Source organism: Mchenga conophoros, linkage group LG1 (genome assembly GCF_057382185.1).
Source record: "Mchenga conophoros isolate Kocher_MC1m ecotype Shallow Benthic linkage group LG1, M_conophoros_male_GT1.1, whole genome shotgun sequence".
Classification (NCBI taxonomy): domain Eukaryota; kingdom Metazoa; phylum Chordata; class Actinopteri; order Cichliformes; family Cichlidae; genus Mchenga; species Mchenga conophoros.
The window spans coordinates 30,155,312-30,227,400 of record NC_140526.1 but is presented as its reverse complement, the minus strand read 5'-3'; the positions used below and the strand labels follow the sequence as shown (position 1 = coordinate 30,227,400).

The 72,089-nt window shown below is 42.4% G+C and overlaps 1 protein-coding gene across 11 annotated transcripts; it reads right to left on the bottom strand.

Annotated features, from left to right (window-relative positions):
- Positions 1-28,156: 28,156 nt before the first annotated feature.
- tle3b (TLE family member 3, transcriptional corepressor b) lies at positions 28,157-56,712 on the bottom strand. 11 transcript variants are annotated; one of them, XM_085274394.1, is made up of 22 exons: positions 56,203-56,712; positions 55,461-55,684; positions 54,824-54,924; positions 54,581-54,644; positions 52,606-52,650; positions 46,465-46,527; positions 45,632-45,736; positions 42,976-43,014; positions 40,605-40,809; positions 40,080-40,096; positions 37,600-37,722; positions 37,093-37,143; positions 36,529-36,684; positions 35,499-35,637; positions 34,857-35,029; positions 34,188-34,264; positions 33,846-34,095; positions 32,719-32,966; positions 32,441-32,588; positions 32,109-32,259; positions 30,106-30,182; positions 28,157-29,614 (listed from the first exon to the last, which is right to left on the bottom strand). In XM_085274394.1, exons 2-22 carry the CDS (start codon positions 55,482-55,484, stop codon positions 29,507-29,509), a joined length of 2,364 nt encoding a protein of 787 aa, XP_085130520.1. In that variant the 5' UTR covers positions 55,485-55,684; positions 56,203-56,712; the 3' UTR covers positions 28,157-29,506. The 11 variants fall into 11 exon arrangements, with proteins under 11 accessions (XP_085130520.1, XP_085130464.1, XP_085130473.1 ...); XM_085274338.1 differs by having other exon boundaries at positions 40,080-40,139; positions 40,606-40,809; XM_085274347.1 differs by having other exon boundaries at positions 40,080-40,139; positions 40,606-40,806.
- Positions 56,713-72,089: the final 15,377 nt, after the last annotated feature.

The following is a 72,089-nucleotide window of genomic DNA, read 5'->3' as shown; positions in this document are numbered from 1 at the left end:
TCTGTTCGGAAACAGGTGGATTTACATTCCTCAGAAATCAAAGCTGTCTTGGTGGGTAAAACCTGGCCTACTGCTGTGGTATTTATGAACTAGTGAACACAGCGTGTGTGTGCGTGTGTGTGTGCGTGTGTGTGTGCGTGTGTGTGTGTGTGTGCGGGCATTGAAAGAGTCAGAGAAAGGGAATACAGATTCATACTGCACACAATACACGGTTAATTCCTCAACACACATTCAGAGAGAGAGAGAGAAGGCGAGAGAGAGCTCAGTTCTGTAACAGGCGACTTTTCATTTACTCCGAGGAGGGAAAAAACGCAAAAAGATGAGATTATGGAGAGAAAGCTCATTTCCTGCTAAACTTGGACTCTGGTTTCCCAAATAAAATTGCTTTTATTCTTCACAACATGTGTTCCCAGAGATTAAGGCCCTGTAATCTTGCAAGGGCTTAATAAGACTCAGTATGCGGAGTGCAGGCTAAAACAGAAAATGTGGAACGAGCCTCGCTTAGCTCTGTTCTACCCAATGACTTTAATCCTGTTTATTAAATTATAAAGAACCTTAAAGGATAAAGATAAAGAATATTGAGTCGTGGATTTAAATGATTCGGGGTTATTTTCTTCCCCTCCTGTCTTAGCGCGAGTTATTTGATAGCACTGGATCATGTTTAAAGATGGCAGCAGGCGAGAGCTGTGGCAGACTTTGTTTTTACAAATGGAGCCCTCTCTCTCTCCTAAGTGCAAACCTGCATTAAGTACGGACTCAGCCTCGGCCGGGCTCTGATTCTTGGGTATTAATGTGTAAAGCGTTTCCCACATGGTAGTAATCCTGAGTGTCACTGATCCCTGAGACAACTTTCAAATGGTGACATGAGGAAAAAATTAAATTTAGAGCGCGAGCTGAGGGGGTTTTGTGCTCTCGCTCAACCAGCAAGCACCAGTCCAGATCCTTAAAATCCTGCAATCTAGAACAACACGGTGTCCATCGACTCCTTTTACTCAGCATACAAGTGGACGTGTTTACAGTATCACTCCAGGATGTATGTAAAAACTGTCAGAGCCAGATATAAGGAGATTACCAATAAGCTCTGAGAGTTAATGGCCAAGAGAGGGAGTCTGTGCGAGCTATGTGGACTTGTGAACTTGTCACTGAGAAGTTCTGCTGAGCTATTGGGCTAAGAGGATTGCAGGCCACTAATCCAAATCAAAAGACATACCATGTGAATTATTACATTCTGAGACAGATTATTTTACCCCGAGATTAAGCGCTGATGCCCGCCAAATCTTCTCGTCTTGCCTGATGAGGAATGGAATACGCACATTTTGGAAAATCGGCCTCCGTTTCCAAGTGTTTTTGTTGGTTTATATGAGGACGTCACATCTAGAGCGATTGCTTTGATCCCGGTAATAGCTCCATGATACAACTTATCCACGTCATAGGAGGAATGTCGCACTTCAGTATCTTTCTGCATATGAACAGAGTCTGTAGGCAGTGGGCAGGATTTTTTTTCAGTCTTTTTTTTCTTTAGTATGGCAAGTTGCCTGCCTGTTACCTTGACCAATCAGGTTTGAGCAGGATTTGGTTGCATGTAGGTAAACAGTCCACGTAGGGTGATCGCAGTGGAGGAAATGCAATATCAAAACAACTGGCTATTGTCTGAGGATGATTTAGCACTATTTTTCAGGCTACAGTCCCAAACTTTTATTCATGATTGTTCCTTGTGTCGTTTCATTGATGTCTTTGAGAGATTCTACTGTGAGGCTGAATCAGTCGAGTACAGTGTAACGACTTTTGGAAAGCAAAAGGCTCTTTGCAACTATAAATTTCAGAAATCTTTTAACACTCCTTTCAATGTTTGTTACAATAGTGTTTATGAGTGAATGAAGCTGATGTACCATTGGTGTATGTAGTGTTCACTTCGGTCAAATAAAACCAGCCGTGGCCGTTCACAAGCAGTTCTCTGCTACGCAGCCATTTAATCCTCTACTTGATGAAGTGAATAATGCTTTGTGTGAAGCTAAAAAAATTAAGCTGCTCTTTTCTGCCTCTAAAAACTTTGGAAATGCGAGATATCCCTCCCCCCTCCCCAGCGGCGATGGCGTCTAGTTATATGGATGATGCAGCATACAAAAGAGTGAAAGAGAATGACTGCATGTGAAAGATGGTATTTTTGGCACTCTGTGGAGAGGGAAGTAATCCCCTGGATGATTCACTCTGTCTCTCACTTTGTAGACAAGAGGAGTCGGCTGGAGATTGAAAAAACTCAGTGGAGAGGGGGGGAAAAGACAGAAGCAGGCAGACGGAGGCAGAGTGTTCTCGCCAAATAGTCGGGTATTTTCTGTCCAGTACGACTGTGCCATACAGAGCTGGCTAACTAGATCCCGTCCTTTTGTTCCCAGGCAACCCCTTGTCAGTAGCATCCTACAATGTGGATGAGAGCGCCTACAGACAAGCAGTCTGTGAGCGATTAGCTGCTGAGAGGATTTACTGTACTTTAGCTGCACAGTGTAAGGTCCTCTGTGTGTGTACCTTCCATAATCCAGCCTCTATTTACAGGATATCAGGTCAACTACTTGGTGATGTCTGTTCATTTGCTTTCGATCAGAGAGCACTGCAGAAGCATATTTCATGCCACACATTTAGCCACAAACACACACACACACACACACACAGAGCTCTCTGCTGCAAAGAGGTGGAAATTGAGTGGCAGTTCAATTCTTTTCCTTTTTCCTCACCCTGAGCCATCATACTTAATTTAACAAGATCAGCGAGAAGAAAAAAAGTGGGGGGGATTTTTGAAGATGCCAAAAGGGAATTAGAGGAAAGTATGATTCCTGACCCAAGACTTGAGTAGTACAGCCTGATAAATGAATGTCATATTGAACGTGATCTTTTTGTATATCTATGAGATGTGAAGGGAGGCCGTGTTATTGTGGCTTTAAGCAAAGTGGTTTTAGCATACCATTATCATCTCTAGGGCAAAGTTGTGCACACAGCAGGGTGAACTAAACCTATCAAATCATTTCCTGTGCTTTGTGGCTTGGTTACAAGAAGAAAATCAAAAACACATAAAATGCACTACCACTGGGAACTTAAACCGAAGTAAGATAAAAGGCTCTTAAAGGAGCCCGATATTAAATGACTAACTTGGTAATAACTGGCCATCTTTTGCTGAAATGCATCATAAAGTCTAATGAATATTCAAAGACCAACTCCTTGCTTATTTTAACTGCTTTAACACCTGCTTTTTGGAAAATAATGTGGGTTATATAGCCACATTTTTTTAAAGCTTATCTTATTCAGAGATTTTACTATAAAACATCCATAGCACATTCCTCCTGCCCTCAGTATGTGCACCTAAACAGAGACTGACTGTTTTTATTATCTCTGAAAGATATATGCCTTCTTCTGATAAAAACTGGTTTTACTCTTCACGTCGTTCATTATAATGCTGTCACAGCTAAACCACAGACCACAGTTTCATGATGACGCTAAATTACCACAGTACCAACTAAACTTTTCTCAGCATCAGAGAGACTGAAGATACAGTTTTATCATAGGACTGCTGTAGTGGAATTCAGTTCATTGTATTAGGTGTGTCCAATAAACCAAGCATCTACAAAGACCACAAACAGCAACTATTGCAAACATCTAGTGTTGCAGAGTTTTCCTAACATCATTTGCATCCTCTGTTTCAGCACTGGCAGTTAGATCAGGTAAAGCAGTCCCGCTTATATAAACACACACATGCACACACGCCCTCTCATCGACATGCAAAGACTTGCTTGATAAAATATCTATTGCAGTTTTTTCTTCTGTAAGAGGAACCTACAACGTTCTTGCCTTAATCTTCTGAAGTGCTTGTAAGTGCACGTGTGCTGTGTAAGTGAAGGCCAGTGTTGTTTTCCAGACCCCAGACCTATGGGATGTTCAGTTATGACGTCACACTTATTTGATCAGTGACAAATGCAAACACGGTGCTTTGAATGCAAAATGAAAAAGGTGGTGCTGGTCTCCTATTTGCATAGATAGCAGGTGACAGATGGCTGCTGGTAGATTCTCACATAAACGGCCACTAAATACAGCGGGATGTAGCTGACACTGTTACAGGAACAGACGGGAAGTATTGCAAATAAACATTTCACAGCTACATGCTCTCTCTCTCTCACACACACACACACACACACACACAGACATGAGCAAACAGTGGGAAACCCAGGCTTTGAAAGCACACTGAGAAGTGCAATGTCTCCAACAGTGCATGCAGACCACACAATAACCCCACTAACAGTCATTCATGTCTGCCATTGCTGTTAGTGGTTCAATAATCTGTCTCTGGTTTCCATGGCTCCCACCCATGTTTGTCAATCATCTACCATTTCCTTAGTGGGAGCTAGCTGGCACAATTTCATCCTGACAGACAGCTCAGTGTGTGTGTGTGTGTGTGTGTGTGTGTGTGTGTGTGTGTGTGTGTGTGTGTGTGTGTGTGTGTGTGTGTGTGTGTGCTTGTATTTAGTGTGTGGGTGAGCACACAGAGGTGAAAGATAAGTTTGTTTTTTCAGACAGGATTTTGACTTCAAACTTACAGAAGAAAATTTCCATATCCAAATGGGAATTTTATAAACATATTGGGGGAAATGAGAGAGTGTTCACACTGAATCTCACTAAATAATTAAGGTGTTTCGGTATAATAATTGGTGCATTTACTAGAAATAGATGCGCCATTTAATAAATAGCTTTAATTCCCATGGAGATAGGACTGAGTGTAGTAGAGAGCATATGCTGTCATCGTGAAATCATGAAGAGTAAAAGCTTTCTAAAGTGACAGGAAACATATATTTAGCAAAATATAGTAGTACGCTCACTTCCTTAACTGTTAGACTATGAATATCTAACCAGCCAATCACATGACAGCAACCCAACATGTTAAAGCATGTAGGCGTGTTCAGTGTGAGCTGCTCAAGTTCAAACTGGGCATCAGAAAAATGAAGAAACAAGAAAACGACTTTGAACATGACAGGGTTGTTGGTGCCAGACAGACCAGTGTAAGTAATTCAGAAACTACTACCTACTGATTTACTGATCTATTACACAACCATCTCAAAGGTTTTCAGAGAAAAGAGATGTCCAACCACGACCCAACCTGGACGTCATAATGAAGTTGAACATTTGGACTTTGGATTGGGTAATTTTTTTTAGACGAACTGTGGACATCTATGACAGGTCCAGGAAATTTACACGATTAATAAATGTAGGACTGCTGCACGGTGCCTTTTTTTATTTACAAACATCAACATTGTTGTTATCAACATTGATACCTGTGAATACAGATTATTTATAAGCAAACATGATTTATTATGTGTTAGTCTGATTTATTCAGTACATGAGGGTGTCCAGGAACAGACGGGAAGTATGTTTTAGAGCCCACAACATCTTGGATATGTCCACTGATCACTCTGCATTCGTTCACACATAACTGTTATCATCTAATCCCATTTCAGAGGGTGGCATACTGTTCCAGATCATGTTCCAATCACTTAATCTGATTGTCAGATGATAACTGGACACGCATACAAAGGTGTAAACAAAGCTGTAGTCTATATTAAACATGTCATCGAACCCTCTGGAAACATGGGACTACTGAACCGTATAAAAACGAAGTCTAAAATAAGTCTTAGTTTGACATTGAGAAGACATCCACAAGGACCACATTTGGACTACAAATAGCCCGTAAACGGAGGTATGGATGTCAACACTAGATGTTCAGCAGACGTTGAAAAAAAGACGTTGCTAGCCGTTACAAAACAGCCCCTTCAGTGGACCAAAACTGTTGACCAAAAATAACATAAAAGACGTCACTCCGATGTCACTGCCTGGTTTGTGAAAGAGAAAATACAGAGTGAGCGAAGGGCTCTTTGGGTCAAAATACATTGTTGATGAGGGAGGTCATAGGCAGGCTGATGGGAAGGCAACAATAAATTAAATTAAAATTAATTACTGTTTATCCAAAAGAGCATCTCTGAACACACAGCACATTGAACCTTGAAGCAGAATGGCTACAGCAGCAGCAGACCAAACTGGGTGCCTGCCTGTCTGCTAAGAACAGGAAACTGAGACTATGATTTACTCAGGTTTAACAAAACTGGACTGGATCAGTCTTGATTTCTCTTGTAACTTAATGAAAGCATGGATCCATCCTGCCTTGTATCAACACTTCAGGCTGCTGCTGGTGTAATGGTGTACGGGATATTTTCTTGGTACACTTTGGGCCCCTTAGAAATGACTGAGCATCATTTAACCTCCACAGCCTACCAAATTGTTGTCTCTTTACAGCCACACTGTTTGAGCCTCTTAGAATTCAGGCACTGCTTATAAAAATAAATAGTGTAATTCAGCAGCAGTCGTATATTTTTGTTCACCCTCTGGAATTAAATCTGAAAATCTCCAACTTAATCCCTTGCACATCGTGTTGCTATGTTATAACTGTATATATTTTTGTACACACTGGTGCCGGCATCCAAGAATATTTGGATCCATCTGTACAGTATGAAGTTTTAAACTGCGTTTATCTGACCGTGCTGGTCCCATTTTACACAGTTCAGTTCAGCAGAAGTTATTTTCCTGCTTGCAGATGGAAGTCACAATCTGGTTCAGCATCACATAAATACGTTGACTGACTGCAAAAGTAAAACATTTGGGACTTGGCGAACATTATAGTGTTTTTAGGCCAGACTCCCTGTGGGAGCCGAGTGAAGGCAAATCACCAAGTTCTGACTTCACCTTCGTCTCGTGTTAATCTCGTACTGTGTATCAGTGATGTTAGAGCCATCATTTTTTAAATATAATAATAAATATTAATAGCACATCAATTTCACACTGGATAAAGACCCCCCCCCCAACAAAAAAAACAATATGAGCTTCGATTGCTTATTGAATCTGACCTTTGTGCTTAATCTCAAGCTACCGCCCCTCACTGAATGAATATATCATATATATATTGCATTTCTGTCAGTCCTAGTAACTGTAATCTGCTCTTTGAAGGAGAGTCTGATCGAATAAAAAACCACAGTGACGTCTTTGTGTGGTGGCGCTGCCTCGGCCTTCAGTGTCACTTAGTTTAATCACGGTGCCTGTCTGTGCTGCTTAATTACCAGGACCAGCTTGGTGTCCACAAGGTGAAATCAGCATGGAGCAGTGGACCACAGCCAGGCACAGGGATTTGGCCATGGCACTTTCTCTGTTTCATCCCAAAGTCTTTGTTTATGTAAAAACAGTAGTGAGCCTTTTACCCCCAGACTACTCCCTGCTGGGAGGATAAAGATACACACACACACAGCCTGGGAGCGGGCCCTGGGCCAGAGGTGGCTCAGTCCAGGGATAAAGAGATTGAGGCACAGAGACAAGAGGCTTGACTACAAACCTTCTACCCTTTGCCACAAGATTTGCACTTGTTTGCACTCTATTTGAGTACTCTGGATTCAAATGTGCTTGCTATGAAACGCTTACTGATAACAGAGGAGTGAGAGCCACAAAAATGAAGCTTTTTAATGTGGGAGGCTGCAACTTAACTTTTAGCATCAGTGCAAGAGAGGAAGGTAGCAAAGGTTAGTCATATTAAGAGATTCAGTTTTTCTCGTAATATGGGTTTGTCCCTTCTTTATGGTAGCCTTAAGAAACTGTTTATATCAAAACAAACGATGACAAAGCAAACACAAGTTTTACTCCTTCGTTGGTACTGACAGTAATCAACACTATTCTGTCAGTCTGTGTGTTAAGGAAATATTCTTATGGAGATTTTTGGAGCCATTCAGGTCATGTTTGACTTTCGAGGCATAATTCCTGAGAGAGACAGTGCATGTGCTCTTTCACACTCACAATGCCAATGTTGCTGAAGGCTTTTCTTTAGCAGGAGGACCTCATTCAGCACCATGGACAGTACCCCTTTTTGCTCGTGCAGAAAGTGCACGCTCTGGGCCCCCCTTTGTCCATTTTGTAGAAAACCAGTTCAAACTAAGATGAGCCGAACAAGTGCTTAACTTCTTCCCACAGTTTTAAACATTTGAAATGTCTAACCAAGCCATAGTCTACGAAAACTGATTTTCTCTCTACATGTAGCCGAGCTGTCTGAAACAAACTGCTGTTTGCTAACCAGCGTCAGGGTTTTTCTAAGGACCGGTATGGACTACAACAAGCTGAAGGATTTATATGCTAAAGTCAAAATGGTACCATGGACATTGGTTAGGTCTGTATGCTTTGTAACGTGTCATTTCTGACAAACAAGAAGCATCAGCTGTGACCGTGTGAAGTGATTTGTTTACCCACAAACAGGCAAAATTATGTCTGCAGGTCTGATGGCTTAAGTCACAATTGTCACAACCGCTCATGCAGCTGCTGCACTTTCAATAATTTAAAGAAAAGAAGATGTAAATGATGGTGGGGGCAAATTAAAGGTAAAATGTAGAGGAAGACGATTTGACTTTGTCTTCTGCTCGCTTGTATCCTTCTGACAGTTAAGCAGAGAAACAAATGAGCTGTCTTAGCAGCTCGTAGAAGTTGAATTAATTGATGTGAATTTCCAGAACCTTCTGTGAACAATAAACAACAATCTACTCCATCTCACTTTTGCTGAGCTTTTGCATCAAAGCGTGCAGTGTATGTATCACAGAAAGAGTCAGAGTCAGCGGCTACGCTGCTGCTGCTGTCGCCGCAGATAAATCACATTTAAGCAGCGGTAATGCCTAATAGAAATATTAGATAACTTAAGAAGACATTTATATATTTTTTACAGAAAACAGCCAATATTCTTACTTTGGTGGATTTACATGATTTTTTTTTACAAACTTTAAGTGTGTCGTGCACCTGGATATTTCAGATTTAGCCATGTTAAATCCGCTATCATCTAGATAAAAGGTGGGCAATTCATTTTCCTGTCCACGTCTGAGGTTAAAATGCTCTGTGTGTGTTTTCCTATAAGTTTAGCTTGTGTGATATTAGCATGGTATGACACATGTCACGACAAGGCAGCAAATACAGTTGCCAGGTGAAGATTGTGTGTCATGATCTAGTTACTAAGTGTCAGAAATAAAGAGCTTTTCAGTGAGTTACCTTGTTATAAATCTCCAGGCTTTATTTAATAAGTTGAAGATGGTATCACTCTGGTCTTACTCTAACAGAAAACATTGTAAACATTTAGCATGTTTTTCAGCATGTGGTTGAACCACATGTTAATAAACTGGGAATTAGCAAGAAATTTGTAAAACATCTTAAATTTAAGTCTCAGGAGGTCAGATTGTTACTGTATTTGAAGCCTTGCTTAAAAGTGCTTTGTTTCTATACAGTGTCCCTTTATAACCTCATCTATCTGGATTTACCTTTGCAGCAGTCCTCTGTATAGATTTCAAATAGGACGTGTGTCTTGGCAGCATCAGATTCCTGTCTCCCTCTCTTCACTTCTTCATCTCCTACCCTGCTACTCTACACCCAGCTAATCTACAGCCGACCGCTTAACCCTCTCCACTCCTCCAGCTACGAGCACGTCGTTCAATACCTGAGGGATGTGCAGTTCGACTCTAGCTCACCCACATCTCTGATAAGCTAGTCCATTTGGCCTCCGCTCTACCTTTTAATCCACCTATACAATTACAAATACCCCTCCTCTCACAGCAAATACAGGCTGCAGGTTAGATTAGAATTCCTCTCAGCTCATCAAGTTTTCCGTAGCGGAGGCTAAACAGACTTAAACTATGCAAAGACTAAAAGGGAACACACACATACACACACACTAGTGCAGTCTTTCTCCCGGGAAGATACACAGACACAGGCTACGAAGAGCTACACAGAGGATGAAGGAGTTAAATTTGTAAATAATTCTCTGGCCTCTGATGGTTTAATGATGATTGTCAGTGGCGCTGATTGTCCGATAAATGCATGCAAATCAAAACCTTTCTCTGACTACGTTATGAATTGCTGTTTATCTCTCCCATTGGGCTGGAGCGACAGAAAGAGGGTTACCAGTCACCCACCCATCCATGCTTGAAGCCTCTGGAGGAAAGAGGGAAAAAAGAGAAGGAGCCTAAAGTAAACAGAAGAGAACAAATGAGCTCTGTGACGGCTCAGCAAGCACTGCCTCCCTCCTTGCCTGTCTGAATGCCCATTCTTTGTTGATAGCTGAATAGGGGGCTAAATATCCCTTGAAATCAGAGCCAGAGCTACCTCTCTGGATGATATATTCTGAGGCTGAAGCTATTCGTATGCAAAACGCAGCTGGGTTAGGATTGGTTCTATACCCTAGTGGGTCGGCGTGCTATAATGGACATCGCATTTAAGATTAGAGGATGAGTAATGGGGCAAAATCTAAGCTTCTCATCCTCAGTTAGCCTGTGGAGCCTTAGATTCTCCTTTTCAGGTTTTAGCATTGTGTGCTTACTCACGCTGGTTTGACAAGATCTCGTTTCTTCTTGGTGGGAGGAGACCAGATGGTGTCCCATGAACTGGTGTTTAGCGTTGCAGCAGGAAGAAGGGTTTGTGGTGAGAGTAATGCTTAGTTACAGTTCACTGAAGGATTAGCGTGTTTGTGTGCGAGAGTGTGTTTGATGAGGACACAGCTATGTGTGTGTGCGAGCTGTGGCAACTCATTCATTAAGGCGTAAATCACCGACTAATGCCCTCTATATTCCCAAGTGGGTTGCACGCTCAGAGCACAGGCATACTATCTGTGGTGACTTTGGTGTGAAGTGGAAAGCCACCAGACGGTTCTGCTCTCTCAAGGCTATAGTTACCAAGAGCTCAGCCTCCCAAACAGCCATTTTATTCTGAGTTTACACATTAAGGTGGATCAATCCGGAAAATACTGTTTACATGTGAAAATGATTTCCATCCAAACCAGCATTTCCAGGTTGTTTTCATCAAGCGTTCTGGCCACAAGAGTCAACAAAATGGCTCATCTCCCTTTTCATTTTGGCAAAGAAATTATAATCATCCAGTGCAACGCTTTGACGTCAATGTGAGCCCTGTCAAAAATTAGGCAAAAAATCATCATTTGGCCGTTTCAGAAAGAGAAGGGGGGGGGGGTTCTGTCTATGAAATAGCAGCAGACTACCGAACAGAAAACTCATAATATCCTCAGATTGGTAGTTGTCATGGAAAAAAAAAGAGCCATGCCATTTTCTCCAGCCTTGAAGCCTTCTTGAATGACACTCGACAGTTTGCATAAGAGCAGTCAGAACATTGGCTTTTGTCTGCAGCAGAAATGAGGGCAATTACCTGTGCCTCTTATAATGCTCTCCATCTTCTGTAATCTTGCTGTGGAGAGGCTGAAAGGAAAACATGAAGGGTTACTTAAGCACATCCAAACTCCATCACGACATGAAGCAGTTTTCTGTTTGGTCGCGGCAGACTAATGGAGATCAAGGTGATCCTCAGCTGAGGATTTAAACATTGATGTGTCCCTTTCTTTCCTCTTTGGCTGCCTGCGGAAATTGTTTCATAGGCTGGTGTTGTTAAAGCACTGACCTGTAGTCATTTGTATAGGCTACGGTTGTGTAGCTGCTGCAAACGGTAAATGTGCAAAAGTGTTTGCAGTCCAAAAAAATCCTTCACAGGATTTGCTAGCAGTCATTGATAGTTTTGAAAAAGTGCTTCACAATCTGAGCGCTGTAAATATTAGTCTTTGTACTGCGTGCATGCTGCAATTACAGTGGGGCAGTGCTATTAGCTTATGTACATGGAACATCTGAAACAAAAGCCTTCCTTGTACAGCAGGTTTGTCCTCCATCCATCAACTCCTCCAAACAATAACACATGTACAAAACATGCCTGAGACCAGACAATGTGTCATTCAGCCTGCACAGAAACTGAAATCAGTTGATTGTAGCAAGAATGTTTGATGTTTTCTTTCTTTCTACCTGCCTGCTGTACAGATAACATCAGAAGATAAAGAACCTTTGTAATGCAAGTAACAACATAACTGTGGCTGTGATGTAACTGCTGAATTTAGTAAAGAAAAATGTCATGTGTAACAGGTTACGCCCAACCCTGCTAACGGAGCATGAACTGTGCAAACATCTGCTCAGACAGCATGCTAGCACCAAGCTAGCAAAGAACCCAGAGTGATGTTACGGGTGAGTGCATGCTGACCTTGGCCCTGCAGCCAGAGCCTTTTTTTTAACCGCTAAACAAGACAGTATGAGGAGTTGCGCTTGTATGGTTGTAGCCTTGTTTTTTACCTTTACAGCAGAATCACAGTAGTGAGCTTCGACGCCTCTTTGGAACAATTTGAACTTTGCTTTGTGTTGTTTCCTTTATGAACACTAAAACAGCCTATTATTTATGTCCTCATTAGGATAGGGATTAGTGCCACTATGGAGCCTAAGGTTTATATAGTCAATTGGTAATTATACTATTAAACATAAAAGTAATGCATCAAGTAGTGTGACAAATTACTTTGTCTGGAACATAATTAAATAACATAATGCGTTACTTTTTAAATAAGTAATAAGTCATGTGTAATACATGACTTTTTGAGCATGGACCCCAACACTGTCTCTCATATTAAAGTCAGAAGTTTTACTGACAAGTCCATCCACTCTAACCTCCTCTGTCTCCCGACATTCACTCCATATTATATCACTTGGCCTTTGCTCCTGTCATACTACTACGCACGGCTCTGTCACTAGAATAAAAACACACAGTAGCTTACAAAAGCTTTATGCACTAAACACAAAGCAACAACTAAACAACAAAGGGCCAATAAGTTGCCATTTGTAGTCACCACACTTTTCCTTCGAAACAGCACCAGTTCATCTGTGTATGCTTGTTTTTCATGGTACTTTGATGCCAAGTTTTTTCTCTGAGAACTTGCTACAGCACTTCCACTGATTTGGAATCTCCCACTGGCTCTACATGTATTCCCAGAATGACTCCATGGTCTTCATATCCGGACTCTGTGGGGGCCACGGGGCTGTTTATTCTTTGTTTTGCTAAAAAAAAAAAAATGCTTTATGATTTTGGTTACATGTGTAAAGTTACTGAATTCTTTCTGCAGTATTTCTGGTGGAACTGAACAAGAACAAGAATCTGAATATCTTCAGCTTTGAGAAAGTACCCTGTGTTTTTTGGAGGGGAGACTTCTTGAGAAGTCTTGTGATGAAACTTGATCATATCCCTTTTTTGCATTGTGACTAGGTACAGCAACACATCGCTGGCACAACAATTATTCACCTGCCTTATAGAGAATGTGCTTCCAAAAATCCAACTTCAGCAGTAGAGATAGACCATGAAATGAAACATGACAGCAACTGTCTGGGCAGGCTGTATGTTTGAGAACTTCTGCTACTAAAGAATAATGGAGGCCAAAATTGCAGTTTTCCACAAGGTTGGAATAAAGTTCGTTTGCTAATCATTGATATCTTCAGTAGCAATAACCCCGTATTGCTTCTTATTTCTTCTGCCACTGAAGTCACGACCTCTAGACCTGTGTGCTATCAGTTTCGAAGTTGGTCGCGCTGATTCAGGAGTTCTAGATATCTGCACCTCAAGCACTCTACCACCACTCATGGGATAAAGTTGGAACTGAGCCGCTTTTTAGCTCTAATAAAGTAGGACTGGGGGCACCTATGCCAAAAGGAAGAACCGATTACCTTTAATTTAATTTTAAGGTATCATAATCCTCATAAACCACAGTAAACACAATATAGGTCTTTAACTATATTGTGTTGCCAAGCTGTTTGGGGATTATCCTTTTTGTCTTAACACTAAACAAAGTCTGTTATAAATCTAAAGTCCACTGTCTTTTTGTATGAGAGGAAAAATTATTAATCAAGTTTCTGCTGGATAAATGACAAACTGTAAGAACCTGAGGCACATTTGAGACAAATCAACAGTGAATCCGGACTTATCCATGCAGTCGAAAGAAGCTTGTGAAAAACGAGAAGCCTGCAGATCATGAGGTGCTTGATGTCCTGTCGTGTAGTTTAGTAACGAGTGAATTATTGAGGGTAAATTCCAGGAAGATGTGTCGACAAGGGACGTGCCATCTCATTAAAAATCCACTTATTTGATTCATCGGTGTGAAAGTCATAGAGAAAGGCTTAGAGATTAGTCGAGTAGAGAGCCACCCTAACACCCACACACACACACGCACACACGAACACACAGCACGTACACACATACATGAATTGCTTTATTTGGTGACGCACACACAACTACTCCCTCATGCTTTGCTTCTCCGTGACACACACAGACACACAAAACCCTTTTTCACTCTTCCTGAGGACAATAGCTGTGCAGCGAGGTGAGACTGCAAGAGGAAAAGCATTTATCCTAGCGGAGTAGTGCTGATGACCCTCCCTGCTGGCTCTTCTCCTGCTCTCTCTTGCTCTCTTTCTCCCTCCGGGCTTACACAGGAAGCTTTTGTGTCAGCTGGATAGAGTCGGGGTTGGTGGTGGTGGGGATGCGGGGCTTGCAGCGGGTGGACTGCTGTCACACCACACACAGCTTTTTCAGGACATAGGCTGTACTTTTGACATGTGTCTACTGACATTACCCATGATGCTGCCCCTCCTCTCCCTCCACCCCGCGGCTAGGTTGTCTCCTCGCCTCACAGGGGTAATGGTGTGTGAGACAGGTCGAGAGAGGGAGAGGGAATATGCTGTGTCTGTGAGTGTGTGTGTGACAGGGATAAACTCAGGCTCAGAAACATGGCAGAGAGTGGATGTGCTTGTGTGTCTGCTGTTCCTGAAATTGCCAGTTTGCATGTTAGCATGTGGCAGTTTCTTTCACGAGCACAGCTAATAGCGTGTTTTAGTGCTTACTTGAACGCTTAGAAATGCCCAGATTTCTCCAAGAATCTCTGTGAATTCTTTTGCTTTTAAGTCGCAGCAGCATTTCCTTCATTTCTGAAAATGGTTGAGGAGATATAACAGGCGCACTTGTTACCTAAACAGCTAGCTCCATTGCCAAGGCGCTAGCTGTAAGCTTCTCGGCCCACAACCGGAGTAAAACTGGCTCATATTTTCTCCTGCAATCTCATCATCACGTCACCATAGAGATAAAGATTTTTCTCTTTGATGACTACAAATTCAGTTATATGTTAAACATGCTGGACGTGGTCAATAAAGCCCTGCTTCCAAATCCAGGCGCCTGAGCATCATCCCTCGCTTTTCAAAAGAGGTCTAATATCTCCGTTTTGCTGTTGTTCCTGCATCATCATCATAACAGTGTTGGCCCAGGCTCGACAGTGTAACAGACCACTCACGTTGTCTGAGCCTTCAGCTAGCGTTAGCCAAGACGTTGGCTATTGCTATTAAAAATGATCGAAATCAAACTAACATGAATAAATTTGGCTAACAGCAAAACTAGCTTGATAATATATTCATTATATTGCATAAATCGGTAAGGAAAACACTTGAAATGCTTACCATTTGTTCCAGAAGAGAAAATTATGTAAACAAAAGGATTTTTGACGCTTTGACATCACAAATACGTGATTGGCCAGTTACAATGTTGGTCTTGGACAAACATGATTATGATGTGGCAAGAACAACACCAAGAGAGAGATGCATTTATACAATCTATACAAATCTCATCACCTCTATTAAGCTAAAGATTTTCACGAGTAAGTTAGGTTGGTTAAACGCAAACTGTGGATCGTGCAGCTGTCCACTCATAAGGTTTTTTGAATTTTCTCAGGAATCGTGGCGGTTTTAACACTCGCTGAAAGATAAGCATTCAACGCAACAGCATCCAACTTTGCCAGGCTTGGTTATCAGCACCAGAGTTTGCTGATTATGTGACTGATCTCACAGATTAAACCGAGTTTTCAAAGTAGCAATGCATTCAGTGTGGTCCTGCGTCCGCTGCTTTGGATTGGTGTCGGTCGCAGCCTCCTCCCTCCGCTCTGCCGCCCCACTGACAGCCACACTGAATGGGTAGTTTCCCCTTTCGCCTCTCACTTTGCATAAAGCCCATAGAAATCCCAGGAACAGGCTCCCAGTCATTTGCCTGTCACATTAACTTGGCACCTCACTTTCCTCTGGCTCTTTAACCACTGTGACCCACCCAAACAAATGACCTGTTCATTCAGCACAAAGCCTCCTCCCCTCCCCGTCAGCCTTCCGGCCTCAATTCGCTTCTCTTCTAACCTCTTGTAACCTTCCCTTCAGCCTTCGTTTCCCTTGTTCTCTTCTAGCAGTTACTTCAGTACTTAAAAGTAATTAATTATGTTTTTTTCGCATAGATTTTATGACAGCTAACTCACTTTATTTTTAAACTCCAGTCCAGTGCAGTGAAAGGTGGTAAATAAATCCCATTCACCTGAAGAACACACGCAAACTCCATATAAATCAAAGATCAAAGCATAGTTTTAAAGATGTTCCTGCATTTTTTGTCATTTTCTTTCAAAAATGTCCTTTTTAACAACTTATATGCAGAAAAGCTCGGAGAAGTTTTCTAACCGGTTACACCTGAATGATACCATGTATAACTACTACAAAGGCAGATATATTTACCACCTTCCAGTAAATACACAAAGCTTACTGGGTTTAATGAGAGGCCGACACGGCATGCAACAGCTACTGCTGTTTGGAGAAACGACGAGTGCAGGTGCAGGGCAGACTGAGGAAGCTTGTGTGTGTTCGCACCGCGTTCACTTTATTTACTTGGAATGCAATGAGTGAGTGTGTTTGTCAGTTGTGCGTTAAGGTCGAGCTTTTCTGATATATCAGTGGTCACACAGGCCAAGTAAACACCGAGGACAGACGGCCACTGTGCTCAGTCGCAGCTCACTCTCTCACACACACAGACACACCGCTGTAGTGATTAATTGTAGTGATTATGGAGGGTCGAGGTATATACATGGAGGCAGTGGGGCAGTGGGCCCTATCTGTTGGATCACACAGTTGCTGTTGCCACGAAGAAAAAGTCCATTAGAGGGACAAATGCGGTCTGTTTCACACAAAATCAAGGTTGCCGTCGTCATCTTCAAGCGACATGAACACACACTGTAACACCTGTGTCTGACTCCTCCCTCATCATAAGCTTTTACCTTCATTTATGTTGGAGGATACTTTAAGGGCCGGCTCATTGTCGAGGAGAGATCAATCTTTTGTTCTTTTGTGTGCATCTGTTAAAATGTGATCTTTTTGTTTTCTATAAATAAGTTGTTACTGATCACAAAGATCCATCACTTCATCAGACGTGTTCCCTCTCAAAGAGACTTCAGCAGCTCATTTCTCATTATGCTTTATGAACCAACTCATCTAGTTTTGGATGAATGTGATTAAAATAATATTAACTATTTACAATAACAGCTGGCAGTGAAGATTTAGACCAGATGTGTCAAACATAAGACCCCAGGGCCACAATTTTTGGACTTTTATCTGTGTTTTCATGGGTTTTACAGCTTTTCCTGCTCACAAAGACTCTCCAGCATGCTCATTCATACTACGCCAATTAATTAATTAATATATAAACAATAAATAAATGACAATAAACAATAATGACAGAAAAGTTCCTGTTTTTCAGCATCCACCCCTCGATGTAAAATGAGTAGGGCGTCCCTGATTTAGACATATGCAGTCAGTTTCCAGTAATCAATGTGTCATCTTCTAGTTTGCCAAATGCGTACAGTCATGCGTGTGTGTTTGACAGAACTGTGAAGGCCTGTGAAAAACATGATTGTAGCTTGTAGAGCCACCTTCAGCAGCAGTAACTTGCACTAATTCTTTCCTGCATGATTTTATCAGTGTCTCACATCAGCGTCACACTTTTCTTTACAACATTGTTTTAGTCCATTGAGGTTTGTGGGCATCTGTTTATGCATAGTTCTCTTCAGGTCGCTCCACAGCATTTCAAACAGTCTGAGATCTACACTTTAACTGGGTCACTGGAACATCTCGATTCTTATCTTTTTCCACTTGTCATAGAAAAGTTGTTTTGCTCAGGATCATTGTCCTGTTACATAACCTAGTTTCGGGCCTACAGGACTATTCCGTAGTAGTCCTGTAGGCCCGAGTGCCCGAGTGCCTGGTGCTGCTAATCAGGCCCGTGCCTGATTAGCAGCACCAGGCTGCTACTTACCCCCTTAATTTCTATGGAAGTTGTTCAAAGGACTGCAGAGAGTCATGTGAAAACTTTTTTTTCCACATGACTGTACATTTAGACATATACGTAGTGACTATGAAAGACTACAATGTTGATCTTGTGGCATACAGAGGAGTTTTGTTGAGCTGAGCTCTGGCTGGGACTGTGAACTCTACTGCAAGCGAATTAAGTTGTCTCAGCTAATCCAGTTTATTAAATGTAATATATTAGCTACATTAAAATTTGGTGTTTTCTTTAAATACGTATGGTTGACAGAAATAAGAGTTATATACACACACAGGTAAAGCTGTTGCTTGTGTAAACTAGAGCTGAAACGATAATTAGCCGACTGGCAGAAAATTAATTGGGTGCTGTTTTAATAAATGGCTGATTTCAGTCATTTTTTTCCAGTAAGCATGCCAAATATTTACAGCTTGCACCCCATTAATGTTGATATTTTCCAGTCCAGTCAATCAACAGAGAGAAAATTGGCAGATATAATGTTTAGTTGCTGCTGTGGACATAAAGAAACATGTTTATGTGACGGATGTTGTGTTTCAGGCTCCCGATCGGTGTGAGCTCCTGTTTTGGTCTCCTCCTGCTGCTGTAATAACTACTGAATTAATATTCACCGGTGCGCATCATGAACCGGTGCTGTAGGTAAAGAGCAGCCTGTGCTTTCAGTGCTGAGGCTGAACAACACAAAAGTGAAACAAAGCTGCAATTTTGCAGGTTGTTTGCAAATGGATTTCTCTGCAGCCCTTTCACAAAACACCGAGTAATTTGATCAAGTGTTAATATGAAAAATATTGCTTGTGATAATGTGAACCTGACAGTTATTTGTAGTAAAGTGTTCTTGTTGTATTTTTTTTTTTAATACGGTAATGAGGAGTCTCCCTCTGAGTTTCTCTTAAGTGGCACTTTTGTCCTGTGATCCTAATTATCTCTGAGGACCTCCTTATTAGGAGGAAAGAAGTTTATAATCATGTTCAATTAGTGCTCCTTCACATTTTATCTGAGCCCTTCCACTGTGCTAATGACTTATTTGTACCAATTATTTGCTTTGCTGAGCTTGTTAACCCCCGCATTCACCTTGGCAGTTAAAGCGATTGCTATGAGGAGTGCTTTAGCGTTTCCCTTTTACAGGCCTTATGAAATGAAAAACTGAGTCCTCCGTGGGTCTGTGAGCTGCTTTTTTCTTACCGTAGGTCACAAAATGCACGACAAACCACAAAGTACTTCAGACCTCATAACTTAACGATCTGTCACAGTTGCGTGTCAGCTGAGACGCTGGTTTGAGCTCCGATCTGGTTGAACCCAGGTTGTTTTCCCATCCTGGAAAAAAGTCCTGGAAATAGTATGGATAAAAAGTTTAATGGACATTTTAATGCAGTGTAGTGAAGTTTTCAACATGTTAAATCAGTTTATTACAGCAGACGAGTGATGGTCGTCTCATATCTGAAGTATAGCCTGGTTTATATGTTATTGTTGTTGATTTTAAAGGCACGTGCCTTCGTTTTTAAGCATAATATTCAGCATATAAAAAGGGTGAGAGGATTCACGGTGGATTTCTTATTTTTTGCACTGTTGGTCAGATGTAAACTGAGAGGTTTTGAAAAAGCAGTGAGTCTATAGCCTCAGCTGAAAGATATTGAGCTATCGAGTCATTATTTCTTGCTTTTGGATGTCAGTCATACATTATGAAATGCATCTCTCCATCTCTCTCACACCCGTGCAAGCACACATTATTTTTTTTCTCGTTCTTCACTCATATTAATAGAGATTGGTGTGCAAGAACTAATCAACACCCCCCAAAACAACGGTCTGAGCTGCCGTTATTAAGAAAAATGGTGTCCGGCAGACAGGGACAGATGACAGAAACCCAAAGTTAATGACTAATTAATTATCAGTTCAGTTCAGTTCAGTTCATTTTTATTTCAAACATTTCAAACATGTGCCTTCACAATCATTACAAAATATCATTCCATTATTTGTTTGAAAAGGAGTAGGCTGAATTATCACACAAAATGTGATTAACTATCAGTATGTCAAACTTGAACAGAAGACAGCATTCACTTCAAGATGGTTCCACAAAGTGGGTACACTTAGTAGACTCATTAAAGTCAGCATTGTATACAAAGGGTTAAGTGGTCTCAGCAGAACATGTAACAGAAACCACGTAAAACTAAGAACTAAACTCAGTGTGCTCAAGTTTAATAAGCAGGGATGGATGGATGGATTTATTTATTATATGTACTCTGTGCATGTCTGAAAATCAGAGAAGAAAGAAGAAAGGTTTTCTCAAAGTTATGGAAACCCATTGGCCAAATAAATTAACCAGCATCCTCTCTGGTTCAGAAGTCAAACAAATAAACAAAGAACAGAACATGCCCTTCATCTTTGTTTTTTCACCTCCTCGTAATAAGAGGGTGGAGTGTGGAGGGTTACTCATGTTTGAGTTAAAAGTCAAGTTTTGCTTTGTGTGCTTTATGAAGCCTTCTGTTGAACCTCCTGTTGAATCATTGTTGAAGAAATATTGTTTCTGAAATAATTACCAAAAGTGACTAAATGTGCCGCATGTTAATTTGTGGATGCTGGTGCGTCTCACTTTTTCCACTGAAGGGGAAAGAAAGATGAAGTGCTGCTTCAATGAACATGACAAAAATAGACCAGAATCTGTTAAATGAAATTGAAAAAGCAGCCTTGGATTCATCATGAATGACACATTCATACCAGATAGGTTGAGGCCCGGGTTAACAACAGCCGCCACCCTGTTGACCAGTGGAAAGTGTGTTAAATGGACTAGTTCTTTTCTGTTCTAATTGAGCACTCAAAGTGCTTCAACGTGTATCCAGGGATCAAACCACTAACCTTCCAATTAGTAGATGACCTGCTCTACCTCCTGAGCTACAGGCATATATAACTGCTATCCCCAGGCAGTTTCATATCCGAGTGCTAACAGGCCTGACCCTGCTTAGCTTCCAAAATCAGACAATAGTGGGTGTGCTCGGGTTGGTGAGGTTGATCATAAGCCAAGTTTACAGTACCTGGTATTCACAGGCGGCCTCCCATGCAAGTATTAAACCAGGCCCAACCCTGTTATGCTTCCGAGATCAGACCCCAATCAGCTGCTATTGGGCGAAGACAGAGGAGGAGGAGAGGGGAAAGGCACGTTTAAAGGCAGTAAGACAGAAGTACATGTATGAGTGTGGAGGTGACTGCAGGGGCTGACTGGTAACAGGAGACCAGAGAGAAGATTCATGGAAGTATTGAAGAAGCAGAAGGTTGGCGTGACAAGGAAACAGAAAACTGAGCACGAGCATCATTGCAAAGATCTGTTGAATTTCATTACGTTGTGACATGTTTTTGGGGGGCAGGGGGGTTGCCTGCCCGTGTATAAAGTCTGGCTGCTGTTAGCTTGCTGCAGGACGGCCTCTTCAACTGTTTTGTTTTCTATTTGCCTGAAAAGCTTTCAAAGCCTCCTCCAGTCCCTCCCGGGCAAAGAAAATTTTGGAAAATCCAGTTTGAGTACTGCTCTCGCTAGTCTCTGTGATCAAAGATCAAGGGAAAGGCTTCTATAACAGTAAAAGCATTGAATTATACATAACAATATGAAAACTCAATGCACGCACACACACAAAGCCCTCCTCTAATTTGAGGCGCTGATCCTGAGTGGGCTCTTGTGTCCTGCAGAGACTGATGAAAGCTTCTCATCTTAAGGACAGGTCAGAAGATGGAGCGAGGGCTGAATGCTTTCAAAGGGACTCAAATGACCTCTGAGAGCTGAAGCACCAGCGCTCTCTGCCTCTACACAACCTCCCTTTAATCTCACTCTGCTCTCTGCCAGCACTTGGTTATCCCAGTGAGTGAAAGAGAAAAGAGAGAGCCTCTTGTTTTTATCTGTTGTCTCATACACCGAGTTTTTCTTCAGGCTACTTGGTTCAGCCCAATCGATGTGCTCATAGGAGCTGCCATCACAGGAGAGAAGACGTGAAGATAGAGAAAAGAGAGCCGTGCAGGCATGTAACTGCTGAAGAGATAGGATGGGGGGAAAGGAGGTGGTGGAAGTGGTAGATGAAAACATAAAAGGCTGTCTCAGTGAGGAAGGAGAGATGGAAAGGAGAGAAAAGGGCTCATCATTTTGCTCTCCATTTCATCTCACGGTGCTATAAAAGAGAAATGAAATCAGAAGGCTGTCAGGTAAAGAGGAGTAAAACCTTTGCCTCCCGCTGAAATGGACCGAGGAGAGAAATGGGGAGGAGAGAGGCAGAGCAACCTGCATCAGTTCTCCTTCACAGGAAAAGCTCTCGACTGTCAAGAGAACAAAACACCTTGCATCAGGCAGAGCCTTTCAGAGTGGTTAGAAGCCTTTACTGGCGCACAGTCAGCTTTTAGCACAGATTGAAGGGAAGTCTTTTTTATGAATTGAGAGAAAAAGTCTTTAATGGATTTTTTTTTTAGGTAAGATATCGAAATTTATGCCGACAACAAAATGTAAAGAAAAACAGAAATATGAAATGACATCCAGGCTCATTTCTCATACATCTCTGAAATAAAACAGCTAATGAAATCACACTAGGATGGATGTCGAGGTTAAAAAAATATCTAAGTGAAGGTTGACTGGACCTGTGTGTGGATACATTATGTGGATACTAGACCCCGATCATGAGAATTTATTTCTGTTTGATTCAGTGTGCCTCTCTTTACATTTGGTGCCGAACAGGCCGCTAATCGAAGATCGTGGGCAGGAAGGAGGGTTAGTGAGCATCCTTTTGCAAACTCATTCTCATCAAAAATCAAATCAGTAACAACAAATCTGAAACTTTAGATCAAGGCTCGGGAGTTAATTTTCTTAAGGGGTCACATGGCAAACTGGGACTGTTGTGGAGCGCCATGCCAATAAGTTTATGCGGCCCTCCTCAACAGTCCTAGTTTGCCATATGACCCCTTGGGAAAATAAATTGCCCATCCATACTTTGGACATGGTGGATCTTATACTCTCACAGCTTGTTGCACTGCTTTTCTGTGTCAGTATAAGAGCAAGAAATCCTTTAATAATAATAATAATAGTGCCACACAGCAAGAAGGTCCTGAGTTCAATTCCATCATCAGGCCGGGGTCTTTCTGTGTGGAGTTTGCATGTCCTATGACAGCTGGGATAGGCTCCAGCGCCCCCGCGACCCTGAAAAGGATAAGCGGAAGCGAATGGATGGATAATAATAATTGCATTTATATAGCGCTTTTCGGGGCCCTCAAAGCACTTTACAATACCACTATTCATTCACTCTCACATTCACACACTGGTGGAGGCAGCTACAGTTGTAGCCACAGCTGCCCTGGGGCAGACTGACAGAAGCGAGGCTGCCATATCGCGCCATCGGCCCCTCTGGCCATCACCAGTAGGCGGTAGGTAAAGTATCTTGCCCAAGGACACAACGCCCGAGACTGTCCGAGCCGGGGCTCGAACCAGCAACCTTCCGGTTACAGGACGAACTGCCAACTCTTTGAGCCACGATCGCCCATATTTAGAATTAAACATAGACAGTAATCACATCGTCTTAATTAAAGCTGTTCCTTTACTTTTTAATTGCGTAGTAGTGTGGTTAATTTCTCAATTGCAACAATCTGATTTTAGTTGTCAGTCAATTTCAGTTCTCTGTGGTGTACCCCAAGGCTGCATTCTAGGCCCCATTCTCTTCCCTCTAGTCATTCAATGCTGATGATATGTGGCTGTACATATGCTTAAAATATGTGATGTGCACACATTTAAATCAGCTCTGTAAATACTCATCTTGACCTTTAAGTTGTCTATCACAATTTTTTTTGTTTGTTTTGTCTTTTGTTTGTTTCATTTTTAGGGGGAATTTCACTTGCCTTAAATTATCTGCTTTTTGGGCATTTGTGCTTATGTGTAGGAGTCAGAGCTCTTTCTAGAAATGAAAATTAATTTCCAAAAAGAACTTTGAATCGTGACTCGTCTGACCACAGAACAGTCTTCCATTTTGCCACACTCCGTTTTAAATGATCCCTGGCCCAGTGAAAATGCCTGAGCTTGTGGATCTTGCTTAGAAATGGCTTCTTCTTTGCACTGTTAAGTTTCAGCTGGCAACAGCGGATGGCACGGTGGATTGTGTTCACTGACAATGGTTTCTGGAAGTATTCCTGAGCCCATTCTGTTATTTCCTTTACAGTAGCATTCCTGTTTGTGGTGCAGTGTCGTTTAAGGGCCCGGAGATCACGGGCATCCAGTATGGGTTTACGCCCTTGACCCTTACGCACAGAGATTGTCCCAGATTCTCTGAATCTTTGGACGATGTTATGCACAGTTGATGATGATAACTGCAAAGTCTTTGCAATTTTTCGCTGGGTAACACCTTTCTGATATTGCTCCACTATCTTTCTGCGCAACATTGTGGGAATTGTTGATCCTCTACCCATCATGGCTTCTGAGAGACACTGCCACTCTGAGAAGCTCTTTTTATACCCAATCTTGTTGCCAATTAACCTAATTAGTGTTAATTGGTCTTCCAGCTCTTCATTATGCTCAAATTTACTTTTTCCAGCCTCTTATTGCTACTTGTCCCAACTTTTTTGGGATTTGTTGACACCGTGTAATTTTGAATCGACATATTTTTCCCTTGAAATGATACATTTTCTCGGATGAAACTTTTGATCTGTCATCTACGTTCTATTCTGAATAAAATATTGACATTTGCCATCTCCACATCATTGCATTCAGTTTTTATTCACAATTTGTTTGGTGTCCCAACTTTTTTGCAATCCGGTTTGTAAATGATGTTGCCAGTTACAGTCATGACAGTCCACAATCCTCACCAACTACCTCCCAGCATGTGTGTGTTACACCCAGCAATTAATGTAACATTTACAGATTGCACAAAATACTGCCAAAGACAGTCACTTTTCATATTATGCAGAAGGTTACGCGAGGTTAGCTTCAGGTCCTTGAGCTGGTAATTGATGTGGAAGTATCTGTACAAAATATGTCCATGGATGCATGAGCTCAGCCATATGCACAGCGCCTTCAGCCCACACGCGCAGCTAAAATCACCCCATATTGCATCCCTAAGCACCCCGTCTCCCCCTTCTCTCACATGCACAGTCAGAAATCACAGCCTTACAGCCAGCACCCCCACAAAAGTGAAAATGAATGTACTCGCCACCTGTGGTGGGAGCAGAACAAGAGAGTGGGAGAGGAAGAAAGAGAGGAGAAAAAGAAAAGACATGGCAAGTGTTCATGGCAGTGAGTCAGTACAACAGGATTCAGACGCTGACATTAATAGTATGTATCATGATTACATCTCCTGTGGCCTGTACTTGACAAAAATGCGTAATGAGAAAAAAAAAGAGAAAAGTTGCAGTTTGACAGTCTATATAGCTGTTGGTGTTTGCGTGATATTTATTTGTGAGACATTTTATCCAGAAATGCTGCCCAACAATCATTTCAGATATCAGTACAAAGCCACAAATTCCCAGAGTAGCTTGTCTTTTTCTTAGGTGTGTGTGTGTGGGAGTGTGTGAAATGCGAGTGCGACTGAATGTGTCTCTGCTGGCTGTGTGATTCATGTGAAGCCACCGACTAGTCACTCTCTAGCCGTGCGTGTACGTGCATGTCTGTGCATGTGTGTGGTTTGGTGAGCCACACTGATCCAAAGCTCCATGTCTCATCCCTCCCACCATTACTCCTGTCAGCAGGCCCGAAACCACAAACCATCCTGTCTGGAAACAAAGCCATTAAGTCACAACAACCGTCTCTGTCTCTCCCACGCCCTTTGCTTCAGTTCACAAGTCCTCGCTCCACCGCACTCCACCGTTTCATAGCAAAGTGTGCGCCGACAATCATATTCAAAGGAACAACCGACACTGAACTGTTTCTGTGAGCAAAAATTACACCTGCAGTAATCACTGCACATCTCTATAAACGTATGTACTTCTGATTTTTTCTTTGCACAGCGCGGAAGAAGAACAACCGAGCTGTTTCTATTAGCCGATGATTAATGAGCAACGTCAACTGTTTTTCCTGACAGCAAAGGAAAAATTGAGGTGTTTCTTTATCCTTTGCCTTAAAGTAAAAAATCATAATAATATATAACAAGTGGTATATTTTAAAATCAGGAAAGCATTGCAGAATTTCAGATGGCAACCGAATCTTTAAAAAAAACAAAAACAGATAACTGATGTGATATGAAAGCTGTCCTGTATCTGTCGTCATGGCTGCACAGCTCCATCAGTGTGTTAGAGAAGGTGCTCTGCTGCCTGTCCAGTAAGCGGTGCAGAGGATTATCTGCTTGTTTAGTGACCTCCTCTCCATCACTGCTTCAAAAGTATCCAGTGTGCAGCCAATCACAGCCTTCCCGATCACCCATTTGCTGGGTGTCACCAGCTCCCATGCTGCCCTCCTAGCAGACCGCAGCAAAGCACCCCCCATTATTTTGATGCACGTTGAACGGTTTCAGCATCCTTAGGAAGTATGAAATGCTCTTCTTCTAGTATACAGCCTCGTTGCTGGGCTTCCAGTTCCAGTGCTCCTAGACTTGTGCTTCTCTGCCACATCAACATCCTGACCATGTAGTTGTCCTCTTACATCTAAAGTTGATCGTCATCTAACTGGTCTCATTTACATTCAAACATAGATGATCGTTTCCAGAGCACTCCACAAAATCATCCACTGGTGCAGCGTCCTCCTCCAGCCCCACACCAATACATCCAACCACTGCAGAACCGTGTCAGTATTTCTGTAGGTGGCATGAGCTTGTGCTGTGCTGAACGTTTGTCTCATTTGTTTCAGTGCTGAATATCAAAAAAGCATTTTTGTTTGCACTGACAGAGTATTCAAAGAAGAAACATATAGCATAGGATGTAGTCTTTTCAAGTTTGGATTTTGCAGTAATCAGATTAAATAACATTTTTTGTTATACTTTAGATTATGTTGCTAGCTGCTATATCATTTGCATTCAGTAAGTCAATATGCCCCTTTATTATTATTATTTATACTTCTAACCACCTTAGTCTGAATGTTAAAAAAAAAGAGGGCAGTAACAGCAGTTTCAGCTGAATCAAATGAAAACTGGGTTTGAAACATTAACCCTCTCCAGGCAGACGTTGCAGATTTGCAACAGTTAAGAACTAACAACCTGATTAGCCCACATACATATTTTATGAGTTTTTTTTTATTCAGAAGTACCACTGCAGGACTTGGTTGTGCATTAGCAACAAAAAACTTAATTTGGGCCTGAGAGGGTTAAACATATTTTGTGATTTTTCATCTATTCACGTCAGGTTTGATGCCTAAGAAGTAGATTTTTGAACATGAAAAAGGGAAGCAGTATTCTCATTATCCACTTCCATGATTTGAACTTATGGTTGGACTGTATCATTAGAATTACTATTAGACACGCGTTAACTTTCTAATGCCTGAGCTTAAAGATGCTAGAATATTATAATAATTATAATGACGGCTCAGTAGTCCTTTTCCATTAAGTTAGAAATACAGAGCGGATGCTACATACTGACAGGGAAAAAAGGTCTAGAAAAAAAAAAGATCCCAAAAGTAGCCAACGATTATTTTACCAAATCTAAAATTTTAGAAATCAGTTTAAAATGGTTTTTCTTTTCTTAAATGTAAAAATAACATGCTAGTGTTTTCTGGAAGGATCATTTTCGGCTGAACACAACTTTAAAATCTAATAAGACTCCACAAAGTCCCAGTGAGAAAAGTAACCTTCAGCCCACAGACCTCCATGAAAACCACAATCCACGCGAGTTGTTCTTAAACTTGGCCTTTTGTACAGGTAAAGCAAACAAAGCGTACAGTTACCTTTGATCAGAGCTACGCCGTTTCCCTGTTTACACTCAGTTTGCTAAGCTAACAGTCTGTGGGTTGTAACATCATATTTATGTAAGAGTGCTATCAGGAAGCAGAATTCCCCAAAATGTCAAAGCATTCCTATAAAGTTCCATCCCCGCGATGCTGGCTTGCGTGTCGGAGCAGTCCTTCACAATGCACGGGTGCTTGTCGGGAACACCTGATGAACACCGTTGGGTCAAACAATATGAAATGGGCCAGTCTAGAAAAACAGTTTTATTGATTTTATTAACAACTGTACATTTCTTTTCAGTGCCGACAGCATTTGCTACATACTTTGGTGTTACTCAGAGGGGACTGGTGCATTTCACCCCATTCATAATTTCTTGTGGGAAATGCTGACAAGAACCAAGAGCACAGTTTGAATTTTACACCACCTTGATTCACTAACTTGAGTTTTTCTGTTTATATTTAAGTGCCATTACCACCTCCTCATTCTTCTTTTTATTATTAACAAGCATCTACAGGCATCGAGCACGTCTGTAGAGACGGACCAATCCGCGCAGTCAGTCGGGTCAAATGTCTGCCTGTCTCCCCGTCACGGCCAAACAAACACGTTCCAGGAATATTGATAAGATACAAAGGGCAGAGTAATTCCAATAGCACAGATTGGACTGTTTGAGTTTGGTCTGTAGCCAGGAAATCAATGGAGCAATTCAACATCCACATTACGTCAAGTTAGCAAAAAGCACATTGTCATTCAGTTTGTGCCCGTCGCTGTGCTTCTGCTGCCAACTGAGGTCCAAGGGTTAGGCTGAGCTTAAATGTTTCCCCATCTCCCTTAAACTAACAAGGTAAAACAAACAGGGGAGAGATAGCACAGACAGAGCAGTACACTTAGTACACTTTAAAAAGAATTTCTATATATATGAATGAAATTTACATCCATGTCTTTTCACGAATCATAGTGCACCGTTCGATCCCACAGTAGTCCAAAGCAGCCGAAGCTCCATCTCACACAGAAACCGTGATTTTTGTCCGTAAGAGCACTGTGACAAAAAGGCCATTTAAAAAAAAAAAAAAAAAAAAAAATCTACAAGTTTGGTGCTCCTCTGATTTCCAAAAAAAGATCAGCCTGCAGAATGTGCTTTAAGAAAAACAAAGCGCAAAACTGTTAAAAAGTTCTCATGTCCCACTCAAATATCAAACAGAGTGGGAGGGGGAGAAAAAAAAATCACCACAAGTACACCCAGGACATGAAAATATATATATTTTTATAATATATATAAAATGTCTTATTTATTCCAATATGTACACTTTGCACAAGATGTCTGGGGAAGGAGTTTCTCACAATGAAGCGCTGCTTCACCAGGTTACATCCAAATATTCTTGAGGAAAGAAAAAAATCAAAAAAGTGCAACCCAAAAATAAACCCAAAGACAAAAGGACGAAAAAAAGTTCATTTCTTTCCAGTACAAGCATCCTCAGGCCGACAGCGCCTCTGATTTCCACGAGTACACTTTGAGAAATCTGCAGCCCGCAGACGGTTGGTCAGGGAGAAAACTTTAATCTCAGTAGAAGTGCTGAAGCAGAGCGGAAGCCTCTTTCTCTCTAGTAGATGACCTCGTAGACGGTGGCCTTCTTGTCACCGGATCCTGTCACGATGTATTTGTCATCTGCTGAGATGTCGCAGCTCAGGACGGAGGACGACTCCTTCGACTGTGGAAAGAAAAGAAAACAGGATTACCACTGAATATTCCAAGTCATCATTTCTTTTGTGTCGGTTTTCAGGTTCTCAGTCTTGGACTCAATATTTTAACCACAAGGAGAGAAAACTATGTGATTTGTTCAGCACCATGTGGGTACACAGCTGTTTAATTCAGTCAGATTACTCATGAATTAGCTGCCCAACTGTCCTTCAGGAAGAATCGGCTGATGTCACATTAGCTCAAGGACAAAATATAAACCAGAAATCTGAACTGGAAAAGCCTCGGCTTGCATTTTAAAATTAAGAAACAAAACTAATGAGTTGTATACAAGTGCAGTGTGAGATTAAAACAATCTGAATTTAGCCATTTTTCCAGCCAAAATTATTCTAGGACCCATCGGCCTCTCTTTGCACTGCAGCTCCAGTTAAAAAGTTTGGACACACTCGCTCCTTCATGTCCAAACCTTCGACTGGAGCTGTGTGTTCGTAGTTATCCAGTTACCTGGAATATGCTGGCACCATAAGGAGTCCTCCATGCATTCAGCAGGTTGTCCTTCCCTGTGCTCACAAACCATTTACCTGCAAACACAGAACACACCTCTTTAGAGTACAATCCAATGTGTGTGTGCTGAGAGAGACACACAAATATGGTCACTGCTGTCCTTCAGTCCTGCAATAGAGCTGTGCAGAACACAGCCAACACGTGACTGTAATAACATCATCAATGGCCATAAAAACCTGAAGGGGAAAAATTGCCACTACACCAGCAATCATAAAATGCCCATAATGAAGGAGACTCGCACCACTTCCTCTTAGATAATTATTTTAATCACCCTCTGATTAATTACCCAATTGACTATTTGGCTAATGATTTAATTAGTGACAGCGCGAGCTCTGAAGCAGTGAGCTTTATTTGAATGAACTAGTTCTGTGGCGGCAGAGATATGAGACGGTGCTGTGGGGGGTCTTCGGAGACTAAATGAATATGGACATTTCTAGGAGAAGTGCAGCAGTAAAACCTCATTTGTCTCAGCCTCAAACTGGAAACCAGCTGGTCTGCCTAACAGGCACAGTGATCCTCGCTAAAAAGCATTAACAAATTTCCCTAATGATCCTGTTTGTAAAGTAACTTCTCCCATGTTCACGCGTACAGTCCTCACCCCCTGAAATTCAGACTCAGTCATGTGAGCTGCATAAGTGTCACATTTCACTTTTTACAAATAAGCTGCACCATTAAGAGTTCATAAAAATATTCTGAAAAGCAAACAAACAGCACTTTAATCACATTCAGTCATTTCTGGATTTACACAAATGGTGGTCCTGTTTGTTTTTATAGTACAGAGAGTAGTAACCAGCTGCACAGAGACTGCAAAATCCTGGCCAGGCAGTGTGTAAAGATGTGGTTTCGAGCCCAAGCGGCTGTCAAGACAAGTTAAAGATCCGGAAAAATCCATGTTCACCACATTTAACAGGCGGCCAGGTCAGGGATGTTAGGTCAGGAGTCCAAATTCTCTCACCAGTACCCCCCAAAAAAACCTATAGAGTAGCAGACTAACCACCAAGCGTCTCTAAATATTTCACATTTTATGCATTTGTTTAACTTTTCAGTTATGTTTTCTTAACATTGCTAATACATGTTAAAGCAAGCATTCCCAAGCTGACTTTTTTTTTTTATATACAATTCTGGTTGTTGGTACCAAAACCCCGTTATCAGCAATGGTTGCTCATTGTGAATGCAGAATCAATCTTCTCATCGACAGGTATGTGATACCTGCCACACACACAAGAAGATTACAATAGCTTAACATATTTTTGTACAAAAAACAAGCCAGTTCCTTTTTTTTTTTAATATAAATGAACTGGCTCTGTTTGGGTGCCATGATGGTTCAGTGGTGAAAACTGTCCACTTGAAGAAAGGAAGTTTGCGGTTTGAATCCAACAGTTGCCTTTTCTTTGTGGTGCTTGCGTGCTGTCCAAAGTCCTGCACGCTAGGTCATTTCTAAAGTGGATCTATGATAGCTGAGACAGGCTCCATGCCAACGTGACCCTTAACTGGATAAACCATTAAGAGAAAGGATGGAGAGCGCAGCTCACTGGTATTACTCATCCTCTCTGCTGCTATGACTACACTTGCTGCTCTACAGGTACTTATGTTAGAGTACACGTCCACTATAAGCAAAGACAAGTATAGTCACCGCATGATTAGCTTTTGTTTGTAGCACAATCATAACATTTCGCTATCATCATGTCTGTTTGCTTCATGTCTGTCCCTGCTTGCAGGTTCTGTTACACGTAGGGAAGCATTGTTGTCATCAGCTCGAGTAGCACACAATTTCATGTACATCCCTCATTTGGTCGTGCCGTCCTTCGTGTGGGAGTATAGGATTCATGCCAAAATCTGGCGCCACTCAAACATTAAACACTATAATTGCCAGATAAAAGTGAAATGAAACTTTCTTGCTCACAGGTCTGTAATATATAAACAGCTCTTCCTCTAGTACTTACCACAGTAGGCGAACTTGAGTGAAAGAACGCAGCTTTCGTGCAGGTGCAGCTGGTACTTGTCAGGCTTGGTGTGGTGGAGCACCTCCACATTGCTGCTCTCCATACCCACGGCCAGCCATTCCCCAGTGGGACAGTAGCCCAATGAGAAGATCTGCAACAAGCACAGAGCAGGATCAGCAACAACATCAAAGCAGCCAAGAATCCCCTAACCAGAATCATTAAAACAACCCTTAACTGCTACTTCTAAACTGAATGCCTAAGACATGTCAGAAAGGTTACTCAGTACTATAACTGGATGTACAGAAAAGTTTTTTCCCCCCACTTTTTGTTACCTGTGAGGTAAAGTCATGCTGCTGGAGCTGTCGCCCTTCCCTCAAATCCCAGGAGCGGACCGTGTTATCGAGTCCTCCGGTCCACAGTTTGGTCCCGTCGTGGGAGATGTCAATACAGCTGGCTCCATCCGTGTGGCCCTGGAACTGCCTGGAACAACAAGATGCCAAAAATTAGACCAGGAACAAAGAAAGTTCTCCATGCAGGTGTCTTATGTTGACGTTTGGCCGTTTTGTTAAATGCAGTGTTTAAAACAAATCCCCTGCTCCAAAGTACTGACCTGACCAGGGTCTGGTTATGGAGGTCCCACACAGCGATGTTTCCATCGGAGCAGCAGGAAAAGCAGACCTTGGCGTCAGGGCTGATAGCCAGTGCGTAGCAAGCTGGGGCAGAGGAAGTGAGCTCAGCCTTTATGCGGGGCGTCTGTGAGGCCAGGTCCCAGATGGTCAGTGTGCTGGCCTCGCCACCCACTATTAGGGTGCGGCCATCAGGCAACAGCTTGCAGGAGCGGATGTAATTGTCTCTGTTCTGGAGCATAAACAAAGACAGGGTATCGCCCCAATCTTAATGACTGGATATAATCTGTGTGTTGTGGTTTTTTTCCTACATGTGAAATAGCTGCATAATTAGTGATTTGAAGAAGACGGTTATATTTCTGCTGAAAAGCAAAGACATCAGCGACGCACATCAGTGTATTAATTTAAGGCTTCCTTTTTTTAAACTCAAAAGCAGATTTTCTTTGACAAGTTTTCACACTGTAGCCGACTCTTGTTTCTGATACAGCGAATATGTGGATGTCAGCGTTAACAAGAGATGCAGAAAGAACGTGTGGGGCTGCAGCTGTTGGCCAGGCTCCGAGAAAGCAAGAAGACAGATCAATAGGACCGTGGGAGCTCTTGGTGGAATTAAAACAGCACCCTGATGACTTTATAAGACCCGATTGCACTCTGGACGAACCTTAAGGGTGTTGGAGGCCAGACGAGTATAACTGCATGAAGCTACAGTATCAAAATGAGAAACGGGAGGCAGTTGGGAGGAAGTAATGAGCTGGGTAATGGCAGACAGGGTTGGCCAATCAGAACATCATTACTCAGCAGGCTTTTTTTCCCCCTCCCCCTCCCCTTACCAAGGATTATTTCAGCACAGCAGTGAGACACTATGCTGAATTATTCACATCTGTGTCTGCTGGGATCAGGAGGAAAGCTACTGGGGGATGTGGGGTCAGGCTACATTTGATGCTTAAGAAAACTCTTAATGAAGTGACCAATCACACAGACTTCATGAAACATGAATGCATTATGTCTGTGCTCTGGTTGGAAGCCTTACAACAGCTAGTCTAATGACACGCATCTAAATCACATTTCACACTTTCTCCTCCTGAGACTTCTAACGAAATAACAAAGTTACCAGGCAGTCGAGTTGGGACACTGGGCTCTTGCTGCCTGGCTGGCTGATGTCCCAGATCTTGACACAACCCTTGCCACCGGTGTAGACGTGACGTGTGGGATTGCTGATGGTGACGGCGCACACCACTTCCCCGTGGCTGAGTGTGTTGATCTGGCGAGCGTGCCGTGGGATGCCTGGCCCTATCAGTGCATCTGGAGGGAAGGGCACGGGCTGCATCTGACCATCTGCACTTACGTGAAAAGAATAGGCTCTGCAGAACAGAGAGGAATGGAAAAGCTCATTAGAAGTTCAAGCAATCCATTAAATGCAAATCTAGTTTAAACACAAAACCTAAATACTCACGGTTTTCCTCCAGAAATGGAAGTGAGGCTGGCTGGCAGCCCAGAGGCTCTCATGTGAGGATGTGGGTCGAAGCCCGCCTGCATGAACAAAACGGCGGAACAGTTAGCAAACAACCTGCAAAGATAAATCAGGCTAAGCTAGCATTCGGATTGCAGCCTTGCTTTAGGTGCTTACGCCTCGGGGAACCCTTGTACCATTGTTTCCAGGCAAATCCCTTGAAAGGCACAGACTGAGCTTCACTGCATACAGCGGAGCTTTGCACAAGGCTATAACATCCCACATGCTAATGCTAATGAAGGGCTCAGAGATTTTCAAACATGGAGATGCATTTGAGGCCAAGATTTATGTATTTTTCTCTAGTCTTTAGAATGCTAACTAGCCAACATCAAAGTAAAGGAGCTGGGCCGTCTTTCTACTTTCTCATTATGTACACACAACAAGCTGCAGCCAGCCAAGCAGAAATATTCACAATGAGTTATGGAAATGCAGAAGGAATGCTCAAGTTTCTCAAAGTCATTTTGCAAACACAACCTACTGTAGCGGCGGATAATAAATACAGCTGTTCGCGAGGGCTGCCGTTATCTAACGGGCAAATCATTATTTATTCAGATGTGTGTGATAAATCCTCATTTTCACTAATAAATGCTTTATAGAAGCTGGAATAGTTACAATTGGCGAGCGTCCGTAGGCGGCGGCGGCTGCAGCGCTCATCTGTGGGGAAATGAGACCCGGATACACGCCAGGACTCGTCAGGGATCCGTTCATCTCGTGATGACCCATCATGGCAAAGGGAGTGGCATAAGAACCGGCGATGGACAGGGGGGTACGCAGGGCTGGCGCGGCTGACGGAGAGAAAAAACAAAACAAAAAAAACAAACAAAAAAACCCAGATAAAGATAAATATAAAAACCTCAGAAGAAAGAATCATTCATTCTGTTAGGCATCAAACAATGATTTGTTACAGTGAGCGCAGGGTTGCATTGAAAATTGCATTACATTACATGGTTAGGGGGTTAGGAATTGGGAGCAGCTTTGGGTGAGGTGTTTTTGTCAAATTTTAAAATGAACTTTAAATGTGAAGGAGATTTTTTTTCCCCTTGGTCCAATAAGACCCCAGTCAAATTCAGTTGAAATTCAAATTATTAGTTGTTATGGTGGTTGGTGCTGGGAACTATACATTTTTCCTAACAACCAGTCGGTGCTGGCTTGCCTGTGGGCCTGTATGACTGGATGTGACATTTGGATGATTTGATTACAACCCCCCCCAAAAAAACAAAAACAAACAAACAACAGTATCTTGCAGATACTCACCCAATGCCTCCATCATGCCGGACGGTTTGCCCATAGTTAGAGGCCGTAGTCCTGGAGTGGTGCTTGTTCCAGGTGTCGGCGCCTCGTTCCTCGGTGTAGGCGTGTTTGACTTCAAGCTTGGCGTAGATGACTTGTCATTCTAAAAAACAGAGATAGTCTTCAACTTTTAACCTCAGTGTGATTTGGATCCTATTACTGAAAGTTGTAAGTTCACATGTGCGTGCACATACACATGGGCACACAAACAGCATCCATACCAGAGTTCAAAATCCCCCACAGAGTCAAAAATACCCTCACTGGCAGGAAAATCCAGAGTGACAATCTGAGTGGACGGCTTGAGGTAATCCAATCTAACACTGACACTTCCATTACAGCCATGGTGTGTGTTTGTGTGTTTGGGGGTACGGATATAAACCTTTGCTTAGAAGTCAAGCTTATTAGGAGTGGCTAGACATTGAAGATGATGTCCCAAACACCTCTTATAATTAATCCAAATCCTTCAATGTTTGGCAAATGGGAGGCTGAAGAAGTGGGGGTTTAGCCTAGTGACATTATAGGTGGAGAGAGATGATGTGGATTAAAAAGCTATCCTAATCCTTAGCTTTACAAAAAACATTTCACTAACATAGCCGTGTCAGTGAACACTTCAGTATTAGAGAAAGTGGGAGTTGGAAGGAGAGAAGATGAGTTGCAGCATAAAAAGACAGAGACAGCAGTTCCCCCGCTGCTGTGTCTCTGGGTTATTTACAGCCTGAGGCCGAGGGAGAAATGACCATTTATTGGGTAAGCCATAAAGGAGATTGAGAGGGCTGAGCCATAGGGTTTGATTTCCTGAGAGTGCATCTACCCTCTGCCCTCGCAAGCCCCGCATAAGAGCTAACTGCTAAGCCTGCGTATTAGTCTTTCACACAGACATCCACTTCACTTGACAAATGCTCTTTAGTGTGTCAGTTCAGCCTCCCCTGCCCTTCCGCTGTAACCTCCTTATTTCAGCTTCTCTCTAGTCTTGCAGCATGTCACTGACACTCACATGGGCGTGGTCCTTAGCTTTAGAGGACGGCGTGCTGCCCGAAGAGGCGACAGAGGCGGGGCTGTTGGGGGCAGCATCTTTCTTCAGGACTCGTGATTTATCCAGCCCGTTTTCAGGAGGGGAGTGAGCGGGGCTAACTCGAGGGGTGGCCGGATCCTACAGAGTTAAATGAGACAGACAGAGAGCGAGACTGAGCAAACAGACTGGAGGAAAGCCACTGGCATGTACATGTAGGTCAAACAAACCGGGGCCTCATGTGCAAACACAGATAAATATACTCATGCACGTTCACATTCTCCTTCTCACACACACATGCACGCACTTCTCATTCACCTGTCACCCCCTTTTTCTTTGTATTCTTTGTCGCACTTTCTGCATGAGTGGCAAAAGAAATACAGCAAGTAAACACACACTCATCGCACACAACCAATATTTTGATAGACTTTTTGGCAATGTGGAAAGGTGTTGAGGCTTCGGCAGACAAAAGAGAGCTGTGTTTAGTTTTGTGTTCAGCCTTCACACTGAAAAATGTGACTGAGCAGCTCAGTTTAATTGCAGTCTTACCTCATTGGAGACATCCACCACCAAGTCATCACTTTTGTCTCCATCACTGTCCTGAAATGACGGAGTAACGGGTTAGCTCACTGGGACGGCAAAAATTACAGCATAAACCAAAGTGGTCCACATTCTTGACAGACCAGATGTGAAGACTGAGAATGAATGAGCTACAGGGTTATTTGCTGCACACAGAGAAAAGTTCAAAATGCTAAATGTAACACTTTGCCACAGTTTCTAATATTTACATCTTCAATGAAGTGTCTTTGGGAGAACTTTGCAACCTGGCATTAATTTTAACTAATATGAAGACAAGTCTGTGGATAGAAACAGTATGCACATAATAAACTTTGCATTTAGCGTTAAGTAAGTTTCATTACTAAGCTAACTGAATAAACTCAGGTATACCCTTCCAGGAAAACCGCAATTAGCAATTGAAAGGTAAATTTTGAAACGAAACAGGCTACAAACATCATCTTTTTTTATTATTTGGACGAAAAGTAAACAAACACTCACATATCTGCTCATGCTGTCTTTGTCGTCCACTTTGCGTTTCTTGGACTCGAGACCATAGTCTGATGAGCTGCGGTGCTTCTCGCTTGCTGCCCGCAGGCTGTCTGATGGCGAAACTGAGTTATTCTGCCAACAAGAACATGCAGACAGACCACATCAGTCTCCAGTTCCCTTTTAGTCTCTTTAAAACAATAAATATCCTGAACTATATGTGCTTAGAGAGCTATGAGGACATTACGGTGTGTTGCATTATGTAGAATTGCATTTTAATAAATCTCTGAAACAATCTTTCAGCACTTTAAGCTGCTGTCTTGGCAACCCAATATTGCAAATGAATGGAGTTATCGGTTGAGTGGAGCCTGTGATGTAGAGCAAACTCTTTTCTGCCAGATTGTGCCCTTCAGCAAAGTCACTGTTTTGTAGTTTAAATGCAGCAGGTGACAAACCTTGATGAGAGGCGCATGCTACCGAGCAGTGCGTTTTCACCCAGAGAGGACTCTAGTGCCCTTTCCTTTGTCAGACCAGTAACACTATTGGGTGCAAAGCTAACTGGACAACAGTCCTAGACTGAGGAAACAGCTAGCGCATAAACACAGAGAACACCAATGGGAGAGTGGTACACAAGGTGATGAAAGAGCAGAGGCAAAGAGGAAAAAAAATTGAAGCATGCACACACACAAGAAAGCCAGAAACACGCTACCAACTCAAACTCAACAAGCCACATTCATAACAGTACTGCATAACAGTAAGTACATGCAAATAAAAACAAAACTGACCACAAAAACCAAGTCTAAGGCTGCTGCTCCTGTATGTGTGCTTATCTCTGTAATGTGACAGGTCACAGTGAAAAAACACTGACTGTAGAGTTCATGAAAATGAACTAATGTTTTTAAAAAAGAGGAAGCAAAGAAAGAGGCCACTAAGGGAACCTGGACCAGAGAGCAAAGTGAAAGAGGGTGCTGCCAGCAGAGAAAAGAGCCATGAAAGAGAGAGTGAGAAAATGAAGGGGAAAGGAAGAAAAAAAAAAAAAGACCAGAAAAGAAAATGAAGGCAGACAAGAGAGCAAAACAGGAAAGGAACTTGGCAAGCAATGAGAGCATAGCAGTGTGGCAATGAGTCCTCCCCACTAGTGGGAATGCTCGGACAGGCTGGCACTCTCTCAGAAGCTGCAAACAGGGTTTTTGTAGTCTGGGTGCTGGTGTGGTGGGGTGGCACTGCCAAACAGGCCAAAAGGCAGGGGGAGAAGGAGGGAGGAAGTGTAGGCGAGAACACCCTGAGGATAGCCCACACTGTTAGGTAGCTCAACAAATCCCTGCCTTCATCAGAGACAGAAAGGCCTGGTGAAAGAGGCAGTAGGGAGGTTTCTGACATATTGGCTGACTCAAAAAGAAAGAACAGCATAGAAAGGTAACAGCTTGAAAACCTAGTGAGATAAAAACCTCCTAAATTGAGGAGAGTGTGAGGAAAAAAAGTGTGCTGGAGGAGTTAACAACATACACTTCCACTACAGTTGCCCAACCATTTACGCTAACCAAGCAGCTTTTGGCCTCCTCCTCAGGTTCAGCTGCTGCTGTGGAAGAGTTTTAATCTGGTTTGGTGCAAAGATAGACCGATAAAAATCTACTGCAGCCTGTCTGTGTATCTGAGTCTGAAGCCTTTCAAGGATTGCTTAGACTCAATAACCCTGCACTTGCCTCCAACTCCAGTATCAGATGACCTGACACAAAAGGACAGGAAGACTGTGTGCGCAAACTGGAAAAGAGAGGGAGAAGACTGTGGCGGGGAGATCAGGTAAGGTGGCGTTGGCAGCCGCTCGTCACCACATGAGAAGAGGGACGAGTTTGGGTTCCCTTCAGACATGAGTGGGTCCATTCAGGATGGTCAGTCAATGGGAACTCAATCTGGCCAAGCAGATCCAACAGAGCGTTGCACTCTGGCTAACTGAGAGCTTTAAGCTAGCCCAATAAACAAGGACCTTAACATGAGAAGGAAGAGACTGTGACGGCGAGAGACTGGAGGGTGAATCAAAAAAGCGCTGGAAAGGAATGAATGACTAAGATAAGAATACAGAGCAGAAAAATAATAGAATTAGCAAAAGAAAAGGAGACAGGTAGATAAGAGGGGATGTAAAGAGCCAGGTAGGGGACACATGCAACCAGTAAATCCTTTAAGGTGGTTAGGGATGAAGAGAAGGAGAGTCAAAGTCGCTTTTAATTGTGCTGAAATTAAAGGAGGTTGCTGACTACTAATCCTTGCTCAGTGATTGGAGTCATTTTCCACCTGGATTAGATGGCACTGGCTTATTTGGCCAGACGTAATTATTTGATTCAGTCAGCTTATACCCCTGTGACTACAGCAGTGTGTGTGTGTGTGTCCGCACATGAGTTTCTATTGAACAAAGGGCTGTCGTCTATGTAAAGACACCTAATCACCAAACACAGTAAGCAAGAGAGCGACACACAGGAGACGGAGAGTCAACGTACCGTGCTCGACTCGCGTTCTTTCAGAGGAATGGCCAGGGGCGAGTGAAAAGATGAGGGGCCAGGAGAGAGAAAAGCAAAACACAAATTAGTATGGGTGTCACCAGGATTACTCATATCAGCAACTCAGCAGTATTGATTTTGATACCACTTGGAAGACATGTTTAATTTTCATATTTAAGATCAACAATTATTAACCTGATACCTCAATTGCTGATATGTTAATGGCTTTTAAAGCCTTAATACTAATGGTAAAGGAATGATTACAACTTATGTTGTCTTGTGTCAGAATAAACTATTTTCATGCTGACACAATCAAGGGATTGACAAGAAAAACATCTAAAATCTAATATAAAAATTTTTTTGTCACACAAGCATTTGGTACAAAAACATTTAAAAACCTATATTGATGTGTTTCACTGATTAATATATTTGGCTGGAGAAAGCAGTGCTTGGCAGCTACAGTTAGCCATCATCCCTAAAATGCCATAGGCAGCGTGTTTGTGTGTGGCAGGCTTTGCTCCTCACCTCGGTGCTCCAGGTCGTGGTGGTTCTTCTCATCCTTCACAGGCAGGTGGGCTTGGCTGCCAAGAGCGCCTAGAGCCAGCAGGCCGGAGCCAGCGCCCGTCACGGGGGGGATGCCGGGCGGCTGCAGGCCTGAAGGGTGAGGGGGCAGTTGGACCGGGGGACCGTGGGCAGCGTGAGAGAGGTGCTGAGCCTGAAGCTGCTGCTGCTGCAAACAAACGCAGAGAGACGAGAGACACGACAGAGGACAAGTGGGTCGGCTGGGAAGTGGATCCATGAATGAGCACACTCTGCTGCATTAGAGCTGGCTTTGACGACATTCAGTTGAAAGCCAAACAGTTTATGCGTAATAGCTGCCTGCAAGTCTCCGCCAACATGTGGATCCAGCTCCACCAGGAAATAGTGTGAAATACCAATCACTACTTCCCAGAAAAACTGACAGGTGTTTGAGTATAAAGATATTCAATTTAAATTCCTATTAAAGAAAGCAAATCAGAACAAGGAGGAGCTGCAGCCACATGATATTTACCATTTGAGGCTTGAGCAACACTTGAATTACAAACTGCCCCAAAAAGGCTGTTTCACCAGCGATGTAAAAGTTAGCAAACCCGTGCAGAGTTTGCACACAGATGACTCATAATGTTCCTCCTCTGAAAGGACCCCGACCTCACGTTTGTTCTACACGTCTGGTTCTCTTTAAAAAAAAAAAAAAATCACGCTCTGCACTCATTACCACACTGATACGCTTATCACTGCAAGCTTTACAAATTGCTCATTGTTTTGGTACGTGACCTTTATCTGACAACTGTGTTTGACTCAATAGCACGTCACCTGTGGTCGCCAAAAACGATACAACGCTTTTGTTCACTCCCAAACCGCTGTGCTTCAATCATAGCTGGGACAGTTTAAAAAAAAAAAATAAAAAATAAAAAATCAATAGGTCTACACTTGAAAACCTCAAAACCTTTCAACACTCTGGAAAACCAAGCAAGCATGCACTCCTTCAGCAAAATGCTGTTAAGCAGAGACGGCGGAGAACACACACGGCTCCCATGACGCCCTGAATGGGTCTGTGAGAGAAGCAACCAGAGAGGAGAGAGAGTAGATAGACAGGAGTTAAATAGCCACTCAGGCAAGAGGGAAGCAAGTGCTTTAAAACAAGGTTAAATAACACTTAGCACATCCATCAACTGCCTCTCCAAAAAGGGAGAAAAAAAAAAAAAAAAAAAAAAAACATGATTGCTATTCTGCTTGCTAGACAGAACTTCAATAAGCTCATCCATACATTCATTACATAAAATGGAGAAACTAGACAAGGGTATATCTAGTGACTTCCCACATTTAAAGGCTTATTTAGCAGTTGGCCATTATTCAGTCAGCTCATTATGCCGAGCTGGACCTGAAATCGCACAATGGATATAAGCAACTGAGGGGTGGCATTGTTAATCGATATTGTACTGCTTTGCCGAGCAGCCTATTTGTTGTGAAAAAAGGGAAAAAGTGAGAAGGGGGAAAAGAAAAAACGAGAGAGAGAGGAAGGGGCAGCCAGAACAAGAAAAGGAGGGAGAGGCAGAATCAGAAAATAACAAGAGAATGAAAGAGAGTGAGCGAGGGATTGAGGCAGGGACGTCCCTATTGAGTGTGCCTAATGAGGAAAAGCGTGCAGGGATCATTATCAAGAAGCCTCATTAGCGAGCTATGGCTGAGGAGGAGGAGGAGAGACGAGGGAAGGGAGTCGTGAGGTGCAGAGAGCGAGAGAGAAGAGAGAAAAAAAAAAAGAGGGGGAAAAAAAAATTTCAGAAAATAAATTGCCTCCAATTCAATATTCATGGATAAAGAGCTGGCTTCCTTTCACACTTATCTTTTTTCATTATGTGTAAATGCCGCAGCAGCTCAGGCAACTTCCACAGGAAACAGGCAATTAAAGTTAACTAGGCGAAGCTGGCTCCCTGCAGAACAGTACTGTCAGGTGGAACAAGCATCAACAGCACCAGCACAAACCAGCTGGCACCCTGGCTTAATAAGTCTGGCAATGATCGCCACATTACCCACTTATTCTGTGCTTTACAACAGTTTCGAGCTCATCGTATCTTCTTCGGTCGTCACAACAAAGACTCTAAGATTTGGATTACAACCTATGTTTGAAGCAGAATACAGCAGTGGAAGAACGGGGGTAACATTTCTGAGGTTAGTCGTCGAATAAAGAGATAACGTTCTGTCAAATGCACAACACCAGAGTCGGGCAGAGTAGAGGCCAAAAATAACCTGACACGCCCCAAGCAGTCCTTTGTCTCCAAAAGGCATCATTCCCCTTCACAAAAAACAGACATTTCATTGCAAGCTAATCATTCAAAACCCTCCTCTCAACACTGACCGTGAAGGCTGGGTAGACGCCACGAGGCGGGTGCAGGTGCTGGGTCAGAGGAGAGAGCAGAGATTCAGAGGTAGGGCTGCACCTGATGGCTATTTTTAATACATTCATTTATTTTTCCTCATTAAATCGACAAAAAGCCCCAAGTGATGAATTCAAATCGGATGAAGACATCACCGGCTTTTGTGAGATGTTAAGTCAAAGCATGTGTAAATTTGGACACTGTAGTCACACTATGTAAATGTAGACACTCTTACTCTGTAATAAAAGACATACGCATAGCCAAATAAAACATGCAAAGGAGAGGAGATCGCTGTTACTGGAGTGACAACAGCAAAACTTGACGCTGTGAAGGTTTATGTCGTGTTCTGCGGATTAGCATTTACATGATACGTGATAAGGAGCACACCGGCTGTAACTGACTTGTTAACCATTATCCCAACTACAATCTCGCCCTGTGTCAAATTCATGGAAATGAGGGTAGGAACATGGAAATGAGTCTGCACCTCTGACACTTGTCAAATCAGACTCAATCATACGCTGCTTCTGGCCAAAAACTCATGCAAAATAGGGGAGAGACCAGTAGAGACCAGCCTTATGATGCTGTAAAAATTATGCTAATCTAATTATTTTTAGCCCTTTTATTTAGGAACGACTTTTAATAAACTACACTACCAAACCAGCTAGAAAATTGACCGATCAGCTTTCCTACGGCATAATGCTACCTAACAGATTTGTTTTTATGAGTGAGGCCCACATTGAAAGAAAAACTGTTTTTGGCCTCAGTCACTAACAGCTATTAAGAGAGGGTGGGGTGGTTCTGTTACGTACTCCATACAGTATGTGTGTATGGATTCTTTACAGTCAGGTTGTCTTTACATGACAACCTGACAGTACAGCAGGTGGTGCCTGCAGGGCAAATCTCTAACTTATGCATGTCTCAAATGCACTTTCTGATCCAACTGAGGTGAACACTCCCTGAGTTTGATGCTCCGAGTGTTTCTGAGGCTCTAATGTTGAGACGCTAGAGCATCACTGCCTCACCCACCCTGTGGGGGCATGGAGATTGATCACCTGCCATCTTTTCAACCCTATAATTAAGCCTGTTTTCCTGAGTGTATTATTGTGTGTGTGTGTGTTTCAGGCTAGCCCTGCCTATCTTTAATGAAGGCAGGGTCAACTCCTGTTGTGGAAAGGACTTCGTTGGGAAAAAAAAACATAGAAGCGCCAATAGTGGATAATTACCCTCGGCTCCTGGCTCATTAAACTAAACCGAATTTTAAAATCCGCTGCTCAGTCGACAGCCTCCGATCACCATGTAACCTGACTATCAAAACCAAATACGCATGTATGTTTTTAAGAAAAGCAAATGCAAGATCCGGGCAGTGCACAGGCTATATTTCAGAGTGGATTTTTTGGGGAAAGAGTTTCCCTGTACTGTCTGCTAGATTTAAACATCTGGGATTTTTATTTGATTTTTTTAAAGAAATAAGCTCCAACTGTTAAGTTAACCAATGTGATTTATTCGCCTACTGTTCATATTAACAGCTTTACAAATAAACAATTTAGTTCTGCTTACTTTTTTAAAGAATTAAAAGCAAAACATTGTTGCAGCTTGTCCCAATCATTTGCTCCATTAAATATTGGATTGTAACAAATAACGCCTGAAATGAAAACTTTATTTATTGTCATCATAATTCAAACAAACAAACAAACTTGTTGCACTTTTTACCCATAGCAACAACATAAATAGCTAAATTAAGCTTGTTAAATGACATGACTTAATTATAGAAGCTGTGGCAACCATCAGGGAACAATGTAGTAAACAGTAGGGAGGAAAAAAAGATGTTCCTGTTCTCCCTATTCTTCCACAACTGCCGAAATCTTTTATCCACTACACCTTTCAAATGCTTAGTACCTGCTAAGTTCATGCTGCTGTAATCTCTGTTGTAATCACAATGGCTTGTCCTGACCTGACCACTCTTAATTCCTCGAGCTATTGGGTCAGAGGTAGGGGTAAGCCTGTTGGCTGGGTCCTTTTATCTAATTAAAGTGCAGCCAAAGTGAAATCTGAGAAACACCATGATCTGATCTCCCAGTCTGGACTGTGTTACTATATATCAGATGTTCTTTGACTCTGGCTGAGAGGAGGAAAATCAGAGCGGAGCTGCAACCTGGGTGCTGACGGGTCATGGTTAACCAACAATCAGAAATTACAGCAAAAAAAAAAAAAAAAAAAAAAAACGCCATACTGACAGCACATTGCAAACATTGTCAACTCAAATAAAAACATAATAAACCACTTGAGACCAGGGCAAGTCTGTACAAGTGAAGAGGACATGATGTTACTAGTTTGCATTCAGTCTAAAAACTCAAATGCCACAGACGGGTGAAAGAAAATTGCTGCAGATTAATATGCTAAGCTACTTTTATCCCCTTTTCACCCCCATTTCCCCTGTGAATCTATTGCCCTTTTCCCCGGTTATTCTTGACATGCGACACTTCGGCCAAAGCTTAGAAAGGTCAAATACACCCGTGAGCAAAATGTAGCACGCTTCAATAATCTACATATCTCTATCTGAATGCTGGTCCTCCTTCACGTATGCAGTTTTGCCTCTGGTCTCGGGTCAAATGAAGGAAGAAGAGGGGATATACACACAGTCAGAGGCAGATTGGGAAGTCCACGTACCCCGATGATAGCATTCAGCTCAGTCATTGTCACCTGCTTGGCCCGTTCAACAGCCTGAGCCACCTGCTGTTGATGCTGCAGGACACATAAACAAAGATTAGATCACTGATGGAGAAGAATAGTTCCCGCCTGATGGTTCATCTAGACAAGTAGACACTTAAGCTTGGGGGGGGCCTCCATAATGCACGATAGTCATTTAATGGCACTTATCGTCAATAAAACAACACATCAATGTACTACATAGCACTCAACATAATAGGAGAATCTTCTACTAGGTAAAACAAGACATAAAAAAATACTCTGTATTATATGTGTTATATGTATTATAGAAATGCAGGTCAGAGTGAATCAAAGGAACACTGAAACTGAAATCCATTGTCTGGAGGTTTGCCGCTTGAGGCGTTTGAAGGTTTGCTTTCATTTCATTTCCTTGCGCATTAATTCTCATCTCAGTTTTCCAGGAAAGCCAGTTCCTTCAGAAGAACTGATTTATGTGTTTATGTTTGACTATTTGCTCAATGTTGACAGGATGAGCTCGAAAAGGGGCGATATTTTTAGAAGTGGTCAGTAGTTGTTTGACGTTTGAGTCAAATACATTATTTAGTGGGCTAAAACTGTCAATTTAAAAAAAGAAGGGGGGGAAAAAAAAAGGGTTTCCTCATTGTTATGTGCAGTGAATCATCTGTTGTTCCCCAGAGATTATCTGCACAATAGTCATCGTCACAACTACAGTAACAGCAGAATGTGAAACAAATGAGTCTCAGTCTCATCCCTGAAATGCTGCTGGCTGGGTTGACACTCACCTCTTGTGACAAGAATGGCATGATCTGAGCCAGAATTGCATTGAGGCGCTTGGCAATCTCAGTCTGTAGGAGAAGAGACAGAAATGATTAGAATGACATCCTTCCAGCATACTGCATGCCTCAGACAACAGAATAGCCAATAATAGCACTAAATGTTGCAGTGTTCATCCGGACACACCATGTATTTCTTAACTAAACTGGGACCGCCTTAGAACAAATTTGCTTCCCCCTTTCTCCTGCCTCCATTAAGCTCAGGCCTTATTTCATTAAGGCCTGAAATATGCTAATACCATCTGGCTGGAGAAACCCTAATGAGGTCCATACTTCATAATTACGGCCCATACAGAGGGGGGTAGGGCGTGCTGAAGCAGACAGGTTAACTCTGGCCCTATCTATCAGAGGCATCTTTGGTATCGACCACAGAATATTAGCTGGCAGAGTAAGCTGATACTGGAGGGCTCACCATACATGGAGCACTTTACAGTGCTGCATTTGGTCAAATGGATATGCTGTGCTGCCCGCCTACCGCACTTGAAGGTCCCTAGACATTTTGCCCAAGCCCATTTCCTTTTTTTTTTTTTTGAATCTGCACTTTCCATAGAAAGAGATGAGGAAGATGCATAGGAGAGGAACACAAAAGTAGAAAGCAGAATAAAAGAGAAGTGGTGGGGTATGTGTGGGGGTGATGAATGGTGAAGTGAAACCCTCTGATGTGACACTAAGGTAATGTGGTTTGACTGGACCGGGGGAGGTGAACTAATTGATTCTGAGAGATTAGGGGTGGAGGCCCAGCAGGTGTGTGTGGGCTGAAGAGGTCCTTCCCGCCGTTTTATACGATGCTGCACTTCACTCATTTTCTCCCTTAACCTTGTTTGACTGTGAAAGGGGGGGAGGGAGGAGGTGCCAGTAGCTTTCTGCACAGCCTCTGAGGAGGGGGGAGAAACGAGAAAAGAGGGAGAGAAGAGGAGGAGAGAGACCTTTGCTGGCCTGTCAGGAATTATCTCACAACCCCCGTCTGACCTCAGACGCACTGTGCTTTCTCCCCTCCTTCCTCCTCCAAATGCTTCTTCGCACCCCTTCACGCTAATCTCCACTACTCTCTCTGCCCTCCCTCCTTCCTCTTCCTCTCATCTCCCCCCTCTTCTGTTGCTGGGGCAACACTATCTGGCACGGCTGATCGTTATGTAAATTGGGCTGGGGCTCTGACCAGAACAGCCTGTAAAATCATATTAGGCGCAGCACAGAGGCAGGTCATTAAATTGAATTTTCGGCCTGTCGATCTGATCAGCACGGGAAATTAATGAGGGATAACTGGGAGACTGGAAATGGGGGTGGTGATGGTGGTGGGGTTCTTCGGAGACTCATAAACCATCATCATTAGCGGAGGCTGGATACAATGACACATGGGTAGGGTGAGAGTGTTTCAGTATCACACCACTTCTCTGGAAATGGCTGCAAGGGGAGCAACATGGGGCCTGTAGAAACGGCGTTGTGCTGATACACTCGGCTATTAGAGCAACCACCATACAAACCCTCCCTCACGCAGAAAGGCATCCATTTGTTCGGTGCAAATCACCACTTCAGAGCCACCACTTTTAAGCCAAAAAAATAAATAAATAAAATTCACTGAATTCAGGTGCACCTTTGCTTTTTTTGAGTTGTTTAGTACTGTGCTAAAAAACACAGATTTCTCTCAACAATTCATTCTGAAACATGAGCTGAAGCACCAGGTGCTTTGAGAGCTGAGCTACTTAAATATTCCCAAAACCCATGGCTTCCTCTGAAATACCCCCCACCCCACCCCTCCTCGACTTTAAATATTACTTTGGAGCCAGGAAATAAAACAATGGAGCAGACTTCCTTTGCATCCATTTCTGTTGTACTTTCTGGGCCCAATTTATTGCAGTGTCACACAGGACCGTCGATTTAAGAGATCATGAGGGCAAACACGGCTCGCATGTCAACCTGTGACTGTAAACCCCTCAACCGAATCGCTGATGCCGCCAGCTACATCTCATCCTTCCGTGTCGTATTTAGTCACTCAGCTCTGTTCAGACAGAGTTCATGCGTTAAGGAGAGCAAAACAGGCAGATGGCATATCTGCACGTCTTTTTGACAGCCAGCCATTCTGAAGGGTTAAAATAAAAAAACAACAACAACAACAAAAAAAACAAAAAAAAACCTGCACACATTGATAACAAATCCAATGACTTGCAGCGCTCGTAACGACTCCCACTTTACTTTGCAGGCACTATTTTCCACAGTGCTTTTAGTGGCAGAGATGGGCACTGGAAAGAGTTTACTGTCACTTAAAGCCACTGAAAACAGAAGCCTTTGAGCCGGCAGAAGCTTTTCACTGCAGCTCCACAATTACAGGTACTCAGGGTTGTCTAGTAGCACCAGAGTTTGGAGAGGCTCTCACTCTCACTCTCTGTCTCTCTCTCTCTCTCTCCATTGCCTGCCCCCCCCCGGTCAATGGTGCGTTGAAAGCCATTTGGCTGTTTGTCGCTCCAGGCATTAGCCCCCGAGTGGAGAGCTGAGTCTCTGACGAGGATTCAATTGGTGAGGAAAACAAGTGGCATATGATGGTGGGGGGTGGGGGGCGCAGAGATGGCTGTTTGGGAATTATCTTCTCAGCCAGAGCAGAGAAAGAAAGAGGCACTTAGAGGTATCTTGTTCATTACAAATGCATGAAGAATATTTTGCATGTGCATGTCATTCTATTTTGAGCTCACACACACACACACACACACACACACTTTTCTGCAGGGGGAGCATATGGAAACAGGTTGTTTTCCAACAGATTACATCTGATTTTGTTAACGCTCAAATCATCAAATACACAACATTTTTTTATGCTTCTTATTTCTGAATTATGTAGTTTACATGTACACACATATTCATGACAGGCCTGTCATCAGCTGGTTTTAGCGAGCGCGCACACACTCATTGTGTAATACTGTTCTTCCAGTCCTTCTAGCCTGGCTATCAAAATAAAGCAGGTCTCTCAGCCTCCGGTAACCTCGTCAAGCTCCCTTGAGACACACACAAACACACACACAGTGTGTGTGTGTTCTCATAGTCAGTTTGTTTTGGCTTTGAGAAAGATCGGCCATCATCACCTTGGCAAACAATTCCAGGAATCCTGTATAAATTATTCATTTGCACAAGCTCTCCCGTCTCCCTCCCTCTGCTCCTCCTTTCACCCTCTTCCTCCAGGAAACGGACTTCACTCTCCTTGACAAAGCACTTTCTCTGTTTCCCTCATTCATTCAACAAGTGAGGAAATGGATATGTGGAGCAAATCCACAAAATGGCTACCCAAGGTGCAACTAAGTTAAGCAGCACAGTAGAAAAATAGAGGAATTTATTCATCAGGCTTTCTAATCATGTGGCACTCACTTTGCCAAAGAGAGAACATTTGAGAGAGAGAAAAAAAAAAGAATAAAAAAAATCAAAATGTAGGCAAGCGTACGAGAGATAAACAGGGACCACAACAGAGAACAGAGGGAGCGAAAAAAAAACAGAAAAAAAAAAAAAAAAACACAAAGCATCCCCCACCACAAAGTCAGCAGGGCACGATGCTGAGGCAGCCTAATGAGCTGCGCTAATTAAAATCACTTATTGACAGCAAGCGAGGGTGATTACCTCCACCCTGCACTCTTTGCCATCATAAGAGACACTGTCAAAACAAATTACCCCCCGGCAGACGCACAGATCCCTTTCATAGCAACTATTCAGCTCGGCAGCAGCAGTAGGGGAAACTGTATCTGCGGGAACTTGAATTGCAGTGTTTGTGTGTAAAGACACAACTGGTGCTACCATGTAAGGGATGGGGAGTAGATATTTATGTGCGCCCCGTGTTTATACCTATTCCCCCTCTCTTTTCAATCGCGCTCTTAGTTTATCATTTCTTTGCCACACTGCAATAAATCTTCAGCACAAGCGAAGTAATATGCCTGCCTGCATCCAATAATCCAGCCTCCCTCCGGTCGCACCAATAACAGGGACAGCTGAGGGGCATCTGTTTACCACTCGCTGATGTCACCACAGACACTCGTTCACCAGGGATGGGAGATCGTGTGTGTGTGTGTGTGTGTGTGTGTGTGTGTGTGTGTGTCTGTGTGTGTGTGTGTGAGAGAGAGAGAGTGTGTGTGTTGGGGGGGGGGGGGGCATGCATTATTCAGAGATCTCAGTCGTCTCCACCGGGCTTATTGATAAACAAAGGAGATGCAGAGGAGAGGACAAGTCGATTAACCCATTTACCCTGAAGGCCCTCACTTCTTTCCTGTCTCCACCCCTTACCCCACCACCACACCCCTTTTTTTACCCACTTGTTTTGTCCACCGCCACCATCATCTAACCACAACAACCAGCTCCACCCCCACCCTGCATCACTACAATCTCCTTGTTGCTTTACAGAGAAACGCTCAGCAACGTGAAGGAAGGGGGGTGGGCAGCTCCACGATAAACTGTAAACACACCTAGTAAGCGCGCATGCACACACAGAGACACACACACACCACGTGCCTACAGAAAATGTCTACGCTTGATGAATTGCGTAGTGTGCTGCTGTTCCAACTGGGCTACCCTCCCACTGATGCCATTAACCTTCTGGATCTGAGGGCCATGAAGCCTCCACCCCACCCCTCTCCATCTCTCTCTCTCCCCCTCTGACAGACTCCCACTCTCATACATCATATCACACAGCTAATGACACAGGACCATCATTCACATCACATCGTTGGGGCGGCGGGGGCAGAAAAGGGAGGAGGGCGCAATGAAAAGACATAAGGGCGCCAAGAGGAGGTGGAGAAGGAGAATTAGGGAGGCAAAAGCGACTGAAGGAAACAGAAAGCAAGTGTGAATCAGAGAAAATGGAAATGTAAGTGCAGGAAGATAAAAAGGGGGCAGTCTGGAGATTATGTTCATCTTTTGTTCTTCTCCTTTTAAAGTAAACAGAATAAAAACATTATGCTGATGTGATTTCACACAGCTGACTACAGCCTCGGGTCACATCGTTAGCTAAACGGAGCAATTTTGCTGTGCTGTCTTCAGGTGCAATCTGACTTTTACAGAGGGTTGATTCTTTATTTGGGCCTCTGGTGACTACAGTATGTGTGTGATTACAATATCTTACTCCAACTATTCCAAAAATTCTCTGGCATACAGTCCAGATCAACCTGTGCGTGCATCAAAACTCATCAGGTGAGATTTCTCAGAACAAGTACAGACATCTTACAGGTAGAAGCCCAAACGAACATTCTGAGGGAATAAATTGTGTCCAATAGCCAGTCCAAAACACCCCAACCCCACTGAAAACATTATTCATGTTAATTCTCTAGATTTGCAACTCTATAGTATTATAGATTTAAAAAACAAAAAAAACCCAAAAAAAAAAAAACCACACACACACACACACACAGGCCATCAAAGCACTGCTGGAGTTACTCAACTTTTTGTTTCTTGCTAGAGGACTGTTCAGTAAGTCAATTCACTATTGACTACTTCACTACTATCCCATTATCGGGACGGTTTCCACAAAACAAAACAGAAAAGCAAAAAAAAAAAAAAGAAAAAAAGAAAAAAAGAAAAAAAAGAAACCACCAACCTGCTTCAAACAGTCTGGACATGACAGACCAAAGATCAACTGGAAGTACACCAACAAATGTGGCCAGCGCTTCTAAACCTAACTCAACGGTAACGTGACATGGAGTGAACTGTGGACATTTTTGATACAGCATGATGCCCAGTACTGGGTGGCAGCTGAACTAATGAGCTTTTAGCTCAAATGGCACTTGGGAGGCTTGGAGAATAAAGCAGGCAACGTATGTGCTCACTCACACACTCAGAAAGGCAAACCGCACACACGCACCATCTTCTCAGAATTTGCGCCAAATACTTCACTTTAATCTTATCAAACCATCCACATCAGGCAGCGTGCCCTTCGTGTTGTTTAGCCTGTCAGCGTTTTCACTACAGGAAGCCAGTATGTGTACGCTCCCAGAAGCATTTAGGGATGAGGGTAGAAACTAAGATCAGGTATGCATGTGTATGTGTTTATATTCTTAATCACTAGGAAGGGATGGGGGAGGGGGGTGTTTTGGCTGTACACAAAGCATCTCTGATATGGCTACATACCTGTTTGTGCATCTCAATGTTAAGCCCGTAGGACATCTCATAGTACTGTAAAAGAACAGAGAGAGAGCAGAAAAAGACATTATAAACTTAAATGAATTCATATGTTGAATTAATTAGAGACAGATGTTTATACATAATGACACCATTCTTAATTGAGCAAAACGCAAGACAGTCCAAACTGCTCTAGACTTTTCTCTGAACGCACAGAGAACTCGTGCAACAAGACAAACAGTGGTTAACTGGTGTGACATCTTATCGGTCCCCTCAAGCACCCAAACAAGAATAAAAGAAAGTCAATCACATGTAGAATAACAACTGAAGCGCGGGCGAACTGACATTAGCCGACGAGGCTGACATCTCAACGTGCATTTTTCAGCCGCGGCAGACGCTCGCCTGGCTGCAGCGCCTGTTTACTTCTACTTGGCACGGCCTCGTCTTTGAGCGCAAACCCCGTCCAGACAGCAAGGAGAAAGCCAATACTATTATTGAAAACAACATTATCTGCTGCTGATTGCCAAAAAAGCTTGCAAGCCCACCAACAGATACAAACTAAAGCCTAGTAGTTTGTCTGCCTTGTTTATCAAACACACAGCAAACAGCTTCCATTTATTGTAGCTACTCCCACCACCTTCTGGTTCCTCACAGGGAAAATAATATTTAACAAACGTACTGCTGCGTTTGGTTAAAGTCATTCCTTTCATGTACAAACAAGATAAGCACGCACATACACAAGTGTGAGGTCTAAGTTACACAACTTGTCAGATAAAGATTGTTCTTTTTTTTCTCTTTTTTCTTGCCATGCACACAATGAAGCCTTTCCTGTATTAGCAAGAAGCTTTGAGCTGGCTTGTCTTTACAGAGGCACAGATTTCTTTGTCTCCCATTTGATCATCAGAGAGCTCTGAATTGACTATAATAAGATTTAACTGCACTCTTGGAACTGTTTTACATTTAACCCTTTGCAGCACTTTGATAAGCATCAAGTATTATCTCACTTCTCAAGTGTGGTTTCCATTAAAAGGTGAAAGCTCTGACACATGCAGTGCACAAAGCAAGCAAAATGACATGCAGCAAGTACGCAGGGTCAGATTTTTAACTTCCTGCTCTCTGACTTCGAACGTGATTTAAGCTGCGACTAAAAGCTACTCATCTAGTAAATGCCCCTGGGTGTTTTTGGCGATGTGAAACCCTTACAGACACATTTTGAACTTGCATGCTTTTGAGTTTATAATCAGAAACAATACAGAAACATGAGAACATTTCTCATCTGACAAACTGTGATCAGCACATCTTTAACATTTTTGAATGGGGGGGGGGGGGGGGGGGGGGGGGGGGAGGAGACCTAAATCCATTTCTTACTTTGATTATCAAATGTAAGTTTTTTCCATTTTCCATCCATTTTTTTTTTACTAATAGAGAGATAGATTTTACTGATATTTCAATAACAAGTAATTATCCAACAAGTAGTTCATTATCGTTGCAGCTGGAAGGAAAAACACACAAAGTCTCCCAATATGTGAGAAATCTCTGGGTGTGACCACATGGCTCACTCTGGGAGAGTTAAGATTTAAAACTTTCACACACACACACAGGAAGCTGTCTGATTCTCTCACACACACACACACACACACACACACACACACGGCAGACCAGTCATTAACCCCCAGTGGGCCATGCTGGGTGTGTTAGGGAGGGGTGGTGGAGGGTCATAAAGAGGACCCCAGAGCCACTGAGAGGAGGGGTAGGGGGGGTGGTCACACCCCACAATCAATAGTTGGACGTTTGACCTCGGCTAGAGTTTCACACCCCCTCCCTTCTTATCCCATGAAAACTCAGACGTGAGTCAACAGTCTTAACACAGGCTCTACAAAAACAACCAGGTTCTTTTCAGCACCTGTGACTGTTCACCACCTGAGGCGAAAGGGAGGAAACGCCATTCAAATCCTGTTCTCGGCTTAATAGCTGTAGTACTCACCATGACGTAGTGACGCTGCATCTCCGTCTTTTCGTTGGCCAGTTTGTCGTATTCTACTTTAAGGCTGGGTGGAGAAGAAAAAGCATTGCGTTTGTAAAAAGGATCGGTACACCGCTGCAAAACGTTTGGTTTTTGTGCACCACGTTATGATTGCACAAAGCTACAGTAAGGGAACAAAACATCAACGGCTTCTGCTTCATGTTTCCAGGAAGCCGTTGGTTTTTACAGTAGTCTAGTCATTACCTGTGGTACTGGGCCTGCAGGAACTGAAATTCATCTTTGATCCTATCGCAGGACTCTGCTACTGTGAACTTGAAGCCAGGCTGCCCTGGCTGGTGAGGAGCCTGAAAAGTGTGAGATTGGAGATACCACAGGTGTAAATAACATCATCACATAGCTGAGCTCTCTCTCTTGGCACCTCCTCCTCTCCTTTATTTTATTCTTTTTTTTTGATAACACCCCTCAGTCCTTTTTTAATGGTTTGTCTTCTCATTTCCCTTGAGTTTTGGACTGGCAGAGGGAGCTGCTTTCACTCAACTTGTGCAGTGACAGAGATGTGACTTTATCCGTTTGCCATGTAGAGTCTCTAAATCACACAGTGCTGTTTTTTTTACTGCACAATTAACTTTCAGGACCGTAAAAAGAAAAAAAACACTGATGATCTACTTTACGAGTTCAACACAATCTCAGATCTTGTTTCCAATAAACACCACCTCTCCGTGCCTCTCCATGCCACAGTGAAGCCCTCAGCAGCACTGATGCAGACCATAAATAGTAAGGTGTGGATCAGCAGCTTCACTCTGACGAGCTAATTAGGCCATTTTGAAGGGCAGCGCTTCTGCATCAATTTACAAGCAGCGACTAAAGACGGGGGACTTACCGGATGCCGGCCTTGTGGATACATGTCTAGTCTTTTTTTCCACACGGGAGTCTGTGTGTTGTTTTTCTCGTGCTTTCTTTCCGTAATCCCAGTGAAGGTGCGGTAAATCCCCGCCACCCCCTCCCCGATATGCGCAGGATGGCGGCGGACAAAGCCTCGTTCTCGGCTGCGAGGCGCACACTCAGAGCCAGCCCAGCGGATGGATCAGCTCCTTTCTTTTGTACCTAAACAAACAGAAAACAGCTGGATCACGTTCACAGCGCCTGAAAGCAACACGAACGTAGAGCTTTATGAACTCTCCGATACACCTTGTGCAAAATGCAGAATAAAGTAGTTTTCTTTTTTTTTTGCCCACTAATTCTCTGAACGTGTGAACCACAAAACATAAATCTGTCGTCTAGATTTGCAAAAGAAAAGAAAGGGAAAAAGAAAACCAAGAGTGGCAGCAAAATGCGTTTGATGCCACGGATCAAATAAATCCCAAAGTTTAGACTTTTGATCACACCCGCAACGACACGATGCGCTTTTTTTGGCTTTTTCCTCGTAAATCTAACGAGTCGTCTTCCACTAGAGGGTAAAGAAAACACGCAACTGTTGTTTTTGGTGGTCCTGGAAGATCAGAAAACAAGGAGCTGCTGCTTTCAAAGTCGGCTGCCATAAAGCCACCGCCACCACTACTACCACCCGTCTTGTTAGCGGCTCTCTTCATGTAACCCCCCTCTTTTTTTCTTTTTTTTTTTACCTTTGTCTCGACTGATTCCTCTCCTCCTCTCCTCTGCACAGGTAAGAATAATGTATATGAAAAAAATATTATCCACACGAAGCTTAATATCCGGTAATCTGTAACGTTCACCGCAGACAATTGTCCGTCGTCGTTTCTGTTTTTCATACACTTCTTTGCTCTTCTTTGCCCCCTTGAGAGTCCTTTAAAAGCCCCGGTGATTCCCGAGACTGAGAGCGCCGCTCAGTCCGCTCGGACGCTGGAAACCCCTCGACTGGGACGAGTTTTTGACCGCAGACAACTTCAAAGAAAGCCTCTGTTAGATCCAGTAGCAGCTCGAAACTCTTCCAGTAAGTCCAGGGATTATTATTTTGCGACTCAAGCGGTTCTTTTTTTTTTTTCTTGTTTAAAATGTCGGCCGTTGTGAAACGCACCGCCAGCCTGCAGTTGGGTACCCAGTTCCTCTGCCGCGCGCTGTACCACACACAGACTGTGCACTGACACGAGGACCCGACTGCCGAGAGAGGGGCCTCGCGCTAACCAATTGGGTTCTCCGGAGGAGTTTAGCGCCGAAGACCAATCACAGCGCGTCAGTCCCACGTGGGGTACACAGCACTGTCGCGTCCTGATTGGGCCACGATATGTGACCTCGCATGTTCGCCATTTTGGATTTGAAGTGACATTCGGTGCGTTCAACAACTTGTTCAAAACAAAGGTAATAATTTATATGTCCGTGCACTGCAGCGGGTGCCCGAGTGTTTCACAATACTACACGGTATGTACCAACGAGCTGTACAATTTAAAACAAGTCTCGTTCTCAAATAGAGAAAATAACCCACCCCGAAAATAGAAGGGATCATTTTAATAAAAGCTTTTCGCCTTCAAAATCTGCTCACTATATGAGCAATTATAACTGAAGCTGGCGTGACCCTGAAAAAGAAGGTTATAGTTTGAAGCTTGACTATTTCACTGCGCTCTCGGTTGAAAAAGAGAGCTAGAGATGCCAAGAAAAAGAAATACGTCCTATTTCTGTGCCAAGAATAATACGCGCTCATAGAATTTCATTCAAGACTCGAAGTGCGCAGATGTGAATACCCCTTCATCTACAGCAGAGTGTCCTTTGAGTGACTTGAATTGATCGACCTATTTCTAACGAGACCTCAAGCATCTACAAGCTTTCCTATCAGCAGCACTAGGTAGGCTACAACACGTCTGCGCCTCAGCCTATCACGTGTTTCTCACTATGCCCTGCCCCACGTGGGTTCCCTCTTTCCCTCCACCCCCTCTCCCCCCACTTCACCGCCTTTCATCCAATGATCTCGCAGCTGTCTTCCTGCGCGGCTCACCATTGGCTAGGGGCTGGAAAAGCTGTCAGTCAGGAGTCCTAGTTGTCAATTAAACCCACGTTGGGTACGGCGCTGACAAATGCCTGTGCTACTCTCCCTCCTGCCTGCGAACAGTGCCTGGAATGGCTGCTTAATTAGCTTCGAATGGCTTTTCCTTTCAGCTCAAACAATCTGTCACTACCATGTGGTAAAAAGAGCCCTGCATAAAACAAAAGCAGGAGAAAAAAAAAGCCAGTAGGGGCTAAATATCAGTTTGATTCCCCCCCTCCCTCTCCTCTTCAACCCCTCCATGAAAACATTTGCTGCAAAACAAAGCTTTTACCTCGCTCAAACACTGGATTCTCTCACTCATCTGCTTCTGCTCTCATTTTCTTCTAAAACTAGATTCATTTGTTTACCTGGGTGTCCATTTAGCCCCTGCATGTTTAAATTTAGGGACCAGATTTTTCTTTTTGCTTGTGGCCTGGCTTTACCTGACCCACATGACATTTATGCTTTGACTGATATATTAGCATGCTGTGAAATGTCTTCCCCACTGTTTCATTTCACCTAGATTTAGTAGTCATATATATATATATATATATATATATATATGTATATGTGTGTGTGTGTATGTAGGCTATATATTACACTTTAAATTAATGCATCCTAGCATTAATAATGGTGATAGCATGTATGACACTTAACCACATGTCGAGAGCAAATTTAAGAGGAAACTGCTGTGACAACAAATGAGAAAGGGGGGAAAATGTGAACTGTTTCAGAATAATACTTTGCGGTGACCATAGTGAGAAATACTCTATGTTATTTGTAGCATAACTAAGTGCCAAAAGTCAAGAAGTATATCAAATTTGAACTGCAGCTAGCATGCTGAGAGCTTTAGCTGTTGCTAAGCAACAAATGTATCCCTCCTGCAGATGTGGTGACATCAGTTGGGATAATAACTCATGCACTGAGGGCATGTCAGTGAGCAACACACTGGCAGACTTTAAAGAAGGCCCTTTTTTTCCCCCCTGCACAGAACTTCTCCTAATGATGAATTATCTGTAGTCCTCGCTGTAATCATGGCACTCTGAGTGGGAACGCACTTAAACTACATGCAAACTCTTTGCACTTCTCCAAATCTGAGCTTCCTGAGGGAACTGTTAGTTCTCAGCCAGGAACAACCGCTGTCTGGCTTTGTGTTTCTGACAGACACTTTGACTCGTAACCCATTAACAGGTAATACCAACGGCCTCCCATTATTCTATTTAAAAAGAAAGAAAAAGTCACTCTTGGAAAAAACCATTTCTGTCATGTTTTCCAATCTGATTTAATAATTGTGCCAATTTCCTTGCAAGTTTTCAGGCCCTTTTATTTTGTTATGTTCCATAGAATTTGACAACCACACAAATACAGAATATCAATCAAATGTGTAAAGAAAATTAAAAAAAAAAAAAATTCTGAATTGAGCTGTCATGCATCCTGTTTCTGTCAGTGGTCCTTAAGGCTGCCTCTAAAAATTCACCCGAGTCCACAGCTATCCGAGGGTCATCAATTTTCTAGCTACTCTGGTCTGAATTAGCCGACGAGCTTGTAAACTTGTAGCTTTTTCCTGTTGGTTTGGTTTCTTTTTGCACAGAGAACGCTCTAAGTGACCTCGAGGTGATCCAAAAGTCGTCACTACAAACCGCATAAGGACGTTCAGTCCTCTTACTGGATGGCTGTGTCTCGGTAACAAAAAGTAAAAACAGGAAGAAGGTGCTGTGTTCTGGACTAATAGATATTCTGTCGGCTGCTCCCTTTAGGGAATCATCTGTCTCCATCTCACCCTACCCTTTTCTGTCATGCCAACCCCGCTGGATGTCTTCCTTCACTACATCCACAAACCTCTTCTGTGCTCAGCTTCTTTTCCTCATGCCTGTTACCTCTATCTTCAAGATCCTTTGTCCAATATATCCACTTATTCCCCCTCTGCACATGTCCGAACCACCTCAGCCTTGCTTCTCTAACTTTCTCTCCAAACTGCTCAACCTGTGCTGTCCCTCTGATGTACTCATTTCCTGTCCATCCTGATCACTCACTCAAAACCTGAGCATCTTCAGCTCGGCCTGCTATCATCTATTTATTTATCTACACATTTGTGGTACATCCCAGAATGCAAAGCATAGCCGGTTACAGGTAGGTGTTTAGCTGAGACACCTGTACACTTGGAAATTGGGTCATATCAAGGCTGGGAAAAAAATAAGCTATAAGCTCCACAGACCTGCGAGAAAGCATTGTGTCAGTGCACAGACCTATGGGGGAACCATTTCTGCAGCGCTGAAAAGTACCAGCCTCATTAACTCCGTCCCTACAGTCAAACATGGTGGTGGCAGCATCAGACTGTGCATCATGCCTTTCAGCGACAGTCCCTAAAACAAGGGACCAATCAGGGCAGAGGGAAAGATGCATCCAGAGAAATATGAATCCATTCTGACTGAAAACCTTTTCCAGGAAGCTCAGGACCTCAGGCTTGGGTGAAGGTTTACATTTCAACAAGACAAAAACCCAAAGCACAACATCAAGAAACCTCATCTGTCAACATCTGGAGCCAACAGAGAATCATTTCTGGAAGGACCTGGAAATGGCTGCAACCTGCTTGTGCTTAAATGTACCCAACCTTTAAGGCCATTCACAAAAAGACTGCACACAAAGGTACTTCAATTAAGTAGTTGTGAGGGGTGTCCTTCATAAAAGAGATATTTCATATTAAAACATATAAAAAAAAATGTTTTTAGCATGGTCATCATGTACTGAGTGTAGGCTGATGAGGAAAAACAAGTCTGAAACATACAATGTCTTACATTTTAAAAACTGCTGCACATAATCACAAGAAAGCTTCCTAAAGTTTTGTTGAAACAGCTTAAGTGACGTGATGGGTTCTAATCTTTAATCTGCTGGATATGATTTAATAATAAGCATTAAAAGTTCATTATTGAGTTATGGAAAAATTCTAATTATCAACTAATCTTTCTACAAAAGAACAGAAAAAAACCCACTGGAGCAATTTCCTCTCTGCCTCTCCTCTCTTTTGACCTTTGACCTTAATCACACAAACTTGCGGGCTGTACCAGTGCATTCTGCATGTTTCAGAACAAACGCATCCAGACAAGAGCAGATACACAAGTTCAGGTTTCATTTAGCCTCCAACTCTGAGTAAGCCCTGTTATTTAGTTTAAAAGCGTGCCGGCACGAGTGGCTTCACCTCACAGGCTCTGTGTGTATTTGCACTGCTTACTGCAGTTTCTAAGTACATCCTAGAAACAAGCCAACCAGGTGTATTAGAGACTTACGCCCCCCTCCCCATAGGTAAGGCTGTTAAGGTAAATCTTAACGTGCTCTGCAAGAAAATACAAATTACTGTGACTCTTAAATTGATTAAATTACCCACTGTTATTATGTAGGATGTTAAAGCACAGTTTTCTCAAAAGTCTAAGTAAAGTGCTCAAGAAAATAAGTATTACTCTAATCCACTTCAGAAATAAGAACAGCCAATTGATGTGTAAGTTGCCTCCCAAAGGCACCGTTTGCGCATCATCATTTTCATCAAGTCTACATTAAAAACAGGAGCGTGACAGTTTGGGTAAGTTTGTTTCACGTTCAGAAACTACTTCTCTGTGTAGCCTTTGCTATCAGATAAAGGGCTCACTGTGTTTCAGGTTTTACTCAAGACATTCCTTGTAGAAAAACAGTTTTATTACGTTTTATCTACATGGTCTTATGTACTATAATGCTTTTACAGTAGGTCTAAATAATAATAAAAAACCTATAAAAATTTGATAATTTAGCAACAAAAAACCCAAGAAGAGTCAAATCCACAACAAACAGAACCTAAGAGATGGTGTATGAACACCAACACAGGAAGCAGTTTCAGGTGCATTATTTTACATCAAAACTAATTTCTCTCCTGTAACTCTTACATACCAAATCACCGGGCAGTGTACTCCAACATGCTTTGGTATTTAACCCAGAATCCCCAAAAGCATTAACTACTGTCCAATCGAATGCTAATTACATTTAATTTAATGTAGATGCTTCCCAGGTTTGATCCTGGGTCTGATCTAAGTATGAAGGAACTGAGTGGACCAAGTGTACGAGCTTTGCAGCAACAGCCAGAATTTTAAACAGTCCAAAACCAACTGCTAGCATATCTGCATCATCCCCTATTCATCATAGCTGTACTCAAGTGGGCATGTACTGTTGATTTAAGCAGAGCTGCTGGTCAGGCATGCTGATATTTGTCAGTTTGCTCTGCGCTGAGCATCCTGGGATCGGTATGTGTAGGCCCGGTGTAAGGATGTGGGTTATCTGGGAACTGGCAAACACAGTGGTGGTCTCCACAGGCCCGGGACTCTGATTCAAGAACCACATACAAACAGACATTATCGTACAGCTTCATCTGACACATCAAGGACCCCGGACGTGTCTCTCTCACACACTCACAGTGACACACAAACACTCACACAAAGATTCACTTTTCATCCCGCTCAAGAGAGAGTGGCCTAGATTAAGCAGCAACAAAGGAGCAGGCTTCACCTCTGGGATAAGGGGGGGGGGGGGGGAGTCCGCCCTTGTAGACCTCCGCACTGTTTATTTGCACTGGAAACCCAGACGCTGTGAAACTCCCACTCTGAGGCGCTGCACAAATATTGAGGCTATTTGCAGAGGTGGTTTTAATTCTTTACAGAGCAATGATTGGCTCTTTCCACTACCATCTCTGCAAGAGCTTCGCCAATGGATTCCTTAAGCCTTTACTGCAAACCCCCCCACCGGCCAACTCACACCAGCTCTAGAATAAATATCACAGATGTATATTTTTAATGGCTTTAGTGACCACTAAAGACTCAAATCCCAATTATTCTGCTTATGATATCAGATTCTCTGCTCAAACAAATACTCAGTACCAAAACCACAGTTTCTACAGAAAACCAATGCTTGGTTTCTGCTTCTGCCGTACACCAACACCTCGATACTTCCTGAGAGGACTAACTACGTTCAACTTAGCGTTCGGGGGTCTGTCGGGTGAAAACAAGGATGCTATTCTCAAGATACTTGGTGTGGTTGCGTGACATTAGAAATGAATAAAGACTGCACACACGTTCCCCGCAAGAGTGGCCTCACCTTTGTGAAGCTGTGAATTTATCAGCATCCATCAGATTAATGACTTCATCCATTCAACTGCTCCCTCTTTGAACCACCCGGGTCTCTTTCCACTGGTAGAATGCAGAATTGCGGCCCATTTCTGCAGTGGGGTGGTTGGTGGGGTGGTCACGGCACTATTGTGAAGCACCCACTGACTCTGGATTATTGACATGCTTTCACAGGCGAGTTCAGGCCTTGAAAGGAGACATTCCTCAGAATAAAGGATCCAGTGTGTGTCGCGGGGGCTCTAAACATGAATAGGCCCCTAAGTGTATCGCTGTGACTCATCAGCTTGTAATCAACGCATATAAGATGAGAGGACACTAGAAAGAGAGGCAAACACAGACTTGAACAGTCCTACAAAAAAACAGCAAAGGCTTTTTTCCCCCACCTTTAGCTTGTTTGTCAATCTGATACAGACTGTGTTGAAAACATAGATGTAGGCACCGTAACGACATCCACAGGGTCAGGGTCCTCTTTCTATTTTGAAACTGCATGTACTGAGCACATGACATCACATGTGAGGCCCGTTCTAAATAATACCCCCCTTTGTGGTCCATTTTTAACTCTAACAGATCAAAAAGTTATAAAATGAACATCATTGTATTAAATAATACATAAAAATAAGAATTCATCAGAATTCACAGGTCAAGGGAGTTTCTTGTAGACTTCTATAAAAATCGCAACCACAGGAGTCGCCCCCTGCTGACCTCTAAAATTATTGCAGGTTTCAGGTATTTCAGCAGTGGCTTCTTGCATATGTCTACACACAAAAAAATGCCGAAAACAGTCAAAACATTTGCATTATACTTGCAGAAAACAGGTGTAAAATACTCTCCATAGTCTCTTCTATTCGTTGACAGAATAGAAACTAAGTTAAACAAAAGCGAACTTCAAATACATAAAGCGGATCTTGAGGAATTCTTTTTTGTTTGTAAAATCCGATGTGGTGATTTGCTGCAACTGGCCCTTGAAAGCAGGCACAGAAAACTTGCAAAGGCTCCTGAAAACACAGCTGTCTATCAGAGCAATTTGTTGAGGTACTCAAGGTAAACATGGGTGAAGAAGTGAGGAAAGACGGGAGGCTCGTCGTAGTGCCTTGACCAATTTCCTTTTGTTCTCGTCTTTCCAGGGAGCTTGGAGTTATTAAACACTCCGAGCTCCGAGACTGCTTGGGAAAAGTATTTTTCTAGTGAGGAGTTCATGAATAATTGCTTTAAAAGCGCTGAAGTAATACTGTATATCAGAGGAGGAGCCAGACATTTGAAACACCCGGGGCTTAGCCCTAAAGGGTAGTATGCATGTGGGATTTTTTTTTTTTTTTTTGAGGGGGGGGGTGTAGAAATGACTGAAAGATTAATAGGCTCTGTTTTGAGTTTTGTTCAAAAAAGAATGACTTCATATAGGGAAATATATATATCACACATGCAGGACACCTTAAACTAGTTTTTTAATTGAGCAGCAAGACAGAACGAAGTCGGGGCTGTATCAAGACACAGGGACTAAACCCCAATTCAACCAGACCCAGAACTGATCCAGAATTAAAACAGGACTACAACAGTTCAAAAGCAGGATTACTGAGGACTTAACCAAGACATAACCACAATCAGAACTAGATGATAGTAGCACTAAAAATCATCATAGACCTGCACTACACTTATTTATTTAATTCTACCAAAGTACAATATTTAGATTGAGAAAAGTTTATATAATTATTTAGCCTTGTTGTGCAAACAAGCCTGCAGAACTTAATAAATATAGAATTTGAAAAATAGCAAACCTAAAAAGAAACACTAGGTACGAGATACATGAGTACCTATGATACAGTGATACTTTTAGTAAGCAACCATTTGACTAACATGTGTGTCTCACCTGCTCTTGTTCATCTCTGTTCTGTCCTCATTCTCCATCTCAATCTCTGTTCCTCTCTCTCCCTCTTTGTGCTGACAATCATCAAATATACAGTTGAAACCAGATATTTACAAACTCTTCAGATCAAAACACAAACACTTTTTTAATTGTAACATCAAATCAGACTAAATGTTTATTTTTTTAGATTGATAAATATAAAAACATATTTGTTAACTTTAAGAGTAAAGAGAGAAACTGTCTGTGTTTTTTAATTGCAAATGGCACCAAATTGTATTCAAACTGAGCCACACTTATGGAGCTCCACGATTCTTTTCCTGGTGTTTTGGTTGACATCTCTTGATTTTCCCATGTCAAAGAAACAGACTCTGTGTTTTGCCTTATATGCATCCACAGCTGTGCCACCAATTTACTCACATGGACTCTACTAACCTATCAGAAGCTTCTTCAGCTCAGAATGGAATCGTCTGGAGTTTTCTTATTAATTAACAATAAACTTAGTGTACATGTACTCCTAAATTTAATGAAAGTGATAAAAAAATAGACAGCTCTGTCTCTCTTTATTCTGACATTTAACTAATTCAAAATATATTTCAATATTTATCTAAAACAAAAGTTTACTCTAAATTGATGTTGTACAGTAAAAATGTTTTATGTTTTCTCCCTAAAGTGTAAATATCTGGTTACAAATGTGAATATCCTGCTGTGTACTGAAATCCCTCTTATTTTGCATAGAAATATACTGAACAACATACAAAGCATAATATATAAAATAACATTTACCTGAGTTTTTTCTTTGAAAGAACCCTCTAATGTCCATTCTTATATTTCAGTACATAACTGAAACCGAATTAGTCGGGGAGGGTAAGAACTGAAAATATGAAATAAACACACGTAAGCTAAGACTCTCTAAAAAATAGCATTTGTTCGGCTTTTCATTTCGCCATTTGTTGATTCACTTGAAGAGCAAGTAACGTAATATTGGTCAAGTGATCAGTTTCATATCAATCTTTCATGATGCACCGTCATATTTACATTATTTGTACGGTACGAATGATTTGCTTTGGTACCTGCTCAAACTTAAGCTCTCCTTAGTATGGCTGGCTCCGTCTCTCCAACAGCGCACTCACGGGCAGCAGCTCCCCCCGCCCCCTCGCTCAGTCGCTTAGTGCCTGAGCTTGGATCATACCAATATCAGGGGGGGATTCACGCACAGTCGTAAATTCCCACAGTGTGCACTATGTGCTTCGAATATTGTGTGTACTTTTTGTTTTATACAGTTGTCAGCCAGGCATCTAACTATGAAAAAATTACACTCCAAAATACCCCGGGCTTCTGACAAAACAACCCGGGCTTAAGCCCCGTAAGCCACCCCCACGCTCCGCCCCTGCTGTATATTAATCACAGCTTAACAGTGGTTTGCTTTAATAACTGAATTTGACTCGTTAATTGTCGAGTTTTGCAAATGCAAGTTAGCTGTAGTGCTGCTCTGTGGACCTACTGCCCTGGAATGTGATGTTAAGCGCTCGTGCAGTTGGAGTGTTTGCCGTACGCATGCAGTTTCAATTTGAAATGGGTCCACGGTTGTTGATAGTGGAAACATGATTGAGCCTTTTTTTCACACTCCTTTGCTGAGCATTAATGAATTCACAATGGCTCTGCCTCTGGTGCTGTCTGTGATTAATAAGCTCATTTAGACAGCACTCATTGTGACCTGGTCTACAGGCCAGCACCGTGTATGGCTCTTTAGTGGGTTGGTGTTATTTTTTGTGATTATCATCCAAGTGGCTGCTGTAAAAAGCAGGTCAACAAAGTGACCTTATCCTGTCCTTCAGCTGGAGAGTGAAAGAGAACCTAGTGATGACAGCGAGGCCTACTTTGCCTTTAGCAAGTGAATGAGCATGATTACGTGGAAATGAATAACATGGTTTTCATCGCGCTTTTAAGTATGCCATTTTTGTGTTGGTTTTGGCCATCATATGGCAATTTTAGTGACCTGGGTAAGCCCCTATCTCACTGTTGAGAAACTCAAATGTGGGAATTGGTGGGCATTCATCCGTATGGTTGGAATAAAATAACACAGCAAATATTCATGTCTTTTACCACTGTATGTTTTTAAAAGTCTTATGTCACCTAATAATATATGAAACAAGTTTCACAGGGGGATACTTCTAAGGCAGCGTTCCCCAACCTCCAGGCCACGGACCAGTACCGGTCTGTGAATCGTTTGGTACCGGGCTCGGGTGTGAAATGTATGGTTTTCAGGGTTTTTAGCATTATTTTGTTATCGTTTTTATCATTAACTCGGTTTTCCTGGGTCTTTTCACGTGTGTTATGAATAAATCTTCTTTTTTTTCGGTACCGGTACTAGTTTTATTTTGTTGTATTTATCTGCGACACCTTAAAGGCCGGTCCGTGAAAATATTGTCGGGCATAAACCGGTCTGTGGCGCAAAAAAGGTTGGGGACCGCTGTTCTAAGGCACTGCCAACTTGTGCTGAAATTATGGTTCAGCAGTGGTAGCAAGCTGTCAATGGAGGCAGTGTACAAAGTATTTATTGCAATCAGTCTACGGGCTACTCTACTCCTGGTTGTGCTGTTATTGGACCACCAGACAGCTGTGGAGAAGAGTGAAGTTATAACATGGACGTTAAGTTACAACAATGAAAAGTCTCCACTTTAGCCACTGGCTCTGCTTTCCATCCAGTGTGTTTTCTTCTTCTTTTTTTAATCTCTGATGCTGTCGGACCCTCCCTGTTTCAGCCCACTTGTTAACCAGTCAGCATTTGCCCGGTGCACAGTGCAGTTGGGATTTTGCAGGACTGCACAGGAGCATTACTGTGGTGATTGGAAACCACCTCTGTACACTTCACAAGTTTTCATAAATTACGCATTAAGGAAATGGCATATGGTAGAGGGTCACACATGGATATATGTGTACATCAGAAAAATAATTCCAAAAACCAGAATGTGTCCTTTGGAGACACGGGTCTACTTCAACATCTGAAGTGCCCATTTATACACATTTTAATTGAAACCAGGATGTTTTTATAAGCAAACCTGATAGATTTGGATGATAATACTGCAGGATTTGATGGCTTGGGATGAAAAAGCATTGTTCAGGCATCCATTGCTTACCATTCATTTCCTTATTAGTAGGAGAATGAATTAGCAGACTCTTGATTTAGCTGCAAGATCCTTTACATAGAACATCTTGTTTTTATACAATATGTCTCCACTGTTCACTATTATACTGTATCTTATAAAATGTTTATACTTGGTTATGAAAAAAATCAAGGTTATGATTAACAATGCAAATTAGACGTTGTTAATCATAAGCAGAGGTTTACAGTGAGCTACGCTCCTTGTTAAACTTTACAGAGGAAGGAAAAAAGGGCTGAATAAAGTATGTGAAAGCAGTCTGACATCTTGGTGGCATTTCAAATGTCTCCCTCATGTTGTGATGTTTTTTTATCAGTCGCTCAGCAGGTTACAAAGGCACTGAGTTCATTATGACCTGAGCAGAATGTGTTTTTCCAGGGAACAAGCCCCTACAGGCAGCGCCTTAGGACTACAGGCAAGATTTGGTGTTTGGCACTCTTGTATACCTCAGGGGGGACTGTGTAGCATTTATGGATGTTTATGGGGAGCATGCAATCCAGTGCAAAGGCTCCTGTTCTGTTTTCATGCGTGTGAACCCAGTCAGCCCTGTGAGATAAATGGAATGAGCTAAATCACCAGGGAGATTGCAGCCAGGCCATTGATTTTATGGGTCATCAGATAACACTGGGGCTTGCTGAGCACATGCCCTTCAGCACGAGGCGAAAGCTATCATTTAGCCAAATCAATAGCTCTAATTACCCCGCTCCACCCACCGTAATGAATTCAGAAACTATTCTACTATCTTCATAGGACTGGAGTGAGGAAATACAGTATCGCTGATTGCACGGCACTAAATTAACAGTCTCAGGCGGAAATATACTTTTACAGATGCTTGGTCATTTCAGTCTACTACCTTAATGTCAGGCACTTTGTGACTCAAATCTATATCGGTGTCAACCAGTTTCTACTAGCTGATCCAGCCAGACTCTGACTTAGCACAGTTAGCACAATATAACATTTCTGCAAACATGAGAAAGTTCCAGTAAATGGAAGTTGGATGGAAACTGAAAACACACTGACACACATCTTTCTGGCTAAATAACACACAATATGTGTGTATGTTTGCCAACATGAGGGTTAGCTACCAGCTAAACACACCAATGACAGAAGGATCACAGGATATTTCTAAATTCTTACCGATCAAAGCTACTTTTAAAGCAGGTTATGACACAGAACAGAAAGTTGCTGTAAAATAAATACAGTACTCCAACTGCAGATGTGGTTTTTTGTTTTCTCAGACGCGTCACCGGATTTGAAACAAAAAAACTCTCACAATGCACAAAAAAGGAAGCCTGGGACTTTGTTATGGAGTTTCACCTTCACTCACTGCTCTATTTAGATTTCCTCTCAGCAGCACTTTGGCTTGATGTGACATTAACACACTCCACTCGGTCCAACAGCATCTCGTGTTAATATCTTCAAGCCGTCCACTTAAGAGCCAGTGCTGTTGTAGTGTTATACGCTCCCTTCCTTTGTCCCTGACCTCCAACATGCTGAGTGCTGCCATCCTGCTATCAGGTTTCTCCATGCCTATAACGCTGCAGTGGTCCACTTATCACCAAGGCTGGCACACTGCCCACCGCCCATCACTTTCTGTCTTTCAGTCTCTTATTCAGACCATAAAAACAAGTGTTACTAACTTTAATGTTATGTTCAAATTATACAGCAATGCAATACTGATCGTAATATTAATATTAATATTAATATTAATATTAATATTAAACAAAGATGAGAGAGCTCCCCAAACTTTGAACATCTAAAACCTTTATTTTTATTTTTCTGAAAAAACATATTTTTTGTGATAACCATGTGAAACACTGTCAGAATATGAAAGAGGAATTATCACCTGAATCTGCAGCTTGAGTTTCAGCTCATTTTCAGCTGTCTGGCCAACAGAGACAGATACAGTAAGCAACTAGCTGTTGAACACAGTGAAGCATTTAGCAGCTAAACAGCTGCAAATTTGGCAGAGACACTAAACTGTGAATGTACCAATGAATTCATCACTCAGAAACTGTAGTTTGTGAACTACAGTTTGGAGGGGTTTTTTTGTTTTATTTGGCTGGCATGCTAAGATATAAACTACCTCTAGCTAGCTGTATTAGCAATATCCTGCTGGGCGCATGACACAAGTAATCAAATACTACTAGAATTTAACTCACTGCAAAAACTGGAGTACAGACTAATTGAACAAATTGTTATTATCAGAGATGCTCTAAAAACAGAGGGAGATGGGGCAAATTTAGCTAACAGAGGTGAAGCAATTTGTTTTTTTGGCCCCTTATCTGTGGTCGTGGTTTTCAGGGGAATAAAAACTGAGCTGAAAAAAGGAGTGAACAGTGCACTTATATTTCTCATTGAATGATCACACAAATTATCTAACATGTTGATCATATTTACCTGTGGGTAAATAAATACGTTATTGCTAACATTGCTAACTATTTGCTAACAAGTTCACCACTCCCAGTGGTTAGTAAAGCCCTATTAAGAAGTTCAAAGCTGATTCTTTAAAATGTATGCTCACTACTGCCATAATTTACAAAATGGACTTGACGTTTTATCCAAGCTGATGTTTAAAAAAGTAGCACCTGAGCCGATAAAGTCATCAGAAAAAGGCACTTCTCAGACTTTGACCCTTGTCCGTTCATGTTTCTGCCACACACATATATCCCAAAAATATAATTGCAGGTTTAAAAGTCAACAGTTTAGAATGAGAGCGTTGTTATATGTGCTGAAAACTATTTAAAAAAAAATATTAGTGTTAGTCAAACTCAGTTTACATTATGGGCCACATGCAGTCCACTTTGATTTGAAGTTGGCCCGACCAGTGAAACTGCTGATGATAAATGTGTAAAATTACATAAAAACCTCCTCGACCAGACTGTCCTGTAATTCTAAGATACAACGTTTTTTGTTAATCCTTAGAAAATGTGTTTATTTAAACCATGGATGCACTGCAAAAAACAAACAGACAAACCCTTCTATAGTATATATCACTAAATTATTTTGTTGTAGTATGAAATGCAATGTGTGTGTGTGTGCTTTTTTATGTCCACCTTCATATTTTCCAAAGCCATCCACTGGGCCAGATTGTACACTCTGCCAGGCCACTTGTGGTCCCCAACCCTAATGTTTGACATCCCTGGTCTAAATCATGACAAATCTTCTATCAGTTACAATCCCGGCTTTTTCACCCCCCTTTTCATCACCTGTTTGTTAAACAGCTTGTTAAATTTAATCGTCTTTTGATAATATTTCTATCCGACATTTAACACAAACTCAGCAAATATTTATAGTGAGTTTATATTTTCACCTAGCCATGCAGTTATCCAGGTCTGAGGATATTAGAAGCCACCAGTGTGATGTTACTTGTCATTAAAAAGCAAAACTGAAAACTCCATAATTAATGACAGTCTCTTTCTCCATGTCACTATGTGTATACGTGTGTCTGTCAAACAGTGCTGCCCCCAAGCTGGCAGGCTGCTGCAATGCAGGCGTGCATCCAAACACATCCAAACATGCCCAGCAGCTGGCCTCGGGGCCACTGTAGCTGTTTAACCCGTAACAGTGACTGATTAGAATACCAGTGACAGGAACTGAACCCAAAGCAGTTGTTGACAGGGGATATTAAGCAAAGTGGGGAGTCCAGCCACAGGGATTTGATGATGCCACCGGGGAAACATGTGCTGGCCTACTCAGCGGTTCTCTTTAACACCACAGCATCCAAACAGTTGATAACTATATCCAAGAGATGAGAAGTGGCTCGTACCATTTTACCCCACAGCCACGCCAGAGGCAAGTGAGAAGCAAACGATTTAACTCCACGACAATTATGGAGACAGTCGATGTTTGTCAGCTCTCTTCCACTGTACTGTTCTTTGGTTTTGTTTTTTTCTTCATGGTCTGTTCATTTGCTTTCCTCTATCAATCACAACTAGCAAAACTGCAAACAGTCCTGCTGCTTAAATACAATTTGATCCTCACGTCCTTGGGTTAAAGAAACCACAATTATTCATTTACATATTATGTAAAATCTTAGGTCAAATGACTAACTCATCTTATAAACTTTGTCCCCATTTTCCAGTCTTTGAACTCAGTTATGCTTATCACCTCATGACTTTAGCTCTAAGGCCTTGTGTCTTGTGCATAACTTGGAAACACCTTTAATGGCTGTACATAACTTAAGCATCTCTGACCTGCTGTTCCACAATTAAGAACAACACGATTAGTCTTTATGGTTATGTTTTGGCAACATAAAACACCTTTACCATAATCCAACAATAACCTGTTGAGTTGTTACTGTATTTCCTGTACACATTAAACACTGCTTCTTACTTATTTTGTTTTAAAAAAAATACATTCCTCACCT

Excerpts from the sequence above, each read along its gene's own strand:
- tle3b (XM_085274338.1), bottom strand. The coding sequence starts at position 55,484 with ATGTATCCACAAGGCCGGCATCCG. Across the intron at positions 37,144-37,599 it reads AAGACAGCATGAGCAGATAT|GACAGTGATGGAGACAAAAG; the intron begins GTGAGTGTTTGT and ends CCGTCATTTCAG. Across the intron at positions 34,265-34,856 it reads CCTACGGACGCTCGCCAATT|GCGGGCTTCGACCCACATCC; the intron begins GTAACTATTCCA and ends TTGTTCATGCAG.